Source organism: Dipteris shenzhenensis, chromosome 30 (genome assembly GCF_047967505.1).
Source record: "Dipteris shenzhenensis isolate YYH24624 ecotype China chromosome 30, Dip_SZ_1.0, whole genome shotgun sequence".
Classification (NCBI taxonomy): Eukaryota; Viridiplantae; Streptophyta; class Polypodiopsida; order Gleicheniales; family Dipteridaceae; genus Dipteris; species Dipteris shenzhenensis.
This window is the reverse complement of record NC_141625.1, coordinates 24,480,388-24,552,476: the sequence shown is the minus strand read 5'-3', so window position 1 is coordinate 24,552,476 and position 72,089 is coordinate 24,480,388. Positions and strand designations below refer to the sequence as shown.

At 40.3% G+C, this 72,089-nt stretch overlaps 1 pseudogene; it reads left to right on the top strand.

Moving 5' to 3' along the window:
* Positions 1-60,004: 60,004 nt before the first annotated feature.
* On the top strand, positions 60,005-61,567 carry LOC147881875 (multicopper oxidase LPR1 homolog 1-like; annotated as a pseudogene).
* Positions 61,568-72,089: the final 10,522 nt, after the last annotated feature.

The following is a 72,089-nucleotide window of genomic DNA, read 5'->3' as shown; positions in this document are numbered from 1 at the left end:
ACCAATTTCAACTTACTCTATACAATGCCCACACACCTATTTCTTAAGGAAGGATAATGCCCATTCTTTCCAGGGAATGACATGAATGTTATTGTGTATTACCCCCTTCATATGTCTGACAATGTTTCGTAGTATGTACGAAAGAGTTTGTATTTCTTTTATGCATAATGAGTTTGTATTTCTACAAGCAGCCTACAACTATGCAGATGAAGAGAGAACATCACCAAGCTACAACGTAGATTAAGAGAGAATTTTGTCAACGTGTCTCTACAAATATGCAAATTAATAGAGAACGTCATCATTGGAGGGTAGAGAAAAAACTTCAATCGCTAAGGGCATCCGTGAGCTTGTAGAATGAACAAAGAAAGAGGCAATGATCTGAGTTCTCACCAGATTTTGCCTGGCACAACCAACAACCAACAGTAGCTGATTTCAACACGTCAACAGCCCCTAATCTCCCTCAAAGCTCGACCTATTGGCAGCCACAAATTCAAATTTATGTATCTGAATACATCTTCAATGCACTGATCAGTACTTTGGAGACTACCAAGCAACTTTACATACACTACCACATAGAAACATAGCAGCCCCAACACTTGGATTATACAGTGAATTAACAACTCAAAGAATCAAAGAACTAGCTAAAAAAAAAACATGAATCGGACAAGAAAACTACACGTCTAAAATTAGAGGGAGAGATGCCTGAGTGGGATACTCACATACGAGAAATTGTGATGCTGCCCAGTGCCAATCGAAAGATGCAGAAAAGATCGTCACTGCTGGATCACGAGAGAGATAGAGAAGAAGGGTACCGGTCCTTCTACTGAGAGCAAGATTCGGGCTGCATCGATCAACGGGGCGGTGATTAGTAGTGGATGGTCGATGGAGGGAGTCGATTGTCTGGATATATTATTATATAAAAAAGAAAAGCTCTGCGCAGTGCGGATTGTGCAATGTGCTCTCAATCAAAGGTGGTGTCAATGAAAGGTGGTGCGCGATCAAGTTAATGCCATAGGGAAACCTCGATGTACTACTATTGACATATAACGTAATCCACAAAAGGAGATGCCAACAATGACTAAGTTTCGGTCTCAACACACAGTAACGCAGGGAGCAGTGCACCCAACGAAGGTAGTCTGAGAAATCCCTCAGTGCTTACTGTAGGAAATAATTGCAGAGGGGAAGCACAACAGTTGTTTCGGTCGATAGTTTTCAAGCCGACATCTAGACTATGTTGAGCAGCTTCGACGCCCTTAGTGTCAGTATCGATGCTGTTTCTTCCAAGCTCATCATGACACTAGGCTTGAGGATCCATCAACCCCTCGTACTCAGATGTTTTGGGTTTACTGGTGCAACGACCCATGGTGCCCGCAGCCCAGTCCTTGGAGATGAACAAAACAACGGTCACACGGTGTATGGTGTGATTCCCCGAGAGGGATTCTAGCAGCGCGAGCGCAGGAGGGGTTAGAGCACTGCAGGTAAGGCCTACCATTGGAGAGAAAGATGTTAGAGCTATAGTTTGCCCTCACAACTCGAACGTCGGAAGACACCCACAGCTCTCATCTTTTGCAGACCGCTTCCGTGATGCTTTGGCTGTCGCAAGAAACCGCCAGCAACTCCCCCTGTTCGGACATATTGGTACAGGTCTGCTGGGTCACAGGTCCGATTAAGCCTGATCTTGTTTCAGGATCGCTTAAACAGTCTAGTTTTGGTCAGCGCTTTCTCTGGTACTCTATTATGGTGGTTGAAGAGGGCCAGCAAACAAGCCAAACCCTGTTGAGAGTTGGGGCCAAAGCAGGCAGCGCAACAAGTGATGTTGTAGCGTGATGGCTAAATTCATTAATCTTGGCACACAATGGCATTGAGAAGGAAAGTAGTTTGCATTTTGGCGTCGGACTTTATCTCCTCTTCTTCATCTCCTGTAATTTTTGGAGGAAACTGAAGTGGAAAGGTCGATGATGGGCGTTACAGCTGGAGAAGGTGACGCTAAGCAAACCATACCAACCAGCTCCAACGAACAGAATAGCTTCTCAGTTTCAGTGTTGTTGACCTTTACTCTCCACCAGCTGCCTTCTGAATCAGCACGACTGCTCTCAATGTTCATCTCATCACTCTCTCAATGTTTATCTCCTCCCTTTTTGGATGGATGAATCATTACGCTTGCTCACATCTTTTGATCAATCTCATCAATCATTCATCCATCATCATCCTAATTTCTATCATTCTGTAGGTGACTTAGAGACCGAAGATTCTACAGCAAGAGAGAGCACTGGACAGCGAGAACCTGACTCTCCAAACATCATACGAGTCTACGACATGGTTGTAGCGCAAGAGATACAATGAGGATGGATCATGGGCCGAAGTTGGTCTGGGCAGCAAGGTACATTTGAAAGCCATGCTGTAGCAAAGAAAGTCGTCCCTTTCGTGGAAGACGCAAAGGATGCACGGAGATCGACTAACAAGCAAACGAGTCATTCAAATGCAAGATCCTCGTAGGACTTCACTCCCCCGGTTGATAGTACGACCTAGCGTCCACAAAACCCTCCAGAAGGAAAGCAGCGCTGCAATGAAGATGAGCAAACTTCCACCATCTGAGAACTTCCGGCACACAACGTAACTACTAACTACTAACGCGAATCGTGATTCGTGATCACGCCCATATTTTACGACACAGAACACTACGAGTAACGACTTGCGAGACCATAAAACCACCTCCAGGCTCCAACTTACACAAAATGGCGAAGCCTCACGACTCACAAATGACGATAGCGAAGGTGTCGAGCATGGGAGACGAGAGGAAGGCAATCTACGAGAGAAAAGACCAAGCTGCACTCTGTCACAACCTAATATCTCATAACGGCCTACATTATGACCACCTAAGTGGCAGCGCCGTCGGCTTTAACCCATTCCTTTAAAAATAATCAAATTAAAATAATCAAATTAATTAATACACCTTAGAAAAAGGAATGCCCTCCTCCCCACCTCTAGAATTTGATCCCATAGGTGGTCTCCTTTAAGATCTAGTGGGTAGCTCGTGGCAAGCCACCATGGTCTCATATTATATATATAATTCCACAACTTTGCAACTACTTGTTTTTCAGAATTATCAAGTATAAATCGTTATGTAGTTCGAATTTATGAGCTTCTGTAATACAATTGAATGGACCCAAATCAGTTTCACTGGCAATGGATTCCGGGTGCCGTTACTACTCTATCCATGAAGATCCATGTACTTCTTTAAATCTGTGTCCATGTATTCAAATACTAGGTTCAAAAGCAGCTTGCTCTTCTTCTGAACATGCTCTACGCATAGTAGGCTACAAACAATGGAACGGTTGCTCAATGTGCAAATGGAAGTAACAGGACACCACAGTTAGCGAGGAATTAGTGAGCAAAAAGAGACAGAAGAGAAGCTAAAAGTAAAAGAGGAGTTGTTACGACAAAAAGCTCCAACAAAAAGCCGTAGCTACTATATCAACACACAGAAAAGGGACAGCAGCACCAAGGTACTAGTGGATAGCCTAGCTGCCTATGAGAGCCATAGTGCTTGCAGTTGCAAGAGAGGGAAGAAGAGACCTTGCGAGTTGAGTAACGACCTTGAATGTGGAGTACGTAGTAGAATTGCAGAGGAGATAAGGCTGCAACATAGAAAATAAAGCCCACAGGAAGTTGGCGCGCTGATAGCCGAGCTATAAGTGGACACAAATAGAGGCTTGAATGAAGGGATGGGTTACTTGTACAAGGAGAGAACCTGTTTGAAGGAGGCATGGTAGGGAAGGCACTTGAGATGGTAAGAAGGAGGAGGAGGAGAGCAAGTCGGTTGATGAAGTTGGGATGTAGTGAAGCATAACCAAAGGAGTCGGGAGCTTAATAGAGATGGAGGAATTTCAAAAAAGGAGGCAAAGAGTAGGATGGAGTGCTCAGTGCACCAAAAAATAGGGGTTACAGAGGTGAGGCGCAAGTGTGAGGATGTAAGGATAAGAGCTAAAAGGTGGCAGTGCATAACGGTGCATAATGGCTCCAAGATGGCGGTGTGTAACGGTTAGGGGGTGTGGTTTGGTGGGTGTTGTGTGTAACTGAAGGTGCATGTGGAGATAGATAGCACCTTTCATTTGCACTGAGTCCAAATGAGTAAGAAGGTACAACGATAAATTAAAAAGTTACATGGTAAACAACCATAGGAAATTAAGAAGGAAGCAAGTAAAGGAAAATAATCACTATATAAGTATATATATATAGGGAAAGTATCTAAAGACTCAAATGCAAGTTTAAAATCACATATACCATAGGAGCTCATTAATCATGTATTTTAGATTATGGATTGCATTTACATTTCATGCAATATCAAACGGCTTCATGTTCAAATAGATAAAACCTCTACATTATTATCATTCTAGCAAACATTAAATGTTAACACTAGATTATACTTGATTGCACGTCTTCTTTTGGTGCTTAATTCTATAGATCCACCCAAATTTTTAAATTGTATATATAATATGTTGGCGAAAGTTTCCAAATATATTTATCTATTATATAAAACTTTGGCGAATTTTCATGGACTTTATTTATAATTTTATAATCTTAAAGGCTAAACTTAGCTCTTTTTTTAATTTTAGTTTCAGATTCTGGCGAATATACTAAGCTCTTATTTTTATAAAAGCATATAAACTTTCACAAGCCATATAAAACTTTCGCTTATTAACGAAACTAACGCGAAAAAATCATCCATGCTTGAGCCGATTGATTATCACAGTATATTGTTGTTGGCTTTGACTCATCAAAGTAATCTATTTCTGACAATAGTCTTCTGAGCCATATAGCCTCACATGAACTTGTAGTGAGTGTCCTATATTCTGCTTCTCAGTCGAAGGCAAAGAAACAGTTGGCTGTTTGTTTGACAACCATGAAATAGCAGCTTGACCAAGGAAAAATGCATATCCTTATGTCGATCTCTTGGTCTCATGATCTCTGGCATACTCACTGTCAAAGTATCCATGCAATTGTGAATGACTTCCTCAGTATTCTATCCCAAATTCTATCCCAAACTGTCTTATACCTGTGATGTATCTCAAGACTCTTTTGGTTGCATTCCAGTGAGACTGTTTTGGATTTGCTTATTGCATAACAAATATCTGGCGGAGTGATAGTCAGATATATAAGAGATCCGATGAGCTGCCTGTAGTACTTGTAATTGACTATAGGCTTTTCTAAATCTTTAGTAAGTTTCAACTTTGTTCCATGGGAGTGGCTGCAATCTTGCAATTTGCCATATGAAACTTCTTCAGGAGACTATCAACATACTTGAGCTGACTCATGAATGTGCTATCTGAATTTCTCCAGAACTCAATTCCAAGACAATAGTGCATAAGTCCAAGATCTTTCATGTCAAACTCTGTAGATAAGTCTTGTTTTAGTTTTCTTATGAAGCTATCCTTTCTTACTGTCATAATCAGATCATCTACGTACAAAAGTGCAATAGTAATGTCTTCCCCTTGAACTTTGTAGTAGAGAGTATGATCTGCATTAGATTTCATGTATCCCAGATCAGCAAAATACTTGTCGATTTTGCTATACCAACTTTTGGGTGCTTGCTTTAAGCCGTAGAGACTCTTCTTGAGATGGCAAAACTTATTCTCTTTTCTTGGTTCAACATAACCTGTTGGTTGTTGCATGTAGACTTCCTCGTCTAGATAACTATTGAGAAATGCATTCTTGACATCGAGTTGATACACATTCCATCTGATGAGTGTCGCTAGTGATATCAAGAACCATATGGAATCCATCTTTGCTATTGGAGCATAAGTCTCATCATAATCCTGACCATATTGCTGTGCAAATCCTTTTGCAACTAGTCTGGCTTTGTATCTTTGAATACTGCCGTCTGGATTGTACTTCACTTCGTATACCCATTTGTTTGCTATGGCCTTCTTTCCTGGTGGAAGGTCGCATAATTCCTAAGTATTGTTCTTGTACAAAGCATCCATTTCATAGCAGTTTGCCATTTTGGCTTGTCTACTGCATCTTTGAAGTACACTGGCTCTTCTGTAGCCATGATGGTAGTCATAAGAGCATAGTTGGTTGTTTCAACCTGAATTGCTTTACCTTTCTGAGCATATGTCAATTTGGCTAGTGGTTTGCTTTCCCTAGTAGACCGTCTGAGCTGCTATGGCTCTGCTTGGGGTGTTGTTGGCAATTCTTGCTCTTCTTCATCAACCTTTTCTATAGATGACTCTGAAGTCGATGCTTCTATGTCTTGTGTATTTGAGGTTTTCCATTCTGATTCCTCATCAAAGATTACATCATATCTTTGGAGATAATGACCTTGCGGTTGATGGGATCATGCAACTTGTATGCTTTGCTTTCTTCAATGTAGCCAACCATGATGCATTTGCGTGACTTTGCATCCAATTTCCTGTGATGATCATCATGTATGTGGGCATATGCTATGCAACCAAATATGCAGAGATGCCCAATGTGTGGCTTATGTCCAGTGAATGCTTCATAAGGAGTCGTACCCTGTATCGATTCGGTAGTAAGCCGATTAAGCAAGTAGTTTGATGTAGCTATTGCTTCTTCGCAATACTGATTCGGAAGATGCTTTTCACTAAGCATTGCTCTAGCACTATCTGATAAAGTCCCATTCTTCCTTTCAGCTCTTGCATTCTGCTGAGGGGTATCTGCACATGTGAATTGTCTTTGAATGCCGTGATTTCTGCAAAAGTTCATGAATGCTGAGGACATGTATTCACCTTCTCTATTTGATCTTATGACTTTGTTCTTTCTGCTTGTCTAGTTTTCTACCATGGATTTGAATTCTTCAAATCTAGAAAACACTTTAGATTTCTCTTTCAGAAAGTAGACCCAACAATATCTACTATAGTCGTCGATGAAAGTCTAGTAAAGTGAACCATTGATGCTGCAGGTCTGGGCATAACCCCATACATTTGTATGTAAAAGGTTCTTGCTGAGTTTTGGAACATAGGGCACATCTTTCACCAATCCTTTCATACTAGTGAAATTGTTCATAGGGATAACACATGTCCCTTGAATTGGATTCGGTGTATTATCTGCTGTGTAGATGACATTTTGCTGACCTTCTAATGGTTTCATCTCTGTGAACCATTCCTGATGATTTGTCATGTGAGATGATGCACCGCTGTCGATGTACCAAGGATCCTGTTCCGCTTGGTCGACTTGATAGTTGAAATCCTCTTTGGGATTGAAACTCGGGGGGGTCACTATGTATAAACCCTCTATATCACGTGCGTTCAAGGCCTATTTCTAAAATCCCTTATCTGTAAATTTTTCATTAATAAAATGTACCCTTTTTCTATACAAATCTGTAAATTTTTTCCAAAATTGTTTTAAATACTCCCTTATATAAATTAACTTTTGTATAATTTAGATATTAAAAATGTCCTTTTGTTGAACTCACGTGATAGGGTTACATATGATGAGTGACCCCCCCGAGGATTGAAAATAGAGTCTAGGTACATTGTATCAGTCTGCTGCATTTCCCCGCTTGCAAGAAACATATTCCCATGTTTATTTGCAAAATGACTGTGATTAGAATGTCCACCACGATGTTTTCCTCTACCTCGAAAATTCCCGTGATTACTACTGGATTGACCGCCTTGGTCGTACTGCTTTTTGCGACAATCTCTTTCATAGTGTCCAGACTTGTGACAGTAATTGCACTGGATGTTTGACATGTTGGTGGATGCATTCCCTCATCCTTGAAATCTTCCTCGGTTGAAATGAGTTCCTCTTTGCTGATTCTGATGTTGTTGAGGATGATGCTGATGTTGTTCTGATTTTGTTGATGATGACGTTGTTGTTGTTGATGATTACCAGTTCTCTAATATGATCTACCTTTGCCTCTACCTCTACTTCTGTCTAAAGTTGTGAATGCCTGATCATTAGAATGACCTTTTCGAGCTTGAATAGCTTGAGTCCTGATTTCTTCACCAAGTAGGACTGACTGAAGTTCTTCCAGTGTCGGAATTTGCCGTTGGATGGTAATACTCTGGACTAGATTCTTGTATCCCTCTCCTAGTCCATTCAGGATGACTTGAACCATTTTTGCGGGGTTCATAGTCTCTCCTACTAGTGTAAGTTGATTGTTGTAGTCTTTTATCTGGAGTACATAAGCATGACCCGTAGAGAGTTGCAAACATATCCCATGCTTCTCTCGATGTCTTGATCATGTTGAGCTGTCCTAGCATGACAGCTTCACATTCTACTTGATCTTATCCCATTCTGCTTGAGCTCGAGCAATGGCAGGATCTGCTATAGGTGCGAAAACTATTTCTATAGCTGTAGATGCCGTTGTAGATATTGCTGCTGGTGTTGTGACAACAGGTGGAGTAGACTAGTGGTTGGATCGTCCAATGGTCTAGGTGTAGACCCATCGACATACTCCCATTTGTCCTGAAGTACAAGAATGGTTTCCATTCGGTATTTCCATGTACCATAATTGGAGTTGTCTAACTTAGCAAATGCCTCCAGATTGAGGTTGCTAGTCATAGACATGGTGTAAGAAATGTACTCAAATGTGTAGTGAAAATATCTGTATGAATCAACTACAAATACACTGACTGTGCCAAGTGAAATCTCTAAACCATCGGTCAAGATAGAATTGCAATATATAAAATATGATTTGTATTACAAGGCATGTAACAAATGATGCTGGGAATAGCCAAGAGGCTTTACAAGACTGAAATGATGTGCACAATGCCATGAGATAGCCGAAATGGTGGCATGTGTGTGTGAAATTAAATCTGATGCTATCTGCCCACTAAAACAATCTACAATGCCACTGAACTCTCTGAAGTCTCCTCACTGAACTGATGAACATAAGGTTTCAGGTAATGTAATGATGTGAAACCGTATGTGAGCATATGGACTGACTCCGAGTAGGTACTAGTCAGGAATTTGAGGCATGGCTTAAATTCGCAACTTGGGGAAATTCAAAGCATCCCTTCTATGTCGATCTAGTCTACTCTAATCTATATCTATACCAACTGTCGGTCGATGAAAGAACATCAAATAATTCCTTTTCTTTTGTTCTTTTTAAGTGCTGGGTTAGATGTGTCGATGTAGAGGCGAATGTGCGTGAAGTGGTTTTGCCGGCGGTGAGGATCAAATGTGAGTGAACCTGCACCAAAATGTGTGTGTGATGTGATGAGCACGTGGAGCATGAAAAATTGAGTGACTTTTCTTTTTGGAGCGCCCCCAAATTCTTCTTGGATCAAGAGATATGACTTGATCTATGTGGAAGGGCAAAAGGAGTGCAAATGGTGCTCAATGATGATGTGTCACTATGGGTCACATGCAGTGATGATGTGGCACTGTGCCTAGCAAGAGGTGTGCCTGTGGAGCCCTGTGCTGAGGTCACATGCAATGACTATGAAGCACTGTGTGTGCCTATAGAGGATCAGTGTGTGACGTGGCACTGATGATGTGGTAGTTGATTGGGATGCTGATGTGGCAGTGATGACTAGTCAATGATGAGATGGCTTTGACTTTGACTGCCAAGGTGGAATGTTGACGTGGTAGATTAGGTGACTTGGCACTTGCTGAGGTGGCGTATAGGGTGCCATGTGGCAGTTTGGTGACCAACCTCGATCGAGGTTAACTTGACCTTGGTTAATATAACCAACCCCATCCAAAAGGCTAACTCAGGCTTAGGTTGATAGCCACGTGGCCTATGGATAAGGTGTGGTATGTGGCACTAATGTGACCAAACCTGTTGTGTGGTGACCCTAAGGATAAGGCCTTGCCACGTGTCAAATTTTGTGGCCAAGCTCAAAGATAGCCTTAGCTTGCCACGTGTCACTGAGTGGGTGACCGAAATCTATGAAGATTCTGATGGAATCAAAGAGATTCTGTTTGCTGTGGATTTTCGTCGGTGTTGTAGTGTCAGCTCCCATGGAGAAGCTCGTGAAGCGTGGGTGCTGCTTGGCAATGGACTCTTGGAGATTTAGTCATGGAGAAGCTCTCAGGAGCTTGGCTTTTGTTGTTGAAGAAGGCGCTACAGCCCATGAAGGAGAGTGGCTATCCATCGGTCTTGACATTGTCTTGTGGGAGCCTGTCATTTTTTGATGTTGCTTGGCTTTGAAAGGAGCTTGTTGTTGTTGTTGATGCGTCATTTGTAGCAAGTGGCCGGCCGTCGTATGCTTGTTAAAGGCGTTGGTTGTCATGGGTCTGAAGGAGAGGCTTGTGAGAGCTATAGAAGGTCGCTTGTATGGCGTAGTAGAGAGCCGTTTGGAGTGTAGTCATTGGAGACCATGAGCCCTTCATAGAAGTAGCTGTAGGTGCTGTGGTGCAACATTGTAGAGGATGGCAATGACGTATGGCTTGCCTTGTTTGTTGTGCCGTCACTGCTAAATGAGCAACTGCTCAGAGCAACAATTTCTGAGTACCCGACTACAAAGGGTTGAGTTGCAAAGTCGCCCATATAATGGAGTCCAGACACTCTTGCTACACGGCAATGCTTCCCAAGTGTGAAACGTGCTCCTCATGTAGGGAGTCGTTGTACAAATTTTGAGGGCTCGAAGCCGATATGGAAAACAAGAAAAGTAGGAGAGCTCGTAGGAGAGTCTTCCATGTAGAGCTGGCGACAGCAGTGATGCAATCCTCTCCTTGGAGAAGCAATCTTGCTAGAGCTTTGGAGCTATGCTTGGCTTTGTGCTGTGCTATAGCCACGCATATGGTCATATTGAGCTAAAGGGCTACAATAGGCGTTGTAGTGAGCGAGAGCGGAGTGAGGAGGCAGGGGTGCAATGATGGGAGGAGGAGGATGAGAGGAGTAGAGAGGAGGAGCTCGTGCAATAGAAGGAGTAGAAAAGCTAAAGCACAGAGAGGAGGCAGAGCAGAGAGGTGAGGTGTAGGATGATGGAGGAGAGGGACAAGAAGCAAAGAGGTAGGGAGAGGATTAACTTAGGGAGGGAAGAGTAATTTTCCATAACAGACCATTAAAATTAGCTTAATGTTTCATAAGGGGTGACTCCAAAACAATAGTAATTGAATTTTGAATTTCTATTCGATGCAAGGACATGATGCAAGGACATACTGATATAATATTCATAGATAAAGAATAAGCCTTGAATGCACGTGATATATAGGGTTTACATATCACCTATGTGCTTTGTCCTCCTCCCTCCTATGTGCTTCTTTGTTTTGGCTTCTCCTTGTTCCTATGTGCTCCTTTGTTTTGCCTTCTCCTTGTTCCTAGTATGTGCTCCTTCTTCATCATGCCTACTCCCCCCACCTACATTCTCAGACTAGCCTTGCTTGCCTTCTTTCCTCCTCCATATCTGCATCAACCTTGCCTCTCCCATTGTTATATTCTATTTCCTCCATTTAATTGTGCTATTAGGGCCCTTTATAGTCTCTCAGCACTTCTATCTCCTCGTGGTGCGATTCAAAGACATCTCAAAGAAGTACCATGAGCTTGTAGTTGGAGGCTCGTTATGCAAGCACATAGAGTTTGGAATCAAGAGAGTTGTTAAAAATGAGTGCCACTAGCTTCCTTGCAATGAAAGAAGTGTATTGAAAAAATTGCATGGAAGATATCTTGTATCTTGTAGAACCTTCACACAGGAGACCCCTTAGTGTATGATTTTGTTCAATTTGGCGGGAATGGAAAAGAACATTGGATCGCTTGGTTATTGTGAACGATTGATCAATGCCAATGCATCTATTATGTATTGACAAACCCTAAGTGTGATATAAACGTGGGATATAGCAATGGATTTAGCATTGCTATAATTGTGGATATAAGTGTCAATTTGACCTCAAAAGAAGTGTTGAAAAAGTTGATGATAAATCCATCAAAACACTCTGGGAAAATTTTCGATGCTTACATCAATATTGTGGACATATTTTCTATGGTCTTTTTTCTAAATACATGATGTCATTCCATTATTTATTCTCTTCTCTTCAATAGCTTCTATTCTCCATCCATCCCATATCACTCTCCAAAAGTTTGTTTCTCTTATTTGTACTATGAAGGCAAGAGTTAGGTGTATAGACACTAAAGCTTGGACAACTCCATTTTTTATTTTGTGTGAAGGTTTCATGTGTAGCTTTGTTCCTTTCCTTCTCTCCCCTCTCCTTTCCTTCCTACTCTCCTCTCTCCTTTGCCTCCTTTCCTTCCCTTTTCTCTTGTTTTGTATTGAATGGTTTTCCTCTTCCTTCTTTCTCTCTTCTCTCTCGCCTCTTTCTCTCCCCTTTTCTCCTTCTCTCTTTTTTTCCCCAAATATTTTCTTTCTTTTACATATCTCTTATTCTATTCATAATAGGAAACTATATCAAAGAGCACTTTAGTACACCCCTTGGCTTTTAAGTGAGTTCTCTATGGTTTCTTCATGGGACGGTTTTGGTTTTAGAAGCATATATATCCAATATGGCATCTAGGGGGCGAAGCCTGCGGGAGGGATCCTTGAGAGATCATAGCATGTGTGTAGCTAGTGGACATAGTCATTACAAAATTAAACTAAAAAGACTTCTAAATCTTTTAATCCTTTTCTCCATTCCCTTGCAACTATATAGACAAAATGTGTTCATCTTTGACTCAAATGCAGTAGTCATTTTTCTTCGCCTGCCTTTCCCTTGTACTACATTTCCTTCAACTCTTGAAGCATTCCTATCATCCCAAAGTCGAGGTATGGAGGGATTCCATTGCACAAGAAACTTTGTTACATAAAATATTGACTCTTGTACAAGTAGCCCTCTTTCATGCTACCTTTTGGCTGTGCCTTTTGCCTCACCACCCTTTTAACACTATCATGAAATAATCCAAGAAGAACATCTATCAACTATGCAAAATTCCTACATATGCCAATTGATCTACTAGATGGACAATTAGATGTAGTTGAATATCCAGAATGCTTGCTTTCTCAATCAAACATGATTGGCTCAACTGATGATTTCGCAATGTCCTTTGGATATCCACCTAAAATATCCTCAAGATATTCAAGAATCTAATTATGTATATGGAAGAAAATGATAGCAAATGAATGATGGATAATGAGTTTGAGATGAACACCTCACAAAAGAGCATAGCATGTTGTTGGCACTCCTTATCCGTTAAGCAACCTTGAAGTACTATTGGAAGCTGCAATGCATATTTGTATGTGTGCTTATGGCACGAAAATATTAAATGCAACAAATAGCTTTTAATTATAGAACCCTTTAAAGGAATGCATGTACCTTGTTGCGGTTTTCATGCTTGCAGCCACACTTTTCACATATCTTTCTTCCATAATTGGAGTAAGAGTGGAGTAAAACACTGGTGCCTTTTTGGCATTTCACCTTCCCATTTACCTCTATTGGCCACATCCTCCTCTTTATCCCCACATCCCTCAAGTCCTCTTGTTGCTTCCAATTGTCTTTATCTCCTACCATATGCTTCCATAGGCTTTTAGAAACATTTTTGAATGTGTGCATAGGATCCAAAAGACAGGTGGCTTTTAAATGTTTTAAATAAGGAAGGTTGTAGAAAATAAATTCATTTCCATGCCATGTGAAGGTATTTATGTCTTAGGATCATGCCGTTCCACAAACCATTCCCCTACCTTCATCTCATATCAGGCCCACCAAAAGAAGCATGGGTGTAGTAGGGATGATCTATAAGAAGATACTTGTGATGGGTTTCATACACCAATTTTCTAAGATGCATGCGTGGTGACTCTCCAAAATATCTCCAAAAAATGAACATGCATAATATCCACTCAATGTTAGACCTGCACAATCATTTAGCCTGCGATAGTCATGCATGGTCCACATTAGCATCCCTTGCATTAGGTCTTGCGCCAAGGTGTCATGAGACATAATACACCTGAGTGCCATGCCAAAAACCTCAAACCTCATCCAACAATGGGGCTAGAGACACATCCACATTCTTCACCTTATGCTTGCATATGCAACTATCAAAGCTAGCATGAGATGTCCCTTCTTTACAGTAAGCCACACATGAATACTATAGTTTACAACTATCACTCACATGTAGAGCCATTTGGTCCCTATGTTGTGCCATGCTTTTCCATTGGAGTCAGAATTCATAGCATGCCATGAGTTGAGCAATTTCAAGCATGCTAATCCATGTGGTGGTCCAATGAAGCACCACAAACAGGTAATTTAGAATAGGTATAATAGGCATGTGTCATGACGTCTTATTTGGTATTTTATTCAATTTCATATCTTGCCTATATCATAGTGCTCCACATTTTGGACAAACTTGGAATGCTCAAATGCATCCTTGTAAAGTAAATTGTTGACCCTTGGTCTTGAAGCCCATTCCAAGTAGGAGCTAACCAAGCACCCCTGGTTGTCAGATGGATTGCCAGGTGATGGGCTTCCCCAAGCAATGAAACTTCGGATGGAAAGGAAAGAAATAGGTTGCCAAGTAATAGGTCAAATAGGAGATAGCATTTTAGAGGGTTCCCAATTATGGAATGGACGGTAGTTGATAGTGCCACCTAGTAGAAGAGATCTCTGAGTTGTATAGTGAGTCGATGCAATGAAGTAAGGGTGGTCCCTTGCTATTGTCTTGTGAGTGGTGACTCATCCTATTGTGATTGAATGCTTCACCTTGAGACAGAGTGTGAGTGGGCCTTTGTTTATGTAGCCCCAAAATGCTTTTATAAGAATTTGTCCTATTGACTAATACAAGTCGTTTCCTTTTACTTGGTGATTCAATTGTTCTTGTGGCACTGCATGCTCTCCCACCTTTATCCATTTAGGTTCACCCACATAGCATGGACCTTTTCTCTTCATTATCATTCAATGCAATCTTGCAACCAAAAAACTTGTAGGATGCATGCCAAGTTCTCCTTGGAGTGCAAGAGAAGCCATCTTCTTAACCAACAAGTAAGCGCACACCTGTTATTGGGTCATTGGCTCAAAGGTGGTAAGCAAAACATGAGCGTCATCATTTGGCAATCTTGCTTGGGATCGTCATGCTAAGATTTGAGTGGAGTGAGTTTAGGACAGGGATGAAAGCATAGACTAGTCCAAGAACTAGTTTATGTTGACAAGTGATGAGTTGGACAGTTACGAGACAGTTACTTGGTCATGCATACTATTCCAAAACATTTTGGACCAAGCTTAGTAAGCTCGAGCAAAAAGAGGGAGAATTAGTTTAGTATTTTTTTCTTAGGATGTAAGCCCTTATTAATCAAGTAAGCATGTCTCCAAATGACAATTCATTGTGTGCTTGGCTTTTGAAAGAGTTGCACCTGTTGGATACACGATCACTGAAAATGTCATCTCATCGAAGCAAGACAAGCTTAAGTCCACTGTTAAAAAGGCTTTAAAAGAAATGGGCTTACAAGAGAATCTTGGACCAAATGAGAAATGCTGCATGCAATAGGTGTTCCAAGAAGGGACACACAGAGGATGAATCTTAGAAAAATAATTGCAAGGCATGCACCAAGCATGGACATGATGAGTTTGAGTGTTGGTATGCCAAGACTTGGACCATGTTGTTGAAAACCAAGTGTCAACTAATAACAAGCCAAAGAATGACAAACCCTGAGGACCAAAGCAAGGTAACAACAAAGGAAGAAATGCAAATAAAGGAAAAATACTAGTTCAATGTTACTTTTGTGACAAAAACCATACCAAGGAAACATTTTCTATATGGAAAAAACATTTGAAGATGCTCCAAGGAAAATAAGGAATGATGAGACATGAACACGGGTTTCCAAGCTAAGGCTTTTAGACAAAAAGCAAGTTAGATAACCTAGTTTATTATGCAAGCAAACTCATGATACCATTTAAGTGCAACTACAATACAACTGAATGGGAAGCATTAAGTATGGTATACAATGTGCAAAAATTCCGGCATTATCTACTTGGAAATCAATTCATTTTCTACGTGTACCACCAAGCATTACAATGTACAACTGAATGGGAGTCACTTAGTATGGTATATAGTGTGCACAAATTCCGGCACTATCTACTTGTTAATCAATTCATTTTCTATGTGTATCACCAATAAATACAGTGTACAATTGAATGTGAAGCACTTAGTATGGTATATAGTGTGCAGAAATTTCGAAATTATCTACTGGGAAATCAATTTATTTTCTATGTGTATCACCAAGCATTGTTGCACTAATTAATAAAACAATTATTCAAGGATACTTGGTAAGGTGGATGTTGTTATAGGAATTTGATTTCAATATTATTCACAAGCCAAGAAAATCTCATGCTAGTGTAGAGTATTTGTCACAATTGCCTACCTTGGGCACAAATGAAGGAGTAAATGCCAAGCTTTTAGATGCACATATGTTTGCCATTGAATTAACTAATACAAAATATGACAAGATACTAATGCAATATTTTTCTCAAGGTGCATTCCCAAATGAATGCCTAAAGAAATATGAAGATAGTTGGCAATAAAGCCATCATCATACAGATATTTGAAAGTATGTTTATGTACCGATTCTGATGAGAATTCACTGGCAATCACAGAAATTCCTAAAAGGAATATACAAAAATCCCAAAAGCTACTAATTATTCACCATCATCTATGAATAGATCAAATAAGGTGTTATGTAGATCATCAATTTTAAGAGAAAAAAGGAAAAGCCATGAGCGTGACAGTAGAGAACAATGAATATGCTTTTAAGCCTACGAACTCAAAATATGTTCTCTGCCTGTCTGGTCCATGCTAGTGCTTTAAAGTCTTCAGTAAACAGAGATCTCTCAATTCATTCAATCAAGATTCACTCTCTCGCAATAGTGCAAAGGGGACTCTTACTGGGTTGGGGTTGGGAACAATAAACGTTCCTGCCATCTACAAAGAGTCCTAGCTCCTACCTTGTGTGAGGTGTAGATTTCGATAGGGATATCCTCAACTATTTGTAATCGATGCTTCAAATGGTATGCTCCCAACAATAGTTGCTTAAAGGATCTTGGTGTGTTAACCAATAAAAAATATGTCCAAAAAATATTATGGAGTGTACCCTACTATTGCCATTTGTCATATATGGGCATTGGAGGGATATAGTCTCAAGACCACATATCTACAATGTGGCATTGAAGTATTTTCTCCCATTTCAAGAACATAGGTGATGTCCTAGTCTTTGAAATACGAAGTTCTAGTCAAAGTGCCTCTTTTTGCCACATGAATGGGCAATTGTACTCACCGAGGCACACATTGGACTTATTGGTGGTCGTTTTCATGGTGAACTTATAGCCCAAAAGGCCTTATAGGCTTATGGTGGGAGACATTATTCAAAGATGCTTATGCTTAGTGTGCCACGTGCAATGTATGCCAACCTATAGATCAGATGCTGCCAAGAGATCATGTGCCTCTTCTCAACCAAGTGGACCTTGTGAATCTTTCCAAATATGGGTATTCGATTTCATGGTTCCATTTAAAACACATAGTATATGTAGAACAAAAATGTGCTTGTAGCTATAGATTATGCCACCAAATGTGTAGAAGCCAAGGCTTTAAGGGGTAACTCATCTCACAATACAACCAAATTCTTATTTGAAAACACCATTTGTGGTTATGGTTGTCCAATTGAATTTGTTAGGGATGAAGGGATACGTTTTATGAATGAATTGTTTGAATTCATGATAATGCACAGGGTTGCCACTATATATTACCCTCGGTGCAACAACCAAGTTGAGCCCTCTAATAAAATAGCTATCAAACTAATAATTACCAAGATGGCAAGTACCAACAAGTGTGATTGGGATACCAAGTTACATATGACATTGTGGGCCTACCAAATAGCCTACAAAGTAACAACTAATCTTACACTGTTCCACATAGTGATTGGTATGTGGAAGTGGTCGTACCATTAGAATTTTTGGCTCTAAGTTTAAGAGTAGTGGATGAATATCATCTTGGTGAGAAAGAAGATATACAAAAAAGCTAAACCAACTTGCTAAGCTAGATGATCTTTGACTAGCTTAGTCTCAATAGAGGTAAGTCAACACCAAAGAAAAGCTTGGCATGATAGACACATCAAACCCAAGCATCTAAAGAAAGAAAAAGAGAGAAAGCATATGTTTGAAAGAGGGGGAAAAGAGATTGAAAGAGGGGAAAAAGAAGAGGGGAAAAGAAGAGAAGGAAGAGGAGGAAAAGAAGAGGGGAAAAGAGCATAAGCATAAGAGAAGGAAGAGGGGGAAAGAGATTGAAAGAGGGAAAAAAGAAGACAAGGAAAGGAGGGAAAAAGAGATTGAAAGAGGGGAAAAAAGAAGAGGGAAAAAGAAGAGAAGGAAGAGGGGAAAAGAGATTGAAAGAGGGGAAAAGAGCATAAGCATAAGAGAAGGAAGAGGGGAAAAGAGATTGAAAGAGGGGAAAACGAAGAGAAGGAAAGGAGGAAAAAAGAGATTGAAAGAGGGGAAAAGGAAAAGGGGAAAAAGAAGAGAAGAAAGAGGGGAAAAAGAAGAGAGGAAAAGAGCATAAGCATAAGAGAAGGAAGAGGGAAAAAAAGCATAAGCATAAGAGAAAAAGAAAGAAAGCATATGCTTATGCATGAGCATATAAGCATAAGAGAAAAAGAGAGAAAGCATAAGCTTGTGCTTATGCATGAGCATATGAACATATGCTCATGCATAAGCATAAGCATAGGCAAATACATATGCTTATGAAAAGAGAAGAAAAAGAGAGGAAAAAAGAGAGTGAAAAATAAGAGAAGGAAGAGGGGAAAAGAGATTGAAAGAAGGGAAAAAGAAGAGAGTGAAAAATAAGAGAAGGAAGAAGGAAAAGAGGGAAAGAGGGAAAGAAGAGAGAATAAGAGGAGGGGAAGAGAGGGTTCCTATGCCCCCATCACTGTTGCAGCTAGCACATGGCCAATGCAAATAATGAAAATAACAAAAGGAAAAAAGAGGAAGCACTTTCTTACCTAAAAAAATCCCGCTCGGTGTTTCATGGACTGGCCCTACAAAAGAGAGGAAACATGCCATTTTTCAAATAACTAGTTAGAGGAAGGAGGAGTTTAGAGAAGCAACTTCTCAAAGGGATTGGATTGAGGAGACAAGCATAAGCCTACAAACAAGGAGAAAGAGGAGGAAGAGAAATACTAAAAAGAGAAGAGGTAAGTCTTCTTTCTTTCACCAAATCTCGTTTTTTGTCCTTAACCTCTAAAAATCAAGCATGAAAATTAGCACATAGGCATAGCAATATAAGGAAAAACATGCTTCAACACTCACAAAACAAAATCTCACAAAAAATGAACCTACATTGCTTAAAGAGACTCACTTCTTGAAAAACTTCCTTTCACACAAGCAGAGAGCAAGAAGGGTGGAGAGGAAGCACAAGTGTTAAGAGAGGGGCTGGGTAGGAGTGAAGAGTGGGGAATAGAGTGGAGGAAAGTGAGGTCGTCGAATATAAGATGGGAGGAGAGATTTTTGCTTTTCTCGCAATAGAGATATGAAAGAAAGCGTCGCACAGGGTTTCGAGATTAAGCGCCTAGCGTTGCTATATAGCGACGTTTATATCCAAAAGTGTCGCTATATAGTGATGAAACAAGGCAAAGCATTGCTATATAGCGACAGTTCAGGGCACTTATTGTCAGAAGAGAGAAAAGGAGCTCATGGGTGGCTATTTTTTGGATCTTAATAGATTTCCTTGCAGCTTATGTTATGATTTTGGAAGTGTGCAGATGGAAGGGACGAGTGGAAGCTCGTTAGATGATGCGCCAATGCCCGAGAGCATAGAGTGGCTTATGGAGAGGTTGTATTGTCATTGCACTCATTGCAAGCAAGAAGTACGACATCGACATCGTGTTGTCATGTGCCACTTGTGGATGTATGGAGAGGAGCCCGAACCAGTACCCACTGTTGGTGTTGCACGTGGTGATGGATCATCTGTAAGTCAATGCTATTGAGTTCGTGTGATTAATATTGGATACCATTATGACACAAAACCTTGAGACAAGATCTTATATTTACACGAAATCTTGAGACAGGATGAGGAGGGTGGCAAGTGTGTGCATATACCTTCACACTTTGAGTAAGACTATAGTCTCTAGATGTGCTAGATGATGGATTCTATTTTCAGGGGCACTATATCACATGTACACGTGATGTCAGAGTCTAAGGTCAATATGCGAGAGTTGCAATCAATACAGTTGTACGAGGGTGCTAACATGTCTAAACTACGGGCTTGTCTCTCAATCTTGAATCTACAACAAACTATGGGTGGTCAGATACAAGTATCTCAGCTTTAATGAGGTTAGCTCCTGCATTAATTTGCCTCATTATTTTGATATTGTCTGTTTTGAGAATCATCATGTATGTTTGAGAATCATCATTATTTGAAGCCTATATATGTTTGAATTGTGACTCTCTTTTATCATTCTCTCTTTTATCCTCTCTTTTTGTCTCTTTTTTTCCTCTATTTTTCTCTCTTATCTCCTCTTTTCGTCTCTTTTCGTCTCTTTTCCTCTCTTTTCTCCTCTCTTTCCTTCTCTTTTTTTCTCTTTTATCCCCACTTTTTCTCTTTTCACTTTCTCTCTTTTTCTCTCTTATCTCCTCTCTTTTTCTGTCTTTTTTCTCCTCTCTTTTCTCCTTTTTCTCCTCTCTTTTTCTCTCTTTTTTCTCCCCTCTTTTCCTCTCTTTTCCTCTCTTTTCTTCTCTCTTTCCTTCTCTTTTTTCCCATGTGAAGCTTCAATAGCCCACCATTGAGCAAACAGATACAAACTTTTGTCACTCTAATCCAAAGAATGCAAGAGTCTATAAATATTTGCTCAATGTCAGGCTGTAGGATTCTAAGCTTACTCAATGTCTTACAAGTATTCTAAGCTGTAGGATTAGTGACATGACTTCTTTGTTGCTTTGAGAATCATCATTATTCGAAGCCTATGTATGTTTGAATTGTGATAGGTTGCTCCAGAAGATGTTGCCTGCACCAAATACCATGCCCGCATCAAGAGATGAAGCAAAGGAGATGCTAACAACGGTGGGTATGGATTATGATACCATCCATGCTTGCTGTAATGACTATATTCTCTTTCGTTGTGAGCATGGAGATTTGGCTAGTTGTCCAAAGTGTGGGGAACAACAATATAGAGATGACTTGCAGGGTGAGTAGATACTAGTAAAGGTAGACTTGAGACACTTTTCCATCATTGCAAGAATACAGCATATGTTTCGATGCAAATCCATAGCGGAGTTGATGACTTGGCATGCATCTCATAGGTCCACTGATGACACATTAAGGATTCCTATAGATTGTGTAGCTTGGAAGCACATAGACAATCAATGGCCGGACTTTGTGAGGGAGCCATGCAACTTACATCTTGGGCTCGCCATGGATGGTGTGAATCCTTTTGGGTTACGCTTGACATCTTGGTCGACATGGCCCATAGTCTTGGTGAATTACAATATCCCACCATGGCTAACAATAAAGAAGGGACACCTCATGCTTGCACTACTTGTGCCAGGGAAGTACAAGGCCAAAAATATGGATGTGTACATGGCACTTTTGATAGAGGAGTTGCAGATCTTATGGAGAGGAGTGTGGATCTTTGATATTTCCAGAGCTCCTAGACATACCAATGATATTTTGATCAGGGGTATCTTGATGTGGACCATGCATGACTACCTAGGATATGGAGAGTGCACAGGTACATGGTTGTGTCTTTACATGTATAATATAGGATTATGCTTTTATGACTCTCTTTTGCATGCATGTCTTATACTAACACATTCATGCATGCGTGCAGGACTTGTTACAAGTGGGTACCATGCTTGTCCTATTTGTGTACTAGGTTTGAAATCACTTCCATGATACTCCAAACATATGAGGAAAAATGTTTATAAGGTCATGATCGATACCTTCCACTGGACCATCTCGAGCGTGGAGGTCAGCTTGATCCACCACCACCATATTTGAAGGCAAGTGACTAGATTCAGGCTTGGAGGGCAAATGGAGAGAAACCTCCTCGTGGTATGAAGAGGCTATTGATCTTTCACGAGCTTCCTTAATGGGGTTAGTTACAAATCAATCATCTCTTGGATCCCATGCATATCTTCAAGAATGTGGGGGCTACTATTTGGGCACACTTGGTTGGTTCCAAAGACTCGAGAGGAGTGTGAGAAGACTTGTGTGCTATGAATAGGATGTCTCATTTGTGGTCCCAAGTGCATGTTTTGGAAAAAGTTATCCTCCCAAAAGCAACATGGATCCTCTCCATGAGAGAGGAGGCAACGGTCAAGGCGGACATTGCCTCTTTTCAAACACCCACAGGGTACATGTGTTGCTTGAAAGGAGCATTTTCAAAGGACAATAAGCTTAGTGGGCTCAAGTCACATGATTGGCACAAGGTCTTACAAGTATTCTAAGCACCTGTAGGATTAGTGTACCAATAATCGTGATGCGTTAGTGTAATTATGATTATGTTATATTATTGACATGACTTCTTTGTTGCTTTGATAGTTCATCCTCCCAATTACAATAAAAGGGTGCTTGCAAGAAGATGTTCGAAATGCTATATTCAAGATCAGTGGTATCGTGATGTATGCTTACTATCAAATCACATTGATTGCATTTTCTTCAATTTAATCTGAATAATCTATAGACTGATTATGAATATATCTTACATGGGCATGTGAAATAGGAGGATATCTCAAAAAGAGATCTCCATATCGAGCATCAAGAAGGCTAGGGTGGAATCCATCAAAGCCGTATGCTTGCTTGAGAGGCACTTTTCCTCAAGCATTATGACAACTCAAGTGCACTTGCTTGTGCACATAGTTGATGAGGTGGCCATTGTAGGTACCGTTCATAGTCGGTGAATGTTTTTTCTCGAGTGGTTTATGAAAATTTTGAAGGGATTTGTAAGACAAAGAGCAAGACTAGAAGCTAGCATGGCAGAGGGATGGCTTGTGCAAGAGTCATTAGTATATATCTTGTATCCACAGAGCCCGATATGTCGAAAGCTTGGCATAACAAGGATGATGATCGCATCATTGGCGAGGTTCCCCAAGGAAAAGGGATTGAAAGAAGAGCAAATGGAGAAATTCAATAAGTTTTGTATCCTCAATAGCAAGGAGATGCAAAAGTGGATTGAGAGATATGAAGCGACCAAAGCAAAAAGAATAAATGCAAGGACGAGATTCAGAGTAATGTACAAGCGATCGCAATCATATCCACGGGATCTCGCCCTTCTCCCCACTCACATGCCACTTGATTGGCTACAATTGGTGCTATGTAAAGCTGAATGCAATGGAGAGACAATAAAATGAGCGCGAGCAAGAGTTATCATCTAGATGTATGATGCATGTAAGTTTCTTACCTCTTGATGTAATTAAGTAATTATTTGTGGCAATATACACTATAAAATAGATGCTTCTTCATTGTTTTAATGATGCTCTTTTGCAGGACAAAAAGTACAGTGCATTATGGTCATATGGACGAAATTTTCACGTGGAACGCATGGAGAGAGTCACGTATGATTATGGAGTCATGGCTAACTTCACACAAGATAGCTGAGCAAGTGCTTCGGATACCAATCTTCTCTCCTCACAGTTGGATTATTGTGGAACCATACATGAAATCTATGAAATTGATTTCAGATGATTTAGTATTTTCATTTTTAATGTAAAATGGTTTAGAACTATTTACAACGGTCCCCATGCGATAGTGAGAAAAGACAGTAGTGGTTTCTTTGGAATAGACTCCACCAAACTTTGGACCGATGAAAGTGATACTTTTGTTCTCCCCGAGCATTGTGAGTAGGTGCATACTAATGATTTAATTGATTGAAGCTTTCATTTTTAAAGATCCATTGATACATGTATGCAAGCATAATTTCATATATGTAATTGATGGCATTTGGCATCCATCTTCAATATAGGTGGTTTTTCATCCGGATCGTTCTTATCCAAGATGGTGGTATGTGATCCAAGTTGCACCACGAAGTAAGCAAATTTTTGAAGATAGAGATGTGGATATGGAGATGCCACTACCAACCAATTGGAGTCCAATTGATCTAGATGGATCTAGTGAAGAAGATGAAGATCACAATTTGAGCCAAGAGGAAGATGCACATAATGACATTGTATGGGAGGAAGATGGAGATCACGATATTGAGGAAGAAGATGATCATCATCAAGAATCACCACACTTTATTGAAGAAGTTGATTAAGTGCTCTTAGGTGAACATACGATGCTAGATTACGATGATGATATAGGAGATCAACTCGGTATAGAGTTAGAGATAGACTTGTTTGGTGCATTAGACTTGGCTTAGGATGAAGCCATTGATGTAAATGCTCTTCATTGATTTTTTTCATCTCAAACTTGGACATGAATATATAAGCTTCAAAGGCTTGATGTACATGCTCTTGTACTAGCCCACTATCTAGGGGATTCCACCGCAGTGGCCTGCAATTAATATCAATGGAACCTCGGATTCCAGCCACCATGGTGGCTTGAACTTTATAATATATATAAGATCCGTAGCATTTGGCATTTTACTATGTTGCTCTGATCTGCCCATGCTCTGCTACTTTGCTCCACATGATTTGCTACTTTGTTCCACATCCCTCCTCTAGCTCTTTTCTACCCCTGCTCTACTTTGCTTCACGCTCCCTCCTCCAACTCTCATCATTGCATCTACTCCCTTGCTCATCTGCTACTCACCCACTCATCTTCAGCATACCTACTACCCCCCCCTGATGCTCTATGATCCTAATAATATCTTCCATCTCATATATGGTGATTGCATTGCACTCACCTGGAGTAGAAATGCTAGCACTAGTGGAGACCCTTCGTTCCCACATTTGATTCCCCAACATTTGAACGTTATCACGTTAGATGACATGCTCACAAAGGGCCTCTTTATGGCTGTGTTGTATGGGTTCTCCCTAGATGTCGATGAAGGCATCAGTATTTGTAGAGCAGAGTACTCTCGACTTGCTAGGGGGTCCGTAATCTGAGTCCTGGCAATGTGCATGGTCTTCGGCCTCTCTATCGTATCCTCCTTTGCCTCCCTAAAATTTTTTAATGCAACAAGCTAGACTGGCAGAAAATTGAGTTGTACAAATTCCCTCTTGCTCATATGAGGCTCTCAACAATGGTTGGATGTAATATTTTGGGCTCTCAACGATCTTTTGGCTCACGGGATGTAATGTTTTGGTCTCTAAGGCATTTATGTAATCCTTTTTGTTCAATTCGAGGCTCTCAATATGCATTGTTTGTTGTTAACTTTTATATTTGTATTGGAATGGTTATGACCACTACCTATAATCTTTTGGTCTTTAAGGCTCTCAGCGATTCCCGAGTTTTTATAAATGTAAGATCCTATGTTCAATTTTTGCTCGATATAAGTTAATTTTTATATAACCTGTTATTGGACTTAGATGTATATTGTAATCTCTTTTACTCAATTTCCAATCGATAAATTGTACTTTTGCTTTCATTTATATTTATTGCAACAAGGACAAATACCAGGAAAGAAGGACTACAATCTCCTTGGTTTATGACCAAAATAGCGCTAAAATAACTCTAATGACCCCATCGTTGTGGTTGCATGAAGATACATCTAGAAAAATACAAGTAAACTTTCAAAAAATGTAGTTGATGATATGGCCCCTGAGGGGTCCCCTCTAGAGGCAAGGGCCATATCGACATGCATTATACAATATCTAGGATGCCACTTGACAGAAATGGCATGTGGATATGGCCCTTGCCCCTAAAGAGGACCCCTCAAGGGCCATATCATCAATTGCATTTTGCTTGGTTGCACAATGGAATACATTTTCCTTGGTACACAAATCTCCTTTTGTTTGCCAGCACACTGGTCATCATAGACCTACTCCTGTACTATGTAAAAATAGGTAACGGAGCTATAACTCCAAGGACCAATGCGGTGGTCTCTCTAAGGCAACCTTGAATTCTAGGTGATGACAGGTCCGTCAGGCCAGACACTGCACTGAGGCAATGCTCAGAATGATAGATTTCATCTCATTATTATACCAAAAACTAGCACGGTGGTCTCTCCAAGCCAACCTATGATTTGCATGGATTGGGGCAAAGATGCGACAAAAGGTTGCACGATGACAGGTGGTCAGCTGCAGCGGTGTTCAGAATGATAGATTGTGTCTAATAATTACGCCAAGATTCAATGTAGTGGTCTCTCCATGCCAATGTTTAATTTTAATGATCTGCATGGGTGTGTTCCCAGTGACAGGTGGCAAAGTTGCAGCAAAGGGCTGCACGATGACAAGTGATCAGGTGGCATAGGCCAAAGATTGCATTACATGAAGTAGTGCAAAGATGCCATGTGTCGAGCTTTGCGATGTTCTGAACAAATAGATTGCATCTCATTATTACACCAGTGCGTCTTCATGACATTGGGAAAATTTCCGGTTAGAGCATGGGTCCATGCAAAATTCAAATATTCCCCCAAGAGCGCATCGCGTCGTGGCCCCCAAAATAGTTCTGCGATTGGGTAAACCCAAGCAAACATTGGGCCTTTGAGTTTAGGAATCATCTTCTTCCAAAGACATCCTATGATAATTACAATAGTAAAGGGTGAGTCTTGGACTTAGGTAAGATTCCAAGACTTCTTGGTGTGTGCACTACTTAGAAACCCTATGTATCACGTGCATTCAAGGGGTATTTAAAAAACTCCTCAAGTAATTTTTCCCCCCCCAATAAAAACACCCCTCTTTACTTATGAACTAAATGATTTTTATCTAAAGTTGAATTAAAAAACCTCTCCTGTTTTTGCAAACCAGTTAAAATTTTCCAAAAAGTTAAATTAAAATACCCCTCCTTTTGAATGCACATGGTACACTAAAATTTTATAAGATGAACCCCTCGAGCAAGACTTCAAGAGTCACATTGCACACGGTTGAGTACTTCCTTAAAAGGACATAGATTTCACCCTTTCTCCAAGAAAGAGTAGTTTGGGTGGCTATTTTTTAAAGCTATCTGGGCACTGCAAACTTGAAGCTCGAGGATTTAGGCTCAAAAAGGGAAGCCCCTGCTGGAGTGCTAGGTTGCTACTACCAACTGTATGTAGTTGTGAGGCATAGTCCCTGTGCTCTTCTTGAGCCCAATAAACTCTAAAAGGAACCAAGAAAAGGGATAGACCAATAGACCAAAAGACTTGTTGAACATATATCCCTATGAGGATGAATAGCTACCTTCCAGAAAATAAGCACCGCAATGGGCATGGTCGAGTAAGGGTGTAATATTGGCTACACCGAAGCAAAAAAACTACTTAATATAACTTTTTCATAAGGAAGACATTGTGTCTATCCAAAATGACACTATTGTATGTGGGATGATACATACTCATAATCCTATCAGTGACTATGGGGTCCCAAACGATAGCCCATGGGAGCCCTACAAAACATGAGATAAAATTCCAACAAAGCCATGAACGAAGTGGCTCCACAGTGATATCATTTAGGAGACGAGGCTAGAAGAAAGGTTATTGTCTGGCTCAGCACAAGGTGAAAGTACAAGGGAGAACTCAGGGAGAACATTAGTAGTGGAGGTGATGGCAGTGGAAGAAGGTGGGCAAAGGACTCATAAGAGATTGGAGAGGCCATGGTGATGAAGGTGAAGGTAGCCGAAAGGAAGATGGAACCAGGAAACAAATGCAAAAATGGAATGCAGAAGAAGGCCGTATGAAATGTGAACAAGATGAAGTGTGGAGGCTTATGCATATAGAATACTTCCTAAACCTTGCATGCTAAAATGGGTCATCTTGACATGACACCATTAAGTGCGTGATTATTGTAGTCTCGAACTCTGTGAGCCCCATGTTGATCCCATGATCTTCCATAATTAGAGCACCATTAAGGCCACTAATCTTTATTGAAATTTAAACAAGTTAATGTGGTTGGATGGAGGACCAAGGTGCAATCACTAGGTAGCTACGAACTTGATATGGTTTTACCCTACTACCATTAAAATGTTCCATAATAACTTGCCCTGGAGGTCTACTAGTTGTCTATCCCATTATCATAGACTTCAACAAGCGTACACGACTCTATAGGTTCCACCCACATTTCCTCTCTATTTTCCTACAAGACACCATGGTTTTGTCACCCCGCTCACCCACAACACCATGAACACCATCCCGCATCTCTTAATCGAGTACCAGTACCTCTACTACATGCCTCATCTTCCTTCTCTACAGTAGCTCAAGGGGGTAGAAGTGGATCCTAAGTGGATCTGCCTAATACTTATATCACATACCTCAACCACCGCCTTCACACACAAAATGAAGTCATCAAGATTGCAAGTGAGTGAAACACCTTGCAGAGCAGCATCACCTCTTTGGTACCTACCAAACCTTTTATAGGGCCTCACCACAACCATCAAGAAGGAAATGCAAGGCAAACTATGGGGATGGGATGCCACTCTGAAAGATTTTCTCACACCACATCCATGAGACCATGCCACAAATTAGGAGTTGAGCAACCTAACCAAATCTGTGAACCATCTCACATATGACATTGCTAATAGTGGGGTTGACACTCATCTTCGTGCATTGTTTGTTGAGAGATCACACTCAACATCATGTGATCATATGTGCATAGCACTAACCCAATAGAGTGCTATAAAGGAAAGGGTTAGATGCCCTAACCCTAACCCTAAATGGATTTGTATATATTCTACATTTTCAACTAAATCTAGTGTACAGTTAGTCATTTGTGGTGTGCTCTCTAGTTGTGCCCTCTCTCCTCATCTCCACTCTTCTCCTCTCCCCTCTTCATATTTTGTCATGGTATCAAAGCATGGTTCTACCTTCTGCTGAGGCACCATCCTTCTTGTGAGAAAGATTGAGAGATTGAGAGATCGAGAGAGATTGAGTGTTCATCCTTCATTCCGTTGATGAAAGGTTTCTGTTCATTGAGTGAAGAATTTCTGTCCATCTGAGATTGAGAGATTTTTGTTAATCTCCTTCCATTCGATCCATTGTTAGAGAGAGAGATTTTAGTTTATTTTTCTTTGAGAAAATTTCTATTTCATTTCATTTGAGAGTGAGAGTTTTTCTTGAGAGATTTCTGTCCATACATTTCTTTAAGAGATTCTAGAGCCCTTCTATCAATGACTACATGACCAATAAGCTCCTATGATATTCATATGCCTCCAACCTGAGATCAACCATGCTCCAAGAGCCTGCAGCTACAATGATCTGCTCTTTCCTCTATCGATTGCAACTCCATAGCTCACAGGCTTACAACCTATCTATAGCATTGGTAGCCCTACTGCAACTTCTACAACAAACCTTCTACTAGCAAAACGGTGCCAATAGACTTGCTACCAGCTACCTATAGCAACCAAGGTTCCCTATGGCTCTCAGTTACTAAGCCTCCTAAGGGGCACCTTCAGGGCACCTTCATCAACAGGATCTCTCAGCCACGGACTGTAGATCCCGCCTCATAGTCGCCTCCTTCAACGGACTCAACAGAGCTCCTCAACTAAGCAACCGCACCACCAGTGGCTCCCTGAACAACAAACTTTGCCATCTTATGCCTTCAACAAGGCACCTAACCACAAGCCTTGAGCAGTCGACGGGGCCAGCCCACGACTAACTCCATCAAGGAGTAGTAGCAAATGAGCAATGAATCCTTCTATACACCTCACACCAAAGCTTCAAAGCTTCCCTACACTCGATGATCGGATTTCCTCCTCTATAGAGGCTATTCATCAAGAGATTCCATCAACAGAATCTCACTAGATTCTGATGGAATCGAGAAGATTCTATCCCTCCAAGCTATTTGCTCCTCTAGGCGACAGGAGGCATCTTATCGTGCCACATCAGCAACTACCATCGACTACCATGTGGGAGCCATGTGGCAACCCAATTTACCATGTCAGTAGCCAAGTCACCCCAACCACGTTAGCAAAGTGGCCACATCATCAAAGCTCACATCAAAGTGCCACATCAACAATCCTAGTCACCTGCCATATCATCTGGCACTACCACGTCTGTAGTACCATGTGTCTTGCCATATCAGTAAGCATAGTCCTCTACCACGTCATCTGACAGGTCATCAATTGACCCTGGTCAACTTGACCTTGGGCTAGTGGACCAGACCCTGAGTTAGTCAGCCTGGTTGGGTAAGCATGACCCTAGGTTAGGTCTCCTATTAGTCACAGTGACCTCTCCGCAGGCACTTCATGTGACACACAACTACCACCTCATCACTGCTCCACAAGCACACCCCTTGCTAAGCACAGTGCCACATCATCATTTCATGTGACTCACAGTGCCACATCATCAATGTGCATTTTCACACTTTTTTGCCCCTCCACATAGATCAAGCCATATCTCTTGATCCAGGAGGAATTTGAGGGTGCTACAAAAAGGTGAAATGATTGATTTTTTGTGCTCTATGCACTTATCACATCAGACGCACATTTCGGTGTAGGTATCACTCACTTTTGAGCCTCACCAACAAACACACTTCCTACATGCACATCAGCCTCTACATTGATGCATCTAATCCAGCACATAAAAAGAACCAAAGAAAAGAAATTATTTGCTGGTCTTTCATCGATCGATGTTTGGTATAGATCTAGATCAAAATAGACTAGATCGCCATAGAGGGGATGCTTTGAATTTCCCCAAGTTGCAAATCTAAGACATGCCCAAAATTCTCGACTAATACCTACTCATAGTTAGTCCCTATGCTCACGTACGGTTTCATATCATTACATTACCTGAAACATGATGTTCATTAGTTTACTGAGAGCAAACTTCAGAGTGATCAAAGGAATTGTGGATTGATCAGTGGGTAGATAGCACATGATTTGATTTCACACACATGCCATCATTGTAAAGCCTATTTGGCTATTTTACGGCATTGTGCACATGATTTCAAGCCTTGTAAAGCCTCTTGGCTATTCCTAGCATCATTTGTCATAGGCCTTGTAATTCAAATCAGATTATGTATATTGCAACTCTACCTTCACCGACAATTCATATTTCACTTGCCATAGTCAGTGTTTTGCAGTTGATTCAGAAAAAGATTTTCACGACACTTTGAGTACATTCCTTGCACCATGTCTATGACTAGCAGCCTCAATCTGGAGACATTTGCTAATTATGGCACATGGAAATATAGAATGGAGACCATTCTTATACTTCAGGACAAGTGGGAGTATGTCAATGGATCTACACCTAGACCTTGGATGATCCAGCCAGCAATAGCTCTACTCCACCTGTTTGGATCTACAATAGGATCTCCAGTTACACTAGTACTTTTCACACCTGTAGTAGATCCTGCCATTGCCCGAGCACAGGAAGAATGGGATAAGAAAGATAAGTATGCATATCATTTGATCAAGCAGAATGTGCGCGATGTCATGCTAGGATAGCTCAACACTGTCTAGACATCAAAAGAAGCATGGGATATGTTTGCACCTCTCTACGAGTCCAAGAACATTTCCAGGATTCTCACACTAAGAAACCAAATAAACCAAGTTTTTGCAACAGCAAGCAAAACCGGTCATGCTTACTACTCATGATCAAAGGCTATAACAATCAACGCGTAGTAGCAGGAGAAACTATGAATCCAACAGAAATGGTTCAAGTAATCCTAAATGGACTAAGAGAGGGATACAAGAATCTAGTCCAAAGTATTGCCATCCAATGGAAAATTCCGACACTGGAAAAACTTTAGTCACTCTTACTTGGTGAAGAACTCAGGATGCAATCCATTCATGCATGCAAAGGTCATTCTAATGATCAGGCATTCACATATTCAAAGAGAAGAAAAGGTAGAAGTAGAGCTAGAGGTAGATCATTCCAAAGAAGTGGTCATCATCAAGAGCAAATTCAACATCAGCATCAGCATCATCCTCATCAAGATCAAAATTAGCACAGAGAAAATCATTCCAACCAAGGAAGATTCCAAGGATGAGGGAATGCATCCACCAATGTGTCAAACATCCAATGGAACTACTGCCATAAGTTTGGACACTATGAAAGAGATTGCCGCGAGAAGTAGTACAACCCAGGCAGTCCATCCACCAGCAATCAAGGGAATTTTCGTGGAAGACAAAATCATCGTGGTGAAAATTCTAGTAATAGTTATTTTGCAAATGAACATGGGAATATGTTTCTTGCAAATTAAGAGAAAATGCATAATACTAATACAGTGTATCTAGACATTGATTGCAATCCAAAAGAGGATTTTAGCTATCAAGTCAACCAAGAAGATCAAGATCCTTGGTACATTGACAGCGGTGCATCATCTCACATGACAAATTATCAAGAATGGTTCACAGAGTTGAAACCATTAGAAGGTCAGAAAAATGTCATCTACATTGTAGATAATACACCAAATCTATTTCAAGGGACAGGCATTATCCCTATGAACAATTTCACTGGTGTGAAAGGATTGGTGAAAGATGTACTCTACGTTGTGAAGCTTAGCAAGAACCTTTTGTCAGTAGCTCAAATGATGGAACACAACTATCGAGTCATCTTTGACGGAGATGAATGCACTATCAGAGACAAATGCATAAGATTTCAGCTAGTAGGAAAAGATGTCAAGGAAGGATGCTTGTACAAAATGCTAGCTATAGAGTACCCCATGTCAGCTCAACCGCAACAGATGCCACTATCCGTAAAATGGCACAAGAGATATGGACATGTCAATTTCAAGAGCTTGAGAGATCTCAGGAATCAAAATATGGCAATCGGGATTCCAAAGCTATAGATTCTTGGAAAATTTTGCGAAGCATGCTGCTTCGATAAACAAAATCAAACCAACTTCAGCAAAAGTAACTCTTGAGCACAAGGTATTCTTGATTTGATACATGTAGATCTATGGGTTATGCCTAGACTTGCAGCATCAAAGGTTCACTTTACTACTTGACTTTCATCGATGACTACCATAGATATTCTTGGGTCTACTTTCTGAAAGAGAAATCTGAAGTGTTTTCCAGATTTCAAGAATTCAAAGCCATGGTAGAAAACCAAACAGGCAGAAAGATCAAAGTCATGAGATCAGATAGAGGAGGTGAATACATGTCTTCAGCATTCATGAACTTTTGCAGAACTCGCGGCATGTGAAGACATTTCACATGTGCAGATACTTAGCAAAATGCAAGAGTTGAAAGGAAGAATGGTACTTTAGCAGATAGTGCTAGAGCAATGCTTAGTGAGAAGCATCTTCCAAATCAGTATTGGGCAGAAGTAATAGCCACTGCAAACTATTTCCTTAATTGGCATCCTACCAAAGCGATTTAGGGTATGACACCTTATGAAGCATTCACTAGACACAAGGCACACATTGGGCATCTCCGCATATTTGGTTGCATAGCATATGCCCACACATGATGATCATCACAGGAAATTGGATGCAAAGTCATGTAAATGCATCATGGTTGGCTACAATGAAGAAACCAAAGCATACAAGTTGTATGATCCCATCAGCCGCAAGGTCATTATCTCCAGAGATGTAATATTTGATGAGTAGTCATATTGAAAAACCTCAAATATGTTGGGATATCTCAAGGTGTATGCCTCAGGCACACCTTATGTTTCTATGTGTGAGTGCTAGAGGCACAGTTAGGTGCCCACAAGCACAATTAGGTGGTGGAAAAGCCACATAGGATGATTGAGAGAATCTAGGAGCAGATTGAGGAGATGATTGTGGAGCTTTGAGGTCATCAGTGATGTCAATGACCTTGTATGAGGTGCCTACTTAAGGACCTCACTCTTCTTCATTCTATAAGCAAGTATTCTGATTTTGTGTCCACTCTACTCTTTCCTTTCAGTATTCCAACATGGTATCAGAGCCCTTTGATCCCCCTTGAGCCCATTTCTGCCACATCATCATCTTCTTCTTCATCTTCTTCTTTTCCATTTTCCTCTTTCTTCCCAAAATCTTTGAGAGCTTGGTTCTCCATCTACAGACAGCCATTGCCCAAACCCTCTGAGCTGGAAACTCCTCTAGTATGGGCAAACTTCCACCTGCAAGCAATTGAAGAAAAAACGTCTGTGGTGGCTGCCATTCTCCAAAGAGCGAATTTATTCTGTTGCTCAATACTCCCTGCCTACTCCACCATTGCCTGAGCCCTCTTAGGAGTAGATGGGCGACCTCAAGACAAAGATTTTGAGCCATTTTTTAGGTCATTTGGTTCAGTAACGAGGGAGAAATCGTCAAAACTCAGTTTCAGTCTGTAGCAACTCTCCCGGGCAAAAGTGCGCACCATTTCGTCCAACCTCTGTGCTGGACCTTCTCTGGTATATGAGCTTTCTTTTGCTTCAAAAATCCCTCTTTTCCTTGCTTTGAAGAGTGAGCTACAAGCCCTCCAAGTTCAGCTTTTCAGTTTTGGACAAGTTTTTGAAGATGATGCTACATAAAATGCTACTCTAGCATTTCTGGTTTTTTTGAAGCTTTCAATAACTTTAGTACAAGTGTGGATTCAGTTTTGTTTTGACTTGCTAGACCTGGTTTTGATTGGAAAATGTTTATTTCATCCACTTCTATGAAGCATGTAAGAAGAAGCATCATTGTTTGAAATCTAGTCACTACTATTTGCTACATTAAGTGCTCATATTTTGGAAGTCTTTCAGTTATTTTTGCCTTGTAAGAGAGATAGACACTGCCCAATATCTGGGTTAGACCCTCTCATGGCTACCATATATAATCTTGAGAAGTTCAATGGAAAGGGCTTCCATACATGGCAAATGAAGGTGAAATTTGCATTGATGCGGGAGAACTTATGGGGACTTGTCAAACCTACTCCTACCGCTTCTTCTACAGCCTCCAATGCTGGAGAATCCTCAACACCGACACCACCAGCAAGGGATCCAGCAAGAGAAGAAAAGGCATATGGTATCATTGCTCTTGCTTTGGGTGATGATTATATACACCATATCTCTGATTTGGAGTCTCCTTCGGAAGCTTGGCAGAAGCTAGACATGATTTTTGGTGCAAGCTCTCACATCTCTAAACTATCACTTAAAATCTCTTTCTTTGAATTAAAGATGGCAAGTGATACTACTTTAGCTGCTCATGTCAACTATATGCGGAGTCTGATGACTCAATTAGCTTCTATCAACTCTCCTATCACCCCTGATGATGCTATGGCAGTGTTACTTAAGAGTATGCCTGAAAGTTTTGATCACATTGTTAGCACTTTAAAGAATCTTCCCAATCCTAACCTTGAAGGCATTATCTCAGCTCTCCAAGAAGAAGAAAGGCATATGGAGCTAAGGAAAGGCAATGACACTGCTTATGTTATGAAATTCCAGAAGGGCAAGTATACTCCTTGCAATCACTGTGGAAAGACAAATCACCTTTCAAAGGACTGCTTCAAAGTTAATCCATGCAAGCACTGTGGCAAGAACAACCATCATGAGAAGTTTTGCAGAGCCAAAGCAAAGACAGAAAATGCAAATCTACTTACAGTTAATGAGCCTCCACAAGATGAGGCATCCTTTGAAGATTATGCATTTTAAACACATCTCTATATATGCTCCAGACCTCTCTTTTTATGTCAAGGTACTCAACTTGGATAGTCCTCCAAAATGAATGCAAATAAACTATTGTGTTTTGTGTGTTTTGTAAACACCTCTGGTCACCTTATGATGTAGGCCATGTGTATGTTTTGTTCCATGGTACCTCCTGCAGACATTGTGTGCATGTACATGCAGGGGAGATAACCATTGGAAGGTCTTTTCTGTATCCCTTTTTGTTTACCTTACACCCAAGGGAACCCTTGCTAGCATGAGAACCTAGCCATAGATTTATCCTTGACCACCATGATATGGCATGAGAAACTATGAGACTAGATGTATCCTTGACATAGCCTGAGGCATTTCCTTGAGGGGGGGTTTGTTGGGATATCTCAAGGTGTATGCCTCAGGCACACCTTATGTTTCTATGTGTGAGTGCTAGAGGCACAGTTAGGTGCCCACAAGCACAGTTAGGTGGTGGAAAAGCCACATAGGATGATTGAGAGAATCTAGGAGCAGATTGAGGAGATGATTGTGGAGCTTTGAGGTCATCAGTGATGTCAGTGACCTTGTATGAGGTGCCTACTTAAGGACCTCACTCTTCTTCATTCTATAAGCAAGTATTCTGATTTTGTGTCCACTCTACTCTTTCCTTTCAGTATTCCAACAAAATACACAGGAGATAGATGCACCAATTTCACAGTCATCTACAGAAATGGTTGATGAAGAAGAGCAAGAATTGTCAGAAACACCCCAAGTAGAGCCACAGAAGCTCAAATGGTCTACTAGGGAAAGCAGACCTCCAGCCAGATTGACATATGCTCAGAAAGGCAAAGCAATTCAGGTTGAAACCACCAACTATGCTCTTATGACTACCATCATGGCTACACAAGAGCGAGTGTACTTCGAAGATGCAATAGACAAGCCAAAATGGCAAACTGCTATGAATGAAGAAATGGAAGCTTTGTATAGGTATAATACTTGGGAGTTATGTGACCTTCCACTAGGAAAGAAGGCCATAGTAGCAAAAAAATGGGTATACAAAGTGAAGTACAATCTAGATGGAGGTATTCAAAGGTACAAAGCCAAACTAGTTGCAAAAGGATTTGCACATCAATATGGTCAAGACTATGGTGAGACTTATGCTCCAGTAGCAAAGATGGATTCCATATGGTTCTTGATATCACTAGTGACACTCAACAGATGAAATGTGTACCAACTCGATGTCAAGAATGAATTTCTCAATGGTTATCTAGATGAGGAAGTCTACATGCAACAACCAGTAGGTTATGTTGAACCAAGAAAGGAGAATAAGGTTTGCTATCCTAAGAAAAGTCTCTACGACTTAAAGCAAGCACCCAAAAGCTGGTAAGCAGAATTGAAAAGTATTTTGTTGATTTGGGATACATGAAGTCCAATGCAAATCATACTCTCTACTACAAAGTTCAAGGGGAAGACATTACTATTGCACTTTTGTACATAGATGATTTGATTGTGACCGGAAGCAAGGATAACTTCATTAAAAAGTTAAAACAAGACTTATCTACAGAGTTCCACATTAAAGATCTTGGAATTATGCACTAGTGTCTAGGAATTGAGTTCTAGAGAGATTTAGATAGCACCTTTATGAGTCAATTCAAATATGTTGACAGTTTGCTGAAGAAGTTTCATATGGCAGATTGCAAGATTGCAGTCACTCCCATGGAATAGGGTTTGAAACTTTCTAAAGACTTGAAGAAAAGCCTACAGTCAATGACAAGTACTATAGGAAGCTCATTGGATCTCTTATATATCTGACTATCACACAGCCATATATTTTTTATACAGTAAGTTCACTAGCACAGCTTATGGCAAATCCAAAACAGTCTCACTGGAATGCAGCCAAAAGATTCTTGAGAGACATCTTGAGATACATCATAGATACAAGACAGTTTGGGATAGACTACAGAGGAGGTCATCCACGGTTGCATGGATACTGTGAGAGTTACTATGCCGGAGGTCATGAGACCAGGAGATCCACACAGGGATATGCATTTTTCCTTGGTCAAGGTGCTATATCATGGTTGTCAAACAAACAACCAACTGTTTCTTTATCTTCAACTAAAGCATAATATAGGGCACTCACTATAGGTACATGTGAGGCTATATGGCTATTAAGAAGACTATTGTCAAAAACATATTACTTTGATGAGTCAAAGCCAACAACAATATGTTGTGATAATCAATCGGCTCAAGCATTCTAGTATATCACTCCAGGACAAACCACATTGATGTTAGAGAGAACTTCATTAGAGAAAAAGTGTTACTTGATGACATCACACTACAACATTGTGATAGCAAAGAGAATTTTGCAAACATCTTTACCAAACCACTCAATAAAGAGCTTTTCGAGAAACACAAACAAGCTCTTGGTTTAACGTAGAGGAAGGACATTCCCATTAAAGGGGTGTGATGGAATGTAATGCTCAGTCCTTCTTCGATTCCCTAGAATAAAGGAAAGGGTTAGATGCCCTAACCCTAAATGGGTTTGTATATATTCGCACAACAATGTAGGATCATCTTCACCCTCATCATCAATGTCCCTTTCATCCTCATCATCAACACCCCCTTGATCCTCATCAACAGCACCCCCTCTGATTCCACCATAGCCATTCTCTTCTCCATTATTCCTTTCTCTCTCCTCTCTAAGCTTCATCATCTATCACCACCTTCCATCCACCCTAGAGCACCTCATGGACTCACTTATACATGAGATTTTTGGAATTCATACCAGAGGTCTCATCGGTGAGAGAGCATTGGCTGAGGCACGTGGAGATATCACTAGTCTCACAAAGGGACTTCAACAGGAAAACACTAATTATGCAGAATGGAGATCGGTAGCACTAAACACACTATTCAAAATTTTTGGACTTGTGTAAAGTCCAATTTGAGAAATGGACTAAAAAATAGTCCAAAAATTTTGAATATACTAGTAATGTTGTTTTTTAACTAGATTTGCCAACTCAAAACAAAAGATTTAATGATTTTTAACTAGATTTGCCAACTCAAAACAAAAGATTTAATGATTTTGAACTAGATTTGCCAACTCAAAACAAAAGATTTAATGATTAAGTACTAAGAACATCAATGCATAACCAAATCTCTTACAAAGGTGGTCTACATAAACATCTTCATAACTTCACAAAAATCTCTTACAAAGTGGTCTACATAAACATCTTCATAACTTCTTGTGAATTGAGCAACTATCACCTAAGAACATCAATACATGACCAATAATAGATGACCAATTCTCTTACAAAGTGGTCTACATAAACATCTTCATAATCACCTAAGAACATCAATAGATGACCAATAATAGATGACCAATTCTCTTGGAAAGGTGGTGTAAATAAACACCTTTATGTATAAGTGGTGTGCACACACCTTTATGACCATTTCTTTTAGAAAGGTGGTGTACATAAAGCCCTTAGAAAGGTAGTGTAGATAAATCCTTTTATGTGTAAGTAGTGTACATATACACCACACTTGGTATTAAAAAACACCGTTAAGTATAAAATGGCCCTCATAAATAATCTTTATACACAATAATGAGAGCAAAGAAATCAAAAAAGTAGTAAACTTTTTATTAGATATTAGCTTTACATAAAAGTTCAAAACTTGTGATTACAAAGCCGTTAGCCAACATGTTACTCAGTACCAATGTCCTCAATGCCAGGCCCTTGACTACCAGGGTCCTGACTAATAGGCTGCTCTAAGACTGGAGTCTTAGTAGCAAGGTCCTTACTAGTTTGCTCTTCAGTTCCAAGCCCTGACTAGTAGGCTGCTCTAGAGTCTCATGACCAAGTTCTTGGTAAGTAGGGACCTGGCTACTAGGTTCCTGACTAGTAGGCTGCTCTGGAGTCTGTAAGGTCATGGTTGAAGAACCATCTATGCCTCTTGGTAACTCCTCCTGGTCATGCTTTGCCTCATCCATACCTTCTTTGAGTAAGGCTTCCTTGCTTGATCCACTTGCCTGTCCTTCACCCAAGATCGATCCACTTGCCTGTCCTTCATCCAAGATCAAGGGTGCCTTCCTCACTTTTAATTTTAAGGGAAGTGCTTCCACCTCTTTAGCCTTACCTTTACCTGTGACGTGCTATACTACTGTAACTTCTTGCTGCCGCGAACCTTCCCGTATGATGAGTGGAACCTCCTTGACTCTAGTTGACAATTGATCACCCTTATTCTTTGTGCGGATTTCTTCTTGCCATAAGTCATCAGATGCAGAGCTTTCATCCTCATCATCACCTGAGCTAGAATCATCACCCTCAGACTCACTACCCTCTTCTTTGACATTTTCCTCCTCAAAGAAAGTAGTGCAACTGTAATATGTGTCAAAGAACTCAATTTGATGGGGGGTATCAATGACATTTACATTTCTACCTTGGCGTAGCAATTTCTCAACAGCAAAACCCATTCGATACAATACTACTTCCCACCCATCATTCAATAAATTCTTTGTCATCTCTAGTATCACATCAGGATCCATCGGCTTTCTGTAATCCACCATTGGTGCATCAAGCTTAACCTTATGGTCCTCAAAGTAATGAAGCTCAAGAGTCCTTAAAGGAGTTTGGATTAGATTACCACCACCCCTCGATAAGAAGCACATCAAGAAAGGCTGCAAGACTTGAATGGCAGTGCCTTCCAAGACAGTCATATGATTACACAGGACTATACCATGGTATACTTTTGAAAGTAAATACCCAAATGAAGATGTCAAACTCGCATATAGGGCATCCCTTTGTGATTCTGTCATGAACAGGACCAACGTTGATCTTTTCTTATCTGCCATAGGACCTTCAACAATAAACCACACAAGTTCAACTATCAGTGACACTGCAAGGTCTTGCAATTCATCTATGAAAAATACGCATGGCTTCTCCCAAGCATGACCGCTCATTGTTATGAAATGCTTTGTATCAATGCCATTGATGTGTGCAAATTTTGTATCATTCTCTGATAGCAGGATATCATAAGAGAAGCTGAATGGAGAACCATCATCTAAACCACCAATTGCTCTACCTTGGGTACTGGACTGCAAGGCCTTTTTCTTAATGTCCATATATTCTGTCTCAACAACCTTTGGCATTTTAGCTCTTAGATCCTTTGTTGGTGTGGCATCTGCATCCATTGAAGCCAACCACTTTCTAGCCCATGTCTTATCAAGGAGTTGACCTAGGCTAAGTGCTTTCTTCTTATCCACATCAATTGACTTGCCAGCTAACTCATCATCAGATTTCAATAAAAATAATAGTGCCGAGAGAGCAGCCTCACTTTGAATCATTCGGGTGACCACTTCATCTAAGTTGCTATGCTTGCTCTTCTTTCCAAAGAAGCAGTCACCACTTAGGATCTTCTTGCATACTTCTTATGTTATTGCATCTGGAACAAACCTTAAAGCTCTCCACCAAACAATAGACATCGGTTTCTTTATTTCTTTCCTCTGAGTTGCAATGTGCTCTGGTGCCTCAAAGGATATCTTTCCTGTTTCATATGCTTGGCAAACATCCACGATGCTATGAAACACTGAGTCCTCACGGAAGACAATGCAGGTAACATCCCTGTATCTTGCAACGGCGGTGTTCAAATCCTTTGCCTCAACCTTATTACCTGGTATGCCTTGCGTATTGCTTACAACACCTTTCAAGCATCTATAGAACCGAGTCCTCTTTGCCATGTACTCCGATGTAGGTCTCCTGCCCTTCACTGTTTGTGGCTTTCCACAGCCCATCCATAACTCCCTTGCCTTTATCAAGATCTCAGAAAGAGAAGAGCTTTTTTTCAACCTAAATGGAGTAGAATTCAGCCTCTCTGATTCTAGAATGTACTTCGAGTCATCATTAAATATGCATATATGACAAATGACCCGTTGAAACTTTTCCATCCACTCAATCTGTGTAAGTTTCCTTTTCTTCCCTCATCAAGGGCGATCCTGCAAGCCTCACAAAAGTGTTGCCCATCAATGGGCTCAAACCTGCATCTTTCTAAGAATCTATTCTTTGCCAGCATGTATCTCTTCTCGATGTCACTCCCATATCGGCTTTGGTACAAAGCCTCTCCACGAACAAAGTCACTCCTTCTAAAGTTCTCAAAAGCATCAAGAAAGTCCACGCGCTTTTGAAATGTGACATCAGGCAATGTAGGATCATCTTCTTGAAGTCTCTTAAACGCCATAGGACGAAGAGTGATATTAGTGGCAACGGGAGTTCTTGTTTTCCTTGTATCTTCATACAATTTGCGTGCAAATATCTTATCGAGCTTTCTTTGATTTGTGAACAATGAAGCTCGATCAATAAGCATTATGGCCACGCTGAATTGTGAAAATCCCCAAATGTATCCCTCATCCTCTGGAGGATGTAAGTCTGCCACACTTATAGAAAAGTCTTCGAGACTTGTATCTTCTTCTTGCTGATCTTTCTCTTCATCGCTATCCAATTTTTCGCCTAGTTTTAAATAGCCTGCACTTGAGCAATCTCCACGTGGAGTAGCAGTTATTTTTGCTCTCTTTCTGGGAATAGCTATAGCACTTGAGTCTGCTCCACGATCACTCCTTCTTGTTCCTGTAGTTGCAGCAGTCGATGGCGTAGGTACAGTTGGAGATACTGTAGTTACACTTGTTGGAGTTACCGAAGTTACCGCCACAGATATTGACGGTACTTGAGGGTTATATGTTATAGATGGCATACTTAGTGCTGCTGAAGGTTCAACACCACCACTTGGAAATGCATCCCACATTTTCTTCAATGCTTCTAAGGCATTAAGTAATTCTTGGGATCCCTCAATTGAATCTAGTAACGGCTTCAAGAAGTGCTTCGGAGTAACTCGTAACTTGTAAACCACCTCGTCATTCTTTCCTTGGCACACAATTTCTATCAAATTGTTTTCTTTAATATTGATGTTTGATACCATGCCACCATTTCTTACTGCCTCTGCAGAATATTTCGGGCTTGATATGTTCTCTGAAGTGATCACCAAAAAATACTTTGATTTGCGCTCCATAAAATACCAAGCATGTTCAAGGTATTTGAAAGACACCTTGGAACCAAAACTGGAAGCCATAGAAGCTATAGTTTTCTGAAAAACAATCAAAAATAAAAAATGAGAAATACAATGATTTTCAAACTCAAAATATTAAATAAATTTTTAATTAAATATTCTTTTAAGTTTTATTTATTTTTAATTTTTAAAATAAAATATTTTTTTTCTTTTTTAATTATTTTATTTTAATTAATTAGTTTATTTTTATATTTAAAATTTAATTTAATTTTTTTGATTTTTTTTAAGTTTTATTTATTTTAACTTTTTTAATTTTGACGGGACAGGACAAAGGAAAGCGCGGGGAAGGGGGAGTGGGGGGAGCGGGAGGGGATGACGGCGGGGACGAGGAGGGGGCGTGGGGCAAGGGAGAGACGAAGGGGGCTCGGGCGGGGAGGGGGAGGCAAAGGGGCATTGCTGCCCCGCAACAGGTGAGCCCCTTCCCTTCCCCGCCCGCGCTCCCTCCCCTTGCCCCACGCCCCCTTACCCTCCCACGCCCACCCCTTGCCCACCACCTTGCGATGTCCCCCTCCCCGCCCCTCGCTCGCCCCCTTGCCCTCCCCACCCCCACCTCTTCCCTCCGCCTGCCCCGCACCTGTTGCGCACACAACAGGTGGGGGATCCTCACCTATTGTGCACACAATAGATGTCCTCCCCCTCGCCCGCCCCCTTGCCCTCCCCGCCCCTTGCTCGCCCCATGCCCCCCCTTCCATCCACCCACCCCCTTGCTCTCCCCATGCCCCCCCTTCCCTTCCCCTTGCCTCCTGTTGCGCACGCAACAGATGGGGGATCCCCCCACCTGCTGCGTGCGCAACAGGTGAGGGGGCATCGCCCCCCTCCCTGCCCCCCTCGCCCGCTTGCCCTCCCCACGCCCCCCCTCCCCCCCTCCCCTCGCCCGTCGTCCCTCCCCTCGCCCTCGCCTGCCCCCTCGCCCCTCCTCCCCCTTGCCCCTCCCCCTCACCCACGTCCGCCCCCTCGCCCGCTTGCCCGCCCCCCTCGCCCTCGCCCGCCCCTTCGCCCCTCCTCCCCCATCCCCGCCGCCCCTCCCCCTTGCCCCTCCCCCCCATGCCCTCCGCCCCACGCCCCCCCTCGCCCCCCACGCCCCCCCCCACCCTCTGCCCGCCCCCCCCTCGCCACGTGGTGAGGGAAGGGGAGGGGCAAGGGAAAGGGGGGACGAGGGAGGGCGGGCGCGGGGGGGGGCAGGGGAGGGGGGGCGGGCGAGGGGCGGGGAGGGGAGGGGGGCATCGCCCCCCTCCCCTCCCCGCCCCTCGCTTGCCCCCCCTCCCCTCGCCCTCGCCCCCCCTCCCCTTCCCGCGCTCCCCCCACACCCCCCCTCTTCCCTCCGCCCCCCAGCCCCCCCTGTGCGCCCGCCCCCCCCTTCCCTCCGCCCCCCCAGTCCCCCCCCGCGCGCCCGCCCCCCCTTTCCCTCCGCCCTCCCCATGCCCCCCCGCGCGCCCGTCCCCTTCCGTCGACGGCAGGGGGCGGGCGTGCGGGGGGGGCATGGGGAGGGCGGAGGGAAGGGGGGGCGGAGGGGTCAACGACAGGGGGCAGGGGGCAGGGGCGGGGGGGGGCGTGGGGAGGGCGAGAGGGAGGGGGGGGCATGGGGAGGGCGGAGGGGAGGGAAGGGAGGGGCGGAGGGGAGGGAAGGGGGAGGGACGACAGGGAGGGGGAGGGCGGAGGGAGGGGGGGCGGAGGGAAGGGGGGAGCGACGACAAACGACAGGGGGAAGGGAAGGAAGGGGGCAGGAGGAGGGAAGGAGGAGGGAGCAGGCAAGGGGAAGGGGCCTTGGGGAGGGAGGAGAGGGGAAGGGGGAAGGGAAGGGAAGGGAAGGGAGGGGAGAAGCGGGAGGAGAGGGAAAGGGAGGGGAAGGGGAGGGGAGAGAGGAAGTTGGAGAAGAGGGAGTACCTGAGTGGAGAGGTGGTGGAGCTCCAGGAGAGTTGTGAGAGAGAATAAGAGAGTTGTGAGACAGAATGAGGAGAAGTAGAGTTTTATAGGAAATGGATAGCTTTTAGGTCAAGTCAGCTTTTTTTAGTTTTTAAGGTTTTTTTAGTTCTTTTAGGTTCACTATAAGTAGAACATTCTTCATTCTCTCTTTCATTCAAAGATCATTCGTTTACACTCCATGCTTCTCTCCTCTCATCAACCTGTTGCAGGATTCGCAAAAATTTTCAAAATGTTGCAAGAGGTGAGTTCATTTCTAACCTATTGCATACGCAAGAACTTCTAAGAATCAAGTTTTTATAAATTTGAATTTTTTTTCAAATCCGATCTTTTTCTCAAAAACTTGTATGTACGCAACAACTTAAAAAACCATTTTAGCATTAAATCTTTTTTTCCACAAATTTTCCTCTTTAACTCAAACTCTCACAACCCCTCCCTACCTATTGCGTACGCAACAACTTCAAAACAAAATTTAACACTCAAACCCTACCTATTGCGTATGCAACAACTTCAAAACAAAATTTAATCATAAATCTCTCAAAAAAACTCATCAACCAAAAAAAACAATCTATTATAAATTTCTCTCTCAACCTCAAAGCCACTCAAACCTCCCTACCTATTGCGTACGCAACAACTCCAAAACAAAATTCAATCATAAATCTCTCCAAAAAACTCCTTTTAAAAAAAAAACAATCTATAACACATTTCTCTCTCAACCTCAAAAGCACTCAAACCTTCCTACCTATTGCGTATGCAACAACTTCAAAACAAAATTTTATCACAAATCCTCCAAAAAACTCTTCTCACTACACTTTATTACAAATATCTCTATAACCCTCAAAACCACTCAAATGTCCTACCTATTGTGTACGCAACAACTTCAAAACAAAATTTAATCATAAATCTTTTCAAAAAACTCTTCTCACTACACTTTATTAATATAAGAAATCCATTTATAATATTTTTACCCCATAATATAATAAATTTTTATTAACTAATGTTAAAATATAATTTTGTTAAAAATATATATTATTAATCTATAAATTAATATAAATATTATATAATTATTATATAAATAAATATATAAATACATTAATTTAAGAAAAAAGTTGAAAGGAGATCTTCTAGCATATGTGCTTTATATAATACTTAGTCTTAAAACAATGAAGAATTAGTGAATATATTGCTCTTCTATACATTATTAACTTAAAAACTAATATAAATATAAATTAGTTATTATATAAATTTAAATAAATATATAAATAATTAATATTATACATTAATAACATTTAAAATTATGTAGATTATATACTAATAATCTTTCAATTTTAAAAAGTAGTCAATAAAAGAATTAAATTAATTTTAAAATTAAGAAAATATTAAAATTTACACACTTACTTTTAGCATGTATGCTTTTATTCCATGTGTATAATACTTGTTAGTTAGTTGAAAAATGAAAAATTAGATAATGTATTTGTAAGGTAGGTATTTAAAACCATAGAATCTAGAAGACTACACTATCATTGCATCCATATCATTTTTTTACTTTAGTAACCATCAGATATCCATGATTCCATGTGTATAATACTTGTTAGTTAGTCAAAAGAATGCAAAATTAGATAATGTATTTGCAAGGTAGGTATTTAAAACCATAGAATCTAGAAGACTACAGTATCATTGCATCCATATCATTTTTTTTACTTTAGCAAGCACCAGATATCCATGGTATCCATGATATGGAATACATATTTCTTAGAATGTCCATGATATGGAATATATATTTCTTCGAATATTTCTTATCAAATACTTTTTCATTTCTTCTCATACACCATGCACTTGTTCCTAATCAGTGTGCATACATCACTTCTTCGAATCGGTGTGCTTTTAGCCTATGTACTTGTTCCTAATCAGTAGGATACTTTGAGTAGGTAGGCTTGTAACTACTTAAAGTAAAGCCTTTGCAAAGGATCGTACCTTTTGATACACCATGCAGCATGAATGTAAAAAAATATGAATTGGTGTGCTTTCAGCCTATGTGCTTGTCCCTAATCAATAGGATACTTTGACTAGGTAGACTTATACTTACTTAAAGTAAAGCCTTTGCAATGTATCGTACCTATAAACAAAACACTTTGGAAAGCATATAACATATAGTCTATATATATCTAAACTAAATACTTTAGAATGCATATTTTATATAGTCTATATATCTTAAATCTTACACCCTAAATCTTCAATCCTAAAGTTTCCTAAATCTTAGGTTATATAATCTAAGCTCTTAAACTTATATAATAGTTATTATCCCTAAACCTTAAATCCTAATCCCTATAACTTAAATTCTAAAACTTAATTTTCAATTATAAACCCTAGATTCTACACTCTAAGCTCATGATCTTATATACTAAACCTTAAAACCTAAATCCTAAACCTTAAAACAATAATCATAAACCCTAAAAGCTAAACCCTAAACCCTATATTTTTAACCGTAAACCCTAAACCCTAAATCCTAAATCCTAAACCCTAAAAATATAATCATAAACACTAAACCCTAAACACTTAATCTTAAATCCTAAGCCCTAAATCCTTAACCCTAAATACTAAACCCTAAACCCTAACCCTAAAATACAATCAAAATTTTATGATTTTTCTCGATTTGTGCAACATGTTAGATATACCCCCAACCTGTTGCTTGAGCAACAGGTTGGGGGGTATATTCTACCTGTTGCACAAATCGAGAATTGAGCAACAGGTTGGGGGGTATATCCAACATGTTGCACAAATCAAGAAAATTCTAGATTTGTGCAACATGTTGGATATACTCCTCAACTTGTTGCTTGAACAGGTTGGGGGTATATCTCCCAACCTGTTGCTCAAGCAACAGGTTGAGGAGTATATTATACCCCCAACCTATTGCTCAAGCAATAGGTTGAGGAGTATATTAAACATGTTGCACAAATCGAGAATTTTCTTGATTTGTGCAATCAAGAACAGGTTGGGGGTATATCCAACATGTTGCACAAATCGAGAAAATTCTCGATTTGTGCAACATGTTGGATATCCCCCAAGCAATAGGTTGGAGGCCTGTTGTTAAATATATCTCCCAACCTGTTGCTTGAGCAACAGGTTGGGGGTATATCCAACCTGTTGCACAAATCTAGAATTTTCTAGATTTGTGCAATAGGTTGGAAATTCTAGATTTGTGCAACAGGTTGGATATACCCCCAACCTATTGCTCAAGCAACAGGTTGGGAGATATATCCAACAACAGGCCTCCAACCTATTTTCTAGATTTGTGCAACAGGTTGGATATACCCCCAACCTGTTGCTCAAGCAACAGGTTGGGAGATATATCCAACAACAGGCCTCCAACCTGTTGCTTGGGGGATATATCCAACAACAGGCCTCCAGGTTGGGGGGTATATGCAACCTATTGCCCAAATCGAGAATTTTCTTGATTTGTGTAACAAATTGGATATACCACCCAACCTGTTGCTTGATCAAGCAACAGGTTGGGGGATATATCCAACAACAGGCCTCCAACCTGTTGCTTGGGGGATATATCCAACTGTTGAACCTATTGCTTGGGGGATATATCCAACTACTGCTCAACCTTGCACAAATCAAGATTTTTCAGTTGTAGGTTGGATATATTCCCCAATTGTATATCAAATTGTTGCACAAACAAGAAAAATTCTTGATTTGTGCAATAAGTTTGATATATCCCCCAACCTCTTGCTTGATATATCCAACCGGTTGCTCAAGCAACAAGTTGGGGGATATATCCAACCTATTGCACAAATTTAAAAAATTCATTAAATTTTGGTTGTATTTTAGGGTTAAGATTTAGGGTTTAGGATTTAAGATTTAGGGTTTAGGATTTAGAGTTTAGGGTTTAAGGTTTAGGATTTATTGTTTAGGAGTTTAGGATATAGGGTTTAGGAATTAAATGTTTAAAGTTTAGGATTTACGATGGTTAAGATGTTTTGGTATTAATTATTTAAAGATTAAGATGTAGGGTTTAGGTTAATGCCTTCTCTGCTAGTTTTGATATAGAAGTTATTAAGTAATAATAAGCTCAATGATTATTTATTAAATGTTCATTTTGAGTTGCTAATTTACTTTTATACATAAAACAGGTATTCACCCTAACAGAGGGTATGGATGTGGTGTTATATAAGAAGAATGAAGTGGTGGCTTTTGGACGAATTCATAGTCTTGATCCTATGAATGTGTGTCATTTTCAACGTTGTGGTGAGAGAAGATGTGTAGTGATAATCACCAACGTTGTAAATCCTGAGGTACATTTAAAATATCCACATGGAGACTTTGAAACATTGGGAGATATCTTACAATGTGACATATTTGATATGCAAGCACACAGAACACTCTAGGACCAAGACGAAATTGTTCCAAAGACATACTTTCAAGATATCAAGAAAACTTATATCCAGGGGGAAAAAGTACAGATGTTATCTCACTCTGGAGAAGTTTTAGCAATTGGCAACTTTAAGGGCTATGCTCAGAGTTTACTCTGTATAGTGGAGATAATTAAGTTGACTAGTGCAGGTGTCATTCAAAATGCAATGGATAGTACTTCACAATTACATGTCCATAATACTACGTCTCAACTACAAGTTCATAGTACTTGTAAATGGGGGTTAGCTTTCTTGAAATCAAGTTTGCCCAAGACAGTTTCCTTCAATGTCATGGAAGACACAACAGAATATTATCAGAAGAAAAAGACTATAACACAAATGGGATCCAAATTGATAAGAAGCTATAGTAGTAATCAAGAGTATCATAGTGGCATGCTCACAGGTATCGAGGACATTATAGTAACAGATGTTGATGTAGAAAAGATTTCTTGTGTTGCAAGTGACTCAAATATACTCACTGGTATAGAAGACTTGTCTTGTGTTGCAAGTGACTCGAACAGGCTCACTGGTATAGAAGACTTGTCATGTGTTGCAAGTGACTCGAACAGGCTCACTGGTATAGAAGATTTATCCTGTGTTGCAAGTGACTCGAACAGGCTCACTGGTATAGAAGACTTGTCTTGTGCTGCAAGTGACTCAAACATGCTTGTTGATATAAAAGACAGAAGATGTGTTGAGAATAATAAGATGGGACCACAAAGAAAAATACATGCAAAGATCAATGGGATAAGTGATGCAATAACAGGAATTGATGATATTAGTGAAAATGATCATGATGTTACCACTCGAATACAAGGCAAAAGGAGCAGAGAATCTGAGAATATTGTTGCTAGCATGCCAAAGAATATAGATGGGAGAATCTTGAGTTACGAAGGAGAAACAGTTCAACCACAAAATTCAAGAGACATTGGCAACAAATTGACATCAATGAACATGTCAACCAGATTGCCATTTCCAAGATATTATAAGGTATCAAATAATTCTTAAGCCTGCACAGCATTTGATTATAAAGATGAAGATTCGAGGAAAATGGATTCGAGGTTTGATGGTCTTACAACTAGAAAACGCAAGACACTATTTACAAAAAGAAAGTATGTGAGTGTGAAGAGGCGAAGAATCATGGCATCAATTCCAGAACCAAAGAGACATGTGATGCTATCCGAGGAGAATATGGAAAGGATGCTTATGCGAGTTTGTTGCAAGAGACTTTGCATTAGAAAAGTTGGGAAAGATGATTGTGCAGCCATACGCCTTGGTATTTGGAGTCTTGATGAAGAAAGCATAAAGATTTGAGCACAGGACACTGTAAACCTAGATTGAAACCCATGGTTAATGGGATACCCATTTGCAATCGAGGATATCAATGGTTAACTGGACTATCACATGGCACATATTGGACCATCTGGGCAGAGGTGAAAGAAAAAGTTATTCATACAATTCATGGAAATACCTACAAGCTTAAATGCCATGGAAGCACTATAAATGCAACCGTAACATTAAAGCAAGTTCTCGAAGACCATGCATTACCGCAGCCTCATCTTCAACAAACAATGCTAGATGGATGTGTCAAAATGCCAACAACATCTTCCTTTGGGAATGACAAAGAAGGTCATCCTAGAGACTGTCAATAAAACTTTACAAGACAGAGACGAGAGCATGATTTCACGATCAACCTTGTACAAAATTTGGCGTAGAGATTTTTGCCATGTCAAGACACCATCAAAGCAAAGGATGTCAAAATGTAAGACATGTGATGAATTAAAAAATGCCATTGAACATAGTAAATGTGAGCAGCAGTGAGGAAGATATATTAAATGGCGATCAATCCATTTACGTCATGTGCAGGATGCTCGAAAGTTGTATGCTTCTTGGAGAGAGGAAGCTATTTCACATGTCGATAAGTCCATGTGCATCACCATTGATGGCATGGACCAGAATACAACCACTTTGCCACGATATAGACGTATCCCACCGGCATTGGAGGGCAAATGTGGACTAAAAACACACTTGTGTGGAGTATTAGTACATGGATACCGAATCTTTTGTGATGTATGGATTGATAGTTTGCATGACCATGATAGTAACCAGGTTGTTACATCAATCATGAAAGCAATAAGAAAAGTCAGAGATGCTCGCGGATGTTTGCCTAACACATTGCGAATACAAGCTGATAATTGTTGGAGTGAGAACAAGAATAAATATATATTTGATTTATGCTCTATGTTGGTTGGTTTGAAAATATTTGAAGAAGTGGAAGTTGGCTTTCTTCTTGTCGGCCATACACATGAAGACATAGATCAAATCTTCAGTGTTATCTCTGGTGAGTTGAAGGCAATGGATGTTTTGACAATGGAGGATATGCTATTTTGAATTGGGAAAAAAATTGGAGGTTCTCGCAAGGAAGAATCAAAAGTGGCTATCTTAGAGAGGATGGTAGATTGGAGAGCATTTATAGAGCCACATTTACAAACAGGAGATGATGCCCTAATAGGACACACAAATCCACACATACTACTTTCGGTTTCACATGCATAACAATATTCCAGTGATGCAATGGAAGCACTACTCAGTAGATGGAGATCATTTATGGAGTGAGTCATATGCTTTATTACAACGAATAATTCCATTGGAGGAAACTAGATTTGTTCTTGCAAAAAACAAATCACTCGACATAGATGAAATGAAAGGCTTGAAAGCCTTCATTAAACATCTTCAAAGTATGATGCAGAAATATCCTGAGCAATCAACTAAGAATTTGGAGACAATTAAATCAACTAAAGCACTTATCCAATCTTTAGAAAGACAAGAAAACTTAATGAGCATTGAATACTCTGAATCCTTTTGGCCAGAACAAGCTAGGTCACCAAGTTTTCCTTTGGATATAAATATGTTAGTAGATATGGAGGAAGCAGAGGAATGCCTTTTACCTCGAAAATATTGTGGCAGGAAGGGAGACAAACCCTTACCAGAGTTTATACCATGTAATGAGATTGAAGAGGGTCTATTTGTTGCAGTTTGGGCATCTGGGTTCAGAGTTGGATGACCAAGGTGGCCCAATTTGGGTTGCAAAGGTTAGTAAGATAGAAAGGGATGACAAGGGAACTCCTATAACATTTACAGCTTTATGGTATGAACCAAAGCCATTAAAAAATCTCCTGAGAAGATATACAATAAAACAACTCTATGAGGGATGCTTGCAAAAGAAACGTGAATGGGTTCCAAATAATGAGGGATTAACAGAGGTGGAAGTCAGTAGCATTATTCATTGCTGGAAATCGAGGACACGAAGTTTTAAAAAGAAGCATGGATACAATGTTGAAAAATGTATCACAATCCCTGATCCAAGTCGTGTCCATATTAAACATCATTTGGCAAGACTTGTTGACCCATCAAGCTCAAATACATTACATGAATCTGATGACTCTGAACGAGATTCAAATGCATAAGATAATGTTTTGTATGCTTTTTTCCATACAAATGGTGTATCTATACACCACCAATAAGATAATTTATTGTATGGTTTGTTTTTTAAAAAAGGGTGTATCTATACACCACTTATGTATTGAATTCAACAAACTCTTTTTTTCCAAAAAAATGGTGTATCTATACACCACTTATATGTTGAATTCAACAAACTCTTTTCATATGGTGTCATATTTTCACTTCATAGTGTTAAAATTGAACTTGAGTTAGGAGACTACTATTATTATTATTATAGTTATTGGATGGGGGCACCATGCATGAGTTTGGGAATTATAGCTTCAGCGAGCCACTTTTTTTAAAATTAGAGGTTACCACTTGACTTTTTACTAGCTTAATAAGGCCATATTTGTATATAAGTGACCCATTAAGTGCTCAAAAAACCCAATTTTTTAGCTCACTAAGTGAAGTTGAGTGGAGAGTATATGCTCCAAAAAAAAGTCAAACCAAGAGAGAAAGTCCAAAAATTTTGAATAAGTATGTTTCTACATGCAAATCAGAAGACGTTCCATCTCATTTCATAGCTCTATCGTGTAGAGGATAGAGTCCAACAATTAGAGGATTGTATTACATGAGTCATGCCCGAGGATGTTCTTCCACCACCATGCTCATACCCTTGGCACACTGCTCCACATTCTCACATCCCTTGACCTCCATCTCTCTCTCCGTCACTTTCATCACATGACCAGCATGACCCCGATTATGAGGACGAGGGTGAGGATGAGAGCACATATGACTCCCACTCTAAGGATAGTGATGATGACATCTCTCATGGGTGATGAGGATGATACATAGACTCCTCATACTTTAGGGGCATCAGATGGATCTGAGGAGGTCCCATGATGGATCTAAGGCATTGTACAGATTAGCATCATGTGATTTCCATTATATGGCACTCTAGACATTTCATTGTATGCATTTCATTGTCTCTAAATGATGCGACATATTGTCTCTCTTTAATTTTAGTCATATTTTTGTAGAATGGGCATACCCCATGCTTGATTCACCCCCAGGGTGTCCACTAGGGTTTATCGTATGGTACCACATGAGTGTAAGGGAGGGGGGTTATATAAGGGAAGGAAGGTACATTTTATAAGGTAAGGTCCCATAAATAGGGGGTAGAAAAGGGGAATTTTCATATATTTATTGCACGCAGGTGACGTCTCCTTGTTACTATTAGTGAATCCCCCGTAAATTCACCAAGGATGGCAAATGGTTTTGTGGTGGGGCAACTATACGTGGGTTTGGAGACCTTATCTTTAGTTGATTTCATCTTGTACATGGTTGAGGAAATGGTTGAGGCCTAGATGTGCACACCTTGGTTGAGGACCATGTGCCCACATCCAGGGTTGTTTAGGTATCTCATCCACTCACCAAGTGCAAGACCAAGATTGCAATGGTGAGGCAATGGTCAAGAAGAGTGGGGGGGCAAGCTTGATATGGAGGTGGAGGGTTCCATTGAGATGAGTGTGTCTGAGTGTGAGAGCAAGCGAGAGAAGCTCTCTTCTTGGAGCTCAAGTCTAGAGTTGTGATGGAGATTCAAGAGACTCAAAGACTCAAGGATCTTAGTTCCTGATAGTGAGGGAGTGTAGCTATGTGCTTTGGCTCCTCTGTGCATTTAACAAGTCTAAGTGTCTCAGTTCTTGGTGTAAGTCTAATTGAGTCTAAGTGTCTCAGTTCTTGGTGTATTCTTATTGGCAACCATGGAGCTTGACTCTGTTCTTGTTGGGATTCTTCTCATTGTCTCACACAGTGATGGGTGTTCCCGTGTATGTTGTGTGGTGTTACATTGATATCATTCTTGTGTGTGGTGATGTTGTTCATTGATGTGTGTTCCATCGGATGACATTGGTTGTGTGTTCACTTGCCATTGATTATTTGCTCACTCTTGGCATATTGTCACTAAGGGAATTTCTCTCCCCTTTGTGTCTTCCGACACTAGTCAATACCAAGAGACTAACAAAGTGGACTACATCCTTCTTATATGAATCAAATATTCAAATGTGCTTTCTTGAGTCTAGGATTGGGCATGTTTTTCCCTCTAGTTCTGCTGCTCGCACTTTCCATCCATGGCAATAGGCACACCAAGGTCTCTTTCTTGCCTAAATAGGATTTGTTGCTTGGATTCCTACTTCTCCTCTTGGTTATCTTGCTTGCACTTCACCCATTTGCAAGACCCGTTCTCTTTCACAAATCATCCATGGATCTTTACATCTAGGAATTGCTACAAGAATTGTAAAAGTCAATGTATGCATGCCAATCACTATTTTTGTTGACCTATTTAACAAGTATCCATTCAAGGTGTGCAAAACAATGCTCATCTACAGAGCAACTCAAAATCAAGAGAACCTTTACTTCTTGGATGATGATTGGGATAAATCAATATTGAACAAGGTCTATTGTGAGGTGGTGCCAAGTATGGTTACCATTAAGTATATGATTGCAAGCCATAATTTTATATTTTCTTTTTACTACAAATGCAGTAGGTTCATTGCAGATAAATTAGTTCCAATGGACCAAGACCTTAACTTGTTTGGCCTTGAAAACAAAGTATTGGAGATCAAGGTCTATGAAGATGGAATATTGGACAGTATTGCAGGCTAGCCCAATTGCATCATGACATTCATGTGGAGATAGAAAACAGTATTTCAAAAGAATTCTCATTCATTATCACAACAAAAAGGTGCATAGAGTGTTTACAAATTGGTTCTTTATTATCTTCATTTGTTATATTTACATGATTCATTCATTGTCTTCATTTGTTACTAACAAAACATTACAACAACTATTGCATGGGGAAAGCACAAATCAATGCAAAAGCATCCCTGGAGAAACTATTTATATTACTTCTTAATAACAATGTATAGGATTTTGCATAATTTTTGTACATGTATAGTACTTCTCAATGACTTAGTGACAACCACATTGATCTTAGTGATTGTGTACATGTGTACTCATAGAGAAGGTTGATCCTCGTTTTTAGGCTTTTGCTTTTCTGGATCTTGTTCTAAATGCAATTTCTATTGCCAGCGGTGGTGGAGACTTTCAGCTTCCACTGTACCTGGACGCTCCTCAAGAGGACTCTAATGTAGCTGGAGCATGTCATGTTAGTTTAGTTTGAATTTATTTCCTCTAGAAATAGTATTTGATTTGTTTTTCATGGCCTTGTTTATTGTATCTCAAAATTTCTATGTGGACATTGAAAGATCCTCTATCTTCTCCTCATGCACCAATTCCTCCTATACCACTTTCTCCTCTAACATTTGCTCCAACATCTTGTTGTCATCTCTTCTTGAGCTATTCAAAGAAGCAAGTAGAGAACCTCTGCTGCTACTACTATAGCTTTGTATTCTCAATTATTAGGGAAACATACTAGAAAAGCTATGCTACTAGTCTAGCTATTAAGCTATATACATACTTTGAGTTGTAACATTCCTCCTTCAATTGTAAAAAACAATAACGCAAACTTAATTTTTTCATCCTATATGAAACTTTTGTACGTGAATAATTCATAATGGAAATATTATGGTTTTACAAGTGATAAGGTCTCAATCTTTGTTAATTTTACTGATTTTCCATATGCTATCTTTAAAGCCTTGTAAGAAGGTACCCTTCATTCTTGATTTCTACCATAGACCAATGCTACATGTTATATGTTCAGTAATAAGCTAGATTCAATGAAAAATCTTGGTTGGGAGGTGCAACTTGGAAGCACATTGAGCGATTGTGGAATCAATTGCATGGTAGATATAATAACAGGGTTCAAGACTATGGAAGAAAACATGATGAAAAAAAAGGAATCAAAAGATCAAAAATAGAAAAAGATGCTCAAAGGCAAAAGAAGAGAAAAATAGATAAAGAAGACTTGCCTCTTGGTCCACCATTGATAGAGCCTCTTGACACGATGCTACCTACTAATACCAAGAGATTAAAAAAAGATATGGAATTTGTGGCAAGTGTAGAGTCCTTAATGCATTGGAATGCTTACTATCCATTTGGAAATGGGAAAACTTTTGAAATTGATGTCAAAAGGTGTTATGAGGCATGAGTTAATTATGTGTATAGGCCAGGGAATGAAAACATGGTGTTACGATTGGTTATGGAGTTTTATAAAGCACCGCACCCAATGGACACAACTACAAACTTAGTATCCTTTGATAGAAAGAATAAATGCCCATTCAAGACTTTGAAAAAAGATGACATTCATCGTGTGGACTACATTATTTTTGGGCAAGACATAGAGACATCAAGGAAGGACTTAGGAGGGGCATAGATTATTGGATGAGAGAATCGAAAATCAAAATGGTAGAGCAGTGTGTAGACAAGACTGAGTGTGTCGCATCAAGCAATAGCCCTTTTGTTTATAACCAAAGAAAGGGGGCTCTCCCCATAAATGCATCCTCTCACAGGCATGGTGTGGGTGGAGGCCTCTGCCATGTGGGCTTGGCGGTCCACATCCACATGTGACAATTTCATCCCATCAAAAATCAAACCTTCTTATCCTAAGTCTAAGAGGCCCCATGGATCCATCTCAATATTATAATGCTTAGGATGACAAGTGTAGGGTTGGCACAAAGATGCTTGGCACCTCATCCTACTTTTTTCCCTTATAGAAATATTACTCTTTTGACTATACCTCACCACCCCACATGAGACTAGCCCACATGGATGAGAAAGTCCAAGAAAGACCCTATTAGGAAAAGTGGGAAAATACAATGAAATTGGAACTCTCCAAATTGGTTTTGAAGGAAGAAAATGAGCTCTTTTTTGTTTAATGGAGCTTCATTAAAACTCTCAAGTTTTGTTTCTTTTATGTTAGTGGCATGATTTGTGGAATATTTATAATTGAATTGGACTAAAGGCTTTCGTGTCCAACATATGAGCTAAGGTCGATTTGGTTTGCATGCCACTCACTGTTCTATATCCTTTTGTGATTAGTTTCCATGTTTATGATGTGATGTATGTTCAACATATATATATAGGTACTTCCATTACAAAACATTGCACATGCATGTAATTATTGCCATGTGATGATAACAATGAGTCCTAGCTTTTTAAAGCTGTAAGCAACTTTGTTAACATAGTTGACTACAAAGTTGCTATATATTGAATTTGCTAATTCTTTGACTCTAAAATTAGCTTTGAAAAATATTTTAAATCACATTGTTCTCTTTTTTTATACATAGGTACAAATTTTACCCCTTAGTTTTCTAGTTTAGGTAAGATCTACCACTATTTTGAGGGAATCTCAAGGTGGGTAACATGCAATAGTTTTCACTTAATCTTGAATAGTCCTTATTATATTACTTAAATTTTCTTTGATTGTTTATTTTCTTAATAAGGAATGCATTGTTCAAAGTTCTCTCCCTTTGCTTGAGACGGTGGTCATGTTTTGTCAATAACAGATATGTTTCAACTCCATCATTTGCCAAAAATAGGTTCTAATTTATGGGGCGTTCCACTTGTTCTTACATAATTACTTTGAAAATAATAGTGTTTCAACTCACCCTTTGATTCATTGCACATGTCTTAGTCCCCTCTCTTTATTATGATGCCATGTGAATACTAACCCTCAAATCTCTAAATCATGAATGTCTCCCTTTGGTGGAAGGTGACAAGTGCATGATCCAGGATATGAACTCACCACACAAAAGGATTTTGAAGACATAATGTTACCAAGCCATGAAAACACAAAATACTAATTGGCAACAAATAATTTTTGAGAACGACCAATGCATCATAATATCGGGGAACGGGGTCACTATGTATAAACCCTTCTATATCACGTGCATTTAAGGCCTATTTGTAAAATCTCTTATCTATAAAAAATTTCTTAATAAAATAAACCCTTTTTCTATACAAATCTATAAACAAAAATTTAATTACTTTAAATATTCTCTTACGTAAATTATTTTTTATAAAACTTAGGAATTAAAAACAACCTTCTGTTGAGCTCACGTGATAGGGTTACATATGATGATTGACCCCTCCGAGGGGAGGGGATCATAATTTACCTATTAATAGACATATGTATCCCAATCGTATAAACAAGCCAATGATAGATAAGACTATTGCTCGATAAGTAGGCCCAGTATGATTTTTCTCAATCTATATGCACTATACTATTGAGATTTAGCCCCATTAGTGCTTCAAAAAATGCAATGGGTGGTGCAAATTGCTGCTTGTATATGATATTTGTTGTATCAACAAGATGTTTATTTTTGAGGTAGTTTGTAGCAATGAGGACTTACATTGAGGACTTACATTTTGAAGATTTATGTGATGCTTGCTATATTTCTTTTAGAATATTGTGAAAATAGTTTTATCGTAAAGGATGCATATTGAGATTTGACTCACTTAAAAGCGTGAGGAATTCCATGCCACCCCTGATTGTTAAGATACATTGTTGTCGCCCGTAGCCTAAATTAAATACTATAATTGTAGTCATTAAAAGGAGAAAAAAACATGAATGATTTAAAAAAATGGTAGAATGAATATGAACTTTGAAAATGGAAGTTGCTAGCTTCCCTTAGACATCGAGGCTAAAGGTGGGCATGATGGTGACTTACACACCATTTTGCAAACTTTAGAGGTCATGATGATGAGAGAAGGTTCTCGCTTGCTATCAAGTTGGGATATATGCCTACACGTCAAGAATTTGCATCCTCTCAAGATTCTTATACAAAGCCCTTGCTATCAAGGGGCTAGAATTCGACATTAGACAAAAAACAAGGCTAGCCACCTAGTCATTTGGGGCTGCCCTATAGTTTGACCTACTAGTGCCCTTCACAGCCCTACAACTGGTTGGCTATGGGGACCCATTCCCAAAGGGATAGGAATTCGAGACTGTTCAAGCAGTGCCAGTGAAAAAATGTTTTCCAAACAATCAAAATAAAGACACTAGATGAGACTAAGTCAACTAGTTTTTGCATCTCAAAACCGACACATTTGTTGGTTTTTATACTGAATTACTCAAAATCGTAAATGGTATTCTAAACATGGGGACAAACTTGAGCGATTTTGGTCGATGTAAGATACTCCAAAGGGCATCTTTTTCTAGCACTCGATTATTGTAGGAGAGCATACGCTCGGCATGAGTGGGATCCTCCTATACACAGAAGCCTCAAAAGGCTCCTTGGGCAGCAAGTGAGAACGTCCTCTACGATTCAGCGAGATGCAACCGATTAGGCTAGCATATGTCTTCAGGTAGATGAGGAAAGAGAAATAGAGAGCGGTTTGTGAGTCATGACCTTCAAGAATCACATGCAAACAATGTAATAATAAAGGACAGGAGGGCGATGTATGTTGAAAGAAACGAGGAATTTGTGAGTTAAATGGTTGCATTATACTTCCACACGATATCTCCGCCAAATGCCGAAATTAAAACACCAAATCCCCTTCTTGCAGTTGTGTCTAATCTTTTTAATAGTTCCGTCTTGCAGTTGTGTCTAATCTTCTTGCAGTTGTGTCTCTGCTCTAATCTTTTTAATAGTTCCGTCTCTCCCTTAGGAATTCCATTCTGTCCTCTACATTTTGTTGCACGCTAGACAATAGAATCCTTTAAGTGCGTTAAATGTTTGTCTCTCCTTAGGAATTCCATTCTTTCCTCTACATTTTGTTGCACGTAGAATCCGAGATTGCCTTGGACCCATGGCTGCCTACTCCATTGTACTCATCTGCATTTATCTTGGCTTTCCCGCTCGCTCACTTTGGCATCTTCCCATTCGGCGTCCGTCTGTCAAGTACTTGATCCCAGCCCTACCCTCGTTTAGTTCTTGGACCCGCTGCCCTTCTCCCCCGTTTTGGATGTATCCGACGGTCAGCAACTGACACTGGGATCTTATAAAATCCGCCAGGTCCCATGACGGCGCTCTCTCTGATTTTCGTGGGTTCTGAGCGGGCCGCATGCAATATAGTGCACAACTTCCATCCTATGAAAGAGATTAACAGTGCGAACAGGAAGGAACCTGGGGAGAAAACAATCTTGACGTATTATAATGAACGTCGAGAAACGCATACGTCTTTAAAAAACAGAGAGAGAGAGAGAGAGATCGCCCTCGATTGCACGAAAGCAAACTTGCGCAATTGTGGACATCTGCTAAACTGTTGCACTGTCGTTGCAGAAACTGCATCGTGATCTTCCTGAAACACTACTGTATGCGTTCGGCATGAGCCCAAGCACTGCAACTTATCCCGGTCCAACACTGCTGGTATGCACGTTATGTCTCACACTCCCAGCTAGATAAAGGACATTTTGTGCTTCGCTCGCAGCTTTGCGTCCATTTCGTGCTGTCAAGATCTCAGTGAATAACAACCAGCGGAATGATTTGTTGTTGCAGGCGAAGCAAAATGTTCCAAGCTACGTTCGATGGGAGAATAATATCGAAGACCCATCCCATATGTTCACAGTCGATAGGTCGCTGAACTGGGCCAATCCTTCACTAGGAGGGGTGCCGATAGTCCCACATTTGCACGGAGGAGAAGTCCAGAGTGAATCCGTGGCCATCCCGATTCATGGTTTACAGCTTTGGGTGACACGGAAATTTCCTTCTCCACGCAAAACTACGCATACATCAACGAGCAACCGGCCACGACGCTCTGGTATCACGATCATACCATTGGCATCACGCGGCTAAATGTTCTGGCAGGTTTATCTGGCCTCTATATTATCACATCCGAGGCAGAACGCTCGAATCTTCCGCTTGGGCTACCCCTTGTCATCCAAGACAGGCAATTCTATGAGGATGGTTCTATCAATTTTCCTCCAATTTTCCCGTCGTTGGCATCCTCCCAGACAATCATGAAAATTGGTGTCCGGAATACAACGGGGATACGATGCTAGTTAACGGAAAAGTTTGGCCTTTTCTAAAAGTTTTACCCCGTCCCTACCGGTTTCGCATTTTAAATGCCTGTAATGCTCGGTTTCTAATTCTCTCGCTCCTGACGTTGTACCAAATTGGCACGGATGGTGGATTTTTGGCTGAGGCATGGAACCTCTCGTCGATTACCATGGCCCCAGCAGAGAGGGTAGATGTATTGATAGATTTCTCAGGGCTTCCCAGTGGCACAACCGTCGTTCTCAACAACTCCGGCCAAACCCCATTTCCAATTGGTGACGTCTCCACGAGCCCTCCTGGAATTTATGCAGTGCTTCAATTCATAGTCGATGGCAGGAGCCTCTTGAGTATCCACACAAAGTACGAGAACTCATGAGTCCCCCCACAAAGTGGGGGAACCTCATGAATCCCTCCACAAAGTGGGGCAGCCTTTTGAGTATTTCCACAACGTGAGGGGACCTCAAAAAGTGTAGTGTTTCAGTCTTTCTCTCTCTAGTTTTAGTCTTCAGTCTTTAGATCCTAATTTTGCTAGTATGATTGGATATTTTCTAGAGAGGATTTTGGCTATCCTCATTCTTTAAGATTCATCATACCATCTTTCAAGCTCAAGATATTACAAGTAGAGCTTTTTTGATACTCTACACGCACAATGATCTCATTGTCATTGCTCTAAACTGCCTTCTGGTCCCTTGTTGCCACAAGGTTAACAAAACTTCATCATACTTTGATGAACCTACAATAGTCTTTATGCCTACTTGGTCATCATCAATTCTAGTGATTCTAATAATTAGGCTTAAAATTAACATCAGATTGTGCTCATACAATAGTGAGCCAATGCCAAGGCAAGCAAAAATTAGATACAACTACTATATAATCATCAATGATTTACTAGAGAGTTTCACTATTAATGTAAGTAATAGTTCTCATGATAAGGAAAAATCTAATAGGACTTTCAAAACTTGTTTTTCCTTCAAGGGAGAAGCTATCTGAAGTTATGGAAATCGTCGATCGATGAACAGAAACATGGCACAAACAAAGAGTACAATGCTCTCATAAAAGTTGGATGTTCTCTAATCTTTTAGTAGAGAAAAATCCCATTGGACGCAATTGGGTTTATAGAGTCAAATTGAATCAAGATGGTATAATTAATAAATACAATGCTAGACTTGTTGTTAAAGATTATGCACAAGGATATGGTATAGAATATGAAGAAGCTGTTGCACTAGTTGAAAAAATAATGATTCTCAAAATACTCATGAATTACACTAGAATCACACTTTGCTTGTCCTATACAACAAATGGATGTGAAAAATGCCTTTTTGAATGGATTTTTTAATGAAGAAATAGAAATCTAGCAACGAGAAGGGTATGTTGTCCAAGATCAAGATTAGGAAGCTTTGCTCAAATCAATGCAAGGATTTAAGCAAGCACTCACAAAAGGCATGGAATACAAGGATTGATCATCACTTTATCGGTATGGTTTTTCATCCATCAAACTCAAATCCTTCCTTGTATATCAAGAAGACATCACATGATCCCAATGGAAAACTTTTTTTTACGTGAATTAAAGACTGTATTAGATAATTTTGAAAAATCCCACTTCCCAACTTGGAAGTATTTGAAGAAATTATAGCTTCTTTCCATGAAAAAACAAGAGAAATAAGAACAAAATTTGCATTATCATTCACAAATTAAGAACTATCAAATGTGTTCACTTGATAAAAAGAACCAAGAATTTATAAAAGAAAATCTCATTCACATAAGTATCAACTTCCAAACTCAATTGAGTGAGAATCATATTAGAACCTTACTAGAGTAAGTGGTGTTCATAATCACCTTAATTATAAATTTTAAATATTTACATTATCATCATAATTTTCTTTCTTTTGAATCTCCAAATCATCATGACCCTTAGACTAGGTGGTGTTCATATGGCTTTTATAAGGAACATAAATTCTCCATCACAGGGTCTTGAATCCTAAAATTCATTTCAAGTGAGGACAAACGTGAGAAGTCTATAGAAGGAGGAATGCAAGATTTGTTTTTAATGTAAAGTCGTCTAGTAACAATAAGCATGTATTATGCACTTCTAAATCGTAATAAGACTAACTATAGATTTCATTATAAAATAGCAGTGTCACATGTTACGTGGAGTGTTAATTGCAAATAAATTCTTTGTTGAAAAACTAATAGTTCATTGATGCATAATTGGAAGATCTCAATCAAACATCATTCTTGTTAAATTATCACTTGATGGTCCCCTTGGGGAGAATGGAACCAGTGCCATTTCTCTTCATCCCCAAGTCTACCTGCCCCATTCTCTCCTCACATGGGAGCTTACAAATGCAGAGGCGACCCTTCCACCAACCATAATAATTCTATGGAAAGATACATTGAATCAATATTAGTAGCCATTCTTCCCAAAGGGTTAATATGGAAAATGTAGTGTTGCCTTGACAATGTTCATAGATTACTCAATAAAACATTATACATAATAATTAGAAACCAAAATACACAATTGGAAAGAAATTAACGAGTTAAATTAGCAATGAATGTGAAGAAGTTCAATGTATTTAATGAAATTCCATTATTTGCAAACAGTTGCTCTCATGCACATATATTATCTATGTCTTCAACACATATATACAACAATCCATGTACTCTAATGTCTATTTTTTCCATGGATGCAAACCAAGTTGCTGAATCACGAAAAATTACACAGCAATCACTTGTCTCTGATGGGGTGAGAATCATCTCACAAGAACCTTGGTGATGTTCATAATAAACACCTTAATACCTCTTACATTACCGATACTTGTGATAATGTGGGCATATTTATTTCAAAATATAAAAAGCTAAAGTGAATCTCCCATACTTATTTATGTGACCTTTCATCACATTGTCACCCTTAGTGGTGTTCATGTCGTGTTCATAAACACTATTTTAAAACCTCAAAAGTACAACTAGAACCGTTACGTTTGCAATCACATTGTACACTTGACACACTGAGGACAAACATGAGAAGTCTATAGAAGGAGGTATTCAAGAGTGTAGCTGATGTAAAGTCATGAGGCAATGACAAACATTTCTTATATAGTTCTAAATAATGAGGTATTTAAGATTGTAGAACTGATGTAAAGTCATGCAGCCATACACATTGTCATCTTTCGATCGACTAGTCTTTGATCCAAGTGGACTTTACTTTCTAGATATTTCCTCCCTCTTCCCTTCGGCCTATTTTCTAGGTTTTCTTCCCAAAGGCAAAGGGTGAACCGTAACTTAAGAGGGGGAAATGCACATCTTGTACAGGACCACATAGGTTGTTCTCATTGTACATGCTTTCGCTTTGTAGTCACTGTGCTCACACATGCACAATAAATGACTCCAATTTCTTTTATGTTTTCTTTTCAGTTTTGGATACTATCACATGCACCAAACGAAATCCACAAACAATTCTTGTACATGCACCCTCTACTTACCGAGTGCAATTTAAGAGGGGGTGTTAAAGATAGTGTAAATTGCACTATCCACATAGGGCATAGGGGCAAACTCTAACCCTAACCCTAAGGGGTTCACGTGTATATCTCCATGTTCATTGTCAATACACTTAGTGTGCAGGTAGCTATATCGTGTGCACTCCTCTCTTTCTCCCTCTCTCACTTTTGCTATCATGGGTCTCCTGAAACTCTCAGCATGTCGTGTTGATGGCATGAGGCTAACGTTTCACTTTGCACTTTCTAATCATTGCTTACTTGGTAGCAAATGAGCTGAGAATCCCCCTGCACTTCGATCTAGGTGACTTGATGATATTTTGCCTTCTGCAAGCCAAATATTAGAGCTGAATATTCTACTTGATTGTGAGTGTTAGCTACTACCACAAGGCTATGGTATTGGAATTTCACCCCTTTAGGTGAGACTAAGGTCATGCCAGCTCCTACTACTTATATTGAGGACTTGAAAGAACCACCATCAAAATGCATTACCCATGCTGACATTATATGAGAACCAAAATGCATACATCCCAAGTCTCTTGATAATCCAAGATTGGAAGAATGAGAGGGTGGGGGGAAGCCAAGACTTAGGTCAAGCGCTGAGGACCAAACAACCCTACTATTCTTTACTAAAATTTTATCTTGTGACCAAAAAATATTACAATGTGCAATTCATGATGTGGAACAAAAGGTTGGTTTCGTACAAAAGGATTTTGTGGCCAGAACATGTTAACCATACAAATGCACATTGTTATAGAGGAATTCAGAGAAACCTAGCTTCTTAGCATGATCATAATAGTAGCTCTTGGTTTGTCCTGGTACCTTGCCCTTCTTCTTGAAGACTTTCTTCTTAACCTTAAGCTGTACTAAGTTAGACAAGAATAAAGAATCAAGCATCTTTAACAGCTAAGCTAGCATATACAACTATATCTTCTAGGAAAGTCTTACACTCCACTGATCTTCATCCCCCAAGAGAAACCTTTCCAAATGGACTTTATAGTAAACACACTATAATCTTTTATTGATTGGGACTAGGCAGTATATCCTTAGGATGAACCCCCAATCTTTCGGTAGCTCCCACCCATCAACAAACCTTACTTCCTATACTTCCTCAGATGAGGCTAAGATCTTGATGGCCATGCAGCTTGGGGATCTAAAATCAAATCTGTTCCAATGGATATACAATACCTCTATCTCCCTTATGTCCCATGATAGCATACCCTGTCCATAGTTGGACTCAGCCAGTTGGCAGACTATGTGGTGCTGTAGGTTGCCTAGTACTCTAGGAGCACACCCCACCAATTGTCCATAGTTGCTAACCTTAGGCTTTAGAGGAAGTCCTAAGAATTGTCAATCTCAATCACGTGAGCTGAACTAGCACCATGATCTATCTTTTGGTTGAATCTTCGTTGCTGGTGCCATCGGCTCCAGAGAATTTAAGACTTCTTATTTTTGCAACACCTCAAACGAAGGCCTAGAACAAAAGCTATGATTAATCGTTGTTAGGGTGCAAAATGAAGTTGAACTATATCACCTTTGTGGATCCAGTTCTCCATGATTTCAATAGTGAGATGGTGAACAGCATAGAAAACTGAACATCTTTCCTTTTTATAGCATACTCAAATTCTACTCCAATCAAAAGATGCAGCCTCCAAAACTTTAGGCCAAACATTAGAATATAGCCAACTTATCCCTTATATTTACATGGAATTTTAGTTAGACCAATTGTAGAATAAACCTTTTTCTAAAACTTAGGTCTTGGGTTACAATCCCACTATGCCTTGACAATGCCACATAGGCATCCACGTGGCAACAAAGAATGATGTGGTTGTGGGGAGGAGTGATAATGATGGGGCAGTACCGTCGGGTGACATGTGGTGATCTAGCAGCGCTAGTGATGTGGCAGGGGCAAAGAAGTGATGATGTGGTAGAGATGTTGATGTGGTGATATGTGCAGAGGCAGTACATGGCGATGGCGACCAGATGATGTGGTCCTGTGCGGAGGCAATGCACGTGGCAATATGGTAACGTGGCGGCATGCATAGGCACAGTGACATGGTGGCTTGCAAAGTGTGGGGGTTAAAGGTCACTGTGCCTTTACCCCGGTTATGTACAATACTCAAACACATATATAAATGAATGAAAAAGAAGATTAGGGTGGTTCTGCACCCACCAAAACATGTGTGGATCTCTGTTTCTCTCGCTCCCTCTTCCGTTCTTGCTTCCGTTGAGAGCACTCTCAACTGGCAGAGCCCGGGTGATCTACCTGAGCGTGCATGAATGCTTGGAAGCTCAGCAGCTTTGTGGAAGGAAGGAGAAGCTCTGTGGGAAGCTTTGTGGGGGACGTGTGCAGAGACCTTGGAGGAACCTTTGGAAAAGTCACTTTGGCTTTGCGAAGTGGTTTTGGGAGCCTGTTAAGTATTTTCAAAGAAAAAGTCGTTTTTTGAGCTTTTTCCTGTTCCGTTCGATGACAGAGACTCAGTATTGACTTGTAGAGGCAACTATTGCTTGCTTTTGGTGTCCACTTCACTTCAGGAGCTTGGAAACACCTTCATTCTTGAATCTGGGATCATTTCATTGGAGTTCTGACTCACTGTGTCAGTTTCTGCGTTTTTTGCTCGGGTGTTAGAACTCAAGTTTGGAGCAACCATTTGCAGATCTGTCAGTTCCGGTGGACTCAGGAGGTCCTAAAACTTCTATATTGCTCATCATTCACACTCCGATGGAGTTTACAAACAGCTCTGTTTCCAAAAACGTTTTTCAGTCCTTGTGTTGGACCCAGTGATTGAGACCATGGTTTCCAAAACCATCTATCCCATTGCGTTTCGAACGCCCAAAAACCCCTACCTGTCAGTTCTTGCACAATTCGGTGGAGGATTTTCAGAGTTATAGATCTCTGTGTATTCGATTTCATCTCTTTGTTATGCATTTTTTTTTCATTCTAAGGTTTTGAAACCTTAGATTTATGCCACATGGCAGTGGATAAGTGTTGACTCGCATTTCTCCCTCATCGGTTGGGATTTTGGAGTTCCGACAGAAGAGAGATATTTGCAGATTTTCTTGCTAAGTCTGATTATGCAATGGCGCCCATGTTTTGAGGCATCTCAGGTTCTATTTTTAGTAGTGGTCATTACTGTGGGACTATGATTTCTTGAGCATACCTTATGCAGATCACTCTAGTTGTAGTTTGAGTAGTGTGCACTCATTCGTGGTATGCATTGGGTTGCATTGGATGATTTATAGGCCATTTGGATGCATTGCGGTCCTTATTGGATGCGCTAATAGGCCTTGGTGATATTTCAGTCTATTGTGGCATACACATTTGGGTGCACCTGGTATTTGGTGTGATTCTCTCTTACAGGTACTAGCATTTGGGATTTTGTTTCATTTACATCATGGCATCCTCTTCCATGTCTGAAAAGGAGTTTTTCAGCATTAAAAAGTTTGATGGGACAAACTTTTCTTTGTGGAAAGAACAAATAAGGGATGTGCTTATTCAAAAGAAGCAGATTAAACCCTTGGCAGGGATTGAAGCTAAGCCTGCAAATATGTTTGAGGATGATTGGAATGAGTTGGATGCATTAGCAAAGTCTACTATTAGACTTCATCTTGCAGAGTCAGTTTATTTCACAGTAGTAGATGAGTAGACTACGGAAGATTTATGGAAGAAACTATGTGCCACTTGAAATTGCCTCTAATAAGGTTTACCTCATGAAGAGGTTGTTTGAGCTGCAAATGAAGGAAGGGGTCTCCATTGCTTCTCACTTGAATGAATTCAATATTATTTTCAGCTAGCTTCAGGCTCAGAAGATGAATTTTGATGTGGAGACTAAGGCAATATTTCTTGTTCCTTGCCATCCTCATGGGATACCTTCCGTATAGCTGTCAGTAACTCTGCACCTGGTGGAGTACTAAAATTTGATGATGTTGTGGGTAGCTTGTTGGCCGAGGAGATTAGACAGAAGTCTATGGATGGCAACAATCAGGATGCAACCTTAAATGTGCAAAGGGGTAGATCACAGTTCAGGGGGAAGTCCCAAGAAAGAGAGAAGTCTCGTAGCAAATCCAGGGCACGGAACATTGAGTGTTACCACTGTGGCAAGAAGGGTCATATGAAAAAGGATTGCTACAAGCTAAAAAGAGAGCAAAAGGATAAGAAAAAGAATGCAAATTGGGGTGCAAATCAAAAGGAATACAGTCCAAGGGAGGACAAAGGAAAAGTGAAGATCGAGGAGATCAATGCAGTCATGCATGATAGTGACAATGACATTCTTTTCATGTCTAGTTTATCTGCAGAGTTGCTTACCACTTCAGATGATGAAGATTGGATTTTGGATTCTGGTACTTCATTCCATGTTACTCCCCATAGGGAATGGTTCTCCACTTATGACAGTGGAAAGACAGGTTGTGTGCATCTTGGAAATGACTATGCATGTGACATAGTGGGAGCAGGTGACATAAAGTTTTCTTTTAAGGGGTATTTGATCATGTTGTTGCAATAACCGAGCAGCCAAGCACTTCTTTGTGGCATTGCAAGTTGGGGCACATGAGCCAAAATGGAATGAAACTCTTATGCTGTTTGGGTTATGTACCGCATTTGAGTTTTTCTGATTTTGAATTTTGTGAGCATTGTCTCTATGGGAAGCAGACTAAATCAGCCCATAAAAGAAGGGGAAAGAAAGAGTTTTAAAAGCTTGATTTGGTGCATTCAGATGTATGTGGTCCCATGCCTACACGGTCATTAGGCGGGGCTGAATACTATGTGACATTCATTGATGATGCAACTAGGAAAGTGTGGGCTTATGCTATAGCTCGGAAAAGTGATGTGTTCCAGGTATTTTAGATATGGCTGGCCTTGGTTGAGAATCAGTCAGGTAGAACGCTTAAATGCCTACGGACTGACAATGGTGGAGAGTATCTCTCTCATGACTTTCAACAATTCTGTGATACATGTGGGATTAAGAGGGAGGTCACATCCCCTCGTACTCCAGAGCAAAATCCAGTTGCAGAAAAGATGAACCATACCATTCAAGAAAGGTTGCAATGCATGCTTTCCAATGCAAGTCTTTCTGGTGGTTTTTGGGCTGAGGCAATGAAGACTGCAGTGCATGTGATCAATAGATCACCTAGTAAGAGTTTGGATGGTGGTATTCTTGAAGAGGCATGGAATGGCAAGAAGCCCTCTTACTCTCATTTGCATATATTTGGGTGTGAGGCATATGCACATGTGCCAAAAGAGCTTCGAAAGAAGCTAGATCCTAAGTCTAGGAAATGCATCTTTCTGGGTTATGGTGAAAGTGGAAAGATGGGCTATCGTCTCTAGGATCCAGAAGCAAAGAAGATCATACACAGCCATGATGTAGTCTTCAATGAGAAGAAGATGCATAAGGCATCCATGAGGGATGTGGAAATGAGGAGAATCACTTTCCAGGATGTGAATCCACCTTGCATATGTTGATAGACAGCAAGCTGTCCATGCACCAAATGTGCAAGAAATGGTACCACCAAGCACTCCCACAGGTATACAATCAAGGGTAGATGATGGATCATCTATTGGTGGAAATGATGAGCCAAATGTGGCTGATATGCAAATGGGACAGCAAGTTGAAATGCCCTTGAGAAGATCATCTAGAGTGTCTAGACCGCCTGATAGGTTTGTTCCAGGGGTAGACTATGTGATGCTTACTGATTGCGGGGAGGCTTCTTGCTACAGAGAGGCTATGATGCGTGAGGATCAACACAAGTGGGAGTATGCTATGCAATCAGAGATGAGTTCACTTACGAAGAATAAGACTTGGGATTTGGTTTCTTTGCCACATGGAAAGAAAGCATTGCCATGTAAATGGGTCTACAAGATGAAGGTCACAGGTGATGATGTGCCTAGGTACAAGGCCCATTTGGTCGCTAAAGGATTCAAGCAAGGGAAGGGTGTGGACTTTGATGAGATATTCTCTCCGGTTGTGAAGATGACCACACTTAGATGCATGCTTGGACTAGTGGCATCGGAGGATATGGAGCTTATGCAAATGGATGTCAAGACAGCTTTCTTGCATGGGGATTTGCATGAGGAAATTCACATGGTGCAGCCGGAAGGCTTTGAAGAAAAGGGCAAAGAGCATTTAGTTTGCAAGCTGAAGAAGAGTCTCTATGGTCTTAAGCAAGCACCTAGAGAATGGTATCAGAAGTTTGATGCTTTCATTCGGTCCCAGGGTTTTAGGAGTGAAATTGATCACTGCCTCTACACTAAAAGGGCTAAGGATAATAGCCTGATAATCTTGGCACTATATGTGGATGATATGCTATTGGCTAGCAAGAATACTTATGAGCTAGATGCATTAAAGGCCAAGTTGCATGAGGCCTTTGATATGAAGGATTTGGGATTTGCAGGTCATATTCTTAGTATGCGCATCACGCGTGATCGGAGTAGGAAACTCCTTTGGCTTTCACAAAAAGAGTATGTTACAAAAGTATTGCAGCGTTTCAATATGGCAGGGGGGAAGGTAGTGAGTACTCCATTGCCTCCATATGTGAAACTGAGTCATACAGATAGTCCCAAATCAGATGAGGAAAGGGCCATGATGGCCAAGGTTCCTTATGCATTAGCAGTTGGGAATCTTATGTATGCTATGATAGCTACTAGACCAGACATTGCATTTGCGGTGGGAGTTGTTAGCCGATATATGGCTAATCTAGGAAAGAGGCATTGGGAGGCAGTTAAGTGCATCATGAGGTACATGAAGGGTACCAAGGAGATGTGCATCTACTTTGGTAAAGGAGACATGCGTGTACTTGGGTACACAGATTCAGACTATGCAGGGCATGTGGATAGTAGGAGATCCACTTTTGGTTATGTGTTCACCTTTGCAAGTGGTGCAGTGTCATGCATGTCTTGTGCACAGAAGTGTGTTGCTTTGTCTACCACAGAGGCTAAATATGTTGCAGCCACAAAGGGTTGCAAGGAGGCTATATGGCTTGATCGGCTAGTGGGAGATTTGGGGATTCATACAGGTGTACCGACATTGCATAGTGATTCCATGAGTGCTATTCAGCTAGCATGGAATCCGGTCTTTCATGCAAAGACCAAACACATTGAGGTCAGGTACCATTTCATCAGGGAGGTACTTGAGGACAAGCGCATAGAGCTTGTCAAGGTTCATACAGATGATAACCCTGCAGATATGCTGACGAAGAGTCTACCTAGTCAGCGGTTTGAGTATTGTCGTGTATTGATGGGCATTGGATAGTATGCTCACTAGTTGTTCTCCCTTAAAGGCACATTGTCCTTTAAGTGGGAGGTTGTGGGGGTTAAAGGTCACTGTGCCTTTACCCCGGTTATGTACAATACTCAAACACATATATAAATGAATGAAAAAGAAGATTAGGGTGGTTCTACACCCACCAAAACTT